The following is a 70926-nucleotide window of genomic DNA, read 5'->3' on the forward strand; positions in this document are numbered from 1 at the left end:
CTATTTAATCTTTATTTATATCTGATTTGATTTTACTTTTATTTATTATATATTTTTTATTATTTTATCTCAATTATTTTATCTCAATTTTTATCTATTTTATCTTTATTTTCAATTAGTCTATCTTTATTGTTATCTTCTTTTTTTATCTTATTTATTCTATTTTATATTTGTATCTATTTTATCTTTATTTCTGTCTACTTTATCTTTATTCTTATCTTTTTTCTGTAATTTTTTTTAATCTATTCTCTATCTTATTTTAGTTTGGTTTTTATATTATTTTATATTTGTTTTTACCTTTATTTATTTTCATTTTTTCTGTTATCTGTATTTTTTATCTATTTTATCCTGTTTGTATTTTTTGTATATTTATCTTTTTTATTTTTTTTAATTGTCTTTATTTTTATTATCTTTCATTTTTATTTTTTAATCTTATTTTGTCTATATTCTTATTTTACTTCATAGTTATTATCCTATTATCCTTCTTGCAACTTGTGCTTTTATTTCTGAACTGACCCATTCTCTTACCCAGTACATTTCATGATACCACTGTTGTTTACTGTTAACCTACATATGACTAAAGTAAAAGTGAACTTAATAATACATTTGCTTACATATGATTACACATATGTTATTCCATGTTATGGATGATTTATTAACTATTTATGCACCTGATATGGATGTTTCATATTAATTAACACTTAGCTATATCCTTTCATCTGTTTACAACTACACTGGTGTTTTATAAACTATCTATTCATTCATACAGTAAACTGCTTATAAATGCAAAATAGTGGGGATTAAATTAAAAGTTATATATACCAATATGGGCCTCATTATACTGTCTAGTATCTCTATTAGTTTTTCTTTTTTGTTGTTTTTGGATATCTGGTGGGTTTGATTACAGGTTTTCATTTTTCAAGGGAGCTGAAGTGTCTTCAATCGGCCAGTAGAGGTCCCTGCAGGTCTGAGACTTCACAGTGGTGCTGATACTAACAAAGGGATGGTGGTTTGATAGTGTGTTGGTGTGGTGTAGTGCTGTGAACATTTACATGAATTTGCACCACATGCGTATTGATAGTATCAGTCTTTGGGGTCATTTTCAATTATAGTGTAGTACTGTTTGTGCCTGAATCTCTGATCATCTTTGTTTTACTGGACTGCCACTGCATGTGATTAACTCCTAGGATCTCCTGGATGGGATGAGGGTATGAAGAGGGAAGATGTGCCATTCAACACACATACACATTCATTTTTCTTTTTGGCCTTTATTGGACAGGACGGATTAAGTGTGAACGGGGGAGAGAGAGGGGATGACATGCCTGAAATGGCCGCATGCTGGAATCGAACCCTTGGTCCTTGCAGCAAGAACATCGCCTTCGTACATTGGACGCTCCCTCTACCCACTACACATTCATTTTTCATATTTCTCTTACTCTCATGATAAATAAACAAGAAACAAGACAAGTACGTACCTTAAAACATTCATAAATGTACTCTAAAAATAAATGTTCCTTTATATTACTTCATATATATTATTTCTTCTGTGCCCACAACCTCTATGTCTCCTCTCTGACAGGCCTCCAGTGCAAATGTACTAATACTGACTGAATACCTGCAACACAATGACTCTCCGGAGAATGTACGGGACACTTTCACAAAGATACTGGCAACATGGTGCTCGTTCTTCCTGTCCATAAAGAGTCCGAATACCACAGAGGTGTTTTACGAGTCACAACTTGACATGCATTTTAATTCTCCCTGACAGATGCGGGTGTGCCCCTGTACGTCTACGAATTTCAGCATCTACCTGTGATGCACAGCGGGAAAAGACCCACTTCTGTCAAAGCAGAACACTATGACTACATGTTTTCTTCTTGTGTTTTCCTCTTGCACCAGGCACATTGTGGTTACAGGTACTTGAAACAGAAAGATCCTCATTCACATTGCACCTTTGATGAAGTCTATAGTGTTTGAGCAGTGCAATAATTGATATATCCCTGAGCAACCTCACTATGGCATACATAGCAAACTTTGCACACAATGAGTAGAGTGTTTAATTTCACTCTTTGCTGCTTTTCTCTTCTTGGGAAGTGTTTATACTGAAGGGTCCCATTTCTATTCCACAGGCTGTTAAAGTGTCTTTTTGTGTGTTTGCCTCTTTGGTCGCCTGATGGACCCAGACTGCCTGAGGCAGAACCTGCAGCAGACAGCCAGCCGCTGACTGACACATCAGAGCTTACTTCCTGGATGTTCTCCAACTGAATAACTAGCAGAGTCCCACGGTGCGAATGATGAGACGTGCAACATACACTATCACACAAACAGCAAGGAGGTCGTGGAATTTCACGGTTTGTTATCAAGCGTGTAGCGTCTTTGTAGCTGGATGTGGTGCTGGTTAATCTGGCAGACCTCCCAGTTTGAGGCTCGATTTGGGCAGGTGCATTCAAGTGCAGACTCCTTTGGACGAGGTCGAGCCACCTGGGAAAACAGAAATACTATAAGTCTTCATGCCTTTATTCTTATACTTACTGGAGTGAACATCGCAGAATACAAGCACATAAACTCCGGCTGCACTGGACGTACCTGAGATTTAAGGGCATGTAGCTCACTGTGAACTTTCCTAAACTTATTCTCTTGTTCCAGATACTTCTCCTTGAGCTTCTCCCTGTCTCTGCGCTCCTTCAGAAAGTCCTCCTTGTAGACTTCAGCCTAAAAATGGACGACAAGGAAACATGAGATAAGGATTCAAATAAGCAAGTGCATTACAGGATTAGTTTGACATTGTGATAAATATCCTTATTCACTTTGTTGTAGAGCGTTAAATGAGAAAAATTATACCACTTTAATGTTTGTATGCTAATTACAGCAGCCAGTTAGCTTAGCTTAGCTTAGCTTAGCTTAGCGTAAAGACTGAAAACAAAGGGAAACTGATGGCCTGGCTGCATCCAAAGGTAAAAGGGGGGGGGGGGGGGGGGGTTGGGGGAAAAAAGGGTAAAAACACACATTTATGGTTTGACAGGGGGTTATGTGCCACAGTTTTTCTTGGCGGGGAGCAGTTTCCTGAAGTTTTTATACAGATTACATCAATTATTGAGCTTTAGAGGTGCTGGTAAGAGGATTTTGCTACCTGTAAAAAGAGCCAGGTGAGCTGTTTCCCCATCTAATACCTAATTTACCAAGGTTATGTCTCATGTGGGACCGAACAAAGTCATGGGCAGGCTTTTTTGTCTGTAATATGTCTGCTGAAGTGTAATGATGTGGTGTTTAGTTTGTTCCGCCGTGGTTGCTAAATTACTATTATAGATATAAGAATGCGTAGCTTCCGGGTATCTGTGGAAATGTTGAGCTCCAATAACAGTACTGTCTGTTTGTTCAAATTTGACTGAAGAGATAAGTAAAAAAAATTCAGACCCTGTGAGAATGGTATCACCATCTTCTCCCTTATATATCAGTAGTATGTGATGTATGAACAAAGCATACCTGATGTTTCCAGACATCCTGTAGTGTTTCACCGCTCGTCTTCTGAAGCGCCTCCTCTAAAGCCTGCACGCACACATTAAAGCATCTATGACTCCACTGTTGCAGGGAGCAAACACATAAAACGGCCTTCTAATATCCATTTCATTTGGGGACTGACCTTGTTCAGTCGTCTGATCTCCTCGTGCTGGTGCTGCCCTCTTCGGGTCAAAGTGCTGTTCTGTGCTCGCAGCTCTTCTGCTTCCATCTCTGCTTTTAGTAACTCATCTCCAGTCTAAGGATCAAATCATTGTCCACATTTTTACATCTTGAATCCATTTAAAAGCCTTGAATTGAATCTGGAATTAGAATAAATGCTGAATTTACCAGTGTGTTCTCTTTGTGTTTGATTTTCTTGTTTAATATAGCGTTCCTTTCACTTTCTTCACACATGTCTTTAAAGTGATCGTGTTGCAGTGATTCTTTCAAATCTCGGACCTGAAGGTAAAGAAAAGGACACATGAAGCACTGAAGTGACATATAGGAGAAGTAATTAAACAGGCCTACTAGAGTTTGCGCCATTCTTACCTTCTGTTTGTAGTACTGCACCATGGTTCGGTACTCTTTTGCCCATTTCTCATTAATAGAAAGAAGCTGAGTGAAAAAGAGAACATGAATCTTTTAGGTACTGAAAGGTACATGTGTGTTTGGGGATGAATATAAATCTCAGTTCTGAAATGCACTCACCTCCTGCCTTTGCTCCTCCAAGATAAGGATCTGTGCTTTCAGTCTGACGTCACTGCTGCTGGCAGCTTCTGACTAAAGTAAATATGAGAGGGAAAAAAAAGAGGAAGTGTTAAAATGTGGCACACGGTGCATCCATCTGTGACTGCATGGGCAGTTATGACTGTGTCCACGGACTTCCCTTGACACATTTTTGGAAGTTTTGCTGAGTAGTGTTTCCAGTAACATTAACAATACGGTCATTCCTCTGTGGTCAGGGAATCAGACGGATCTTTCAGTGTTGCAACTGTTAATATTACCTGAGTGTCTTCCAGCAGGCTGTCAGAGTGGTTGACTGTATCTGTGTGAGGTTCTTCTCCAGTGGCAGGGTCCGCCACACAAACGTCATACCTGAAAACACTGAAACACATAAACAGAAATGAGAATGTGACATTTTTTTAGTCTTTTATCAAAGCCAGCAGTGGTGAGATGTCACTAAAGACACTCTCATGCACTGTATATGTACATTTTTCAGATGCTTGTACTGCACTCAGTGATAAAATCTGATGAAAGTGATGTGATGTGCCTCACCTGTCTATGTTGGGCAGTGACGGATACAGTCTGTGGGTCAGTCTGTTGTCTGTGGTCTGTGATCTCTCTGCAGGTGACCTGTCCATTGTGTTTCCATGTAGTGACTGTTCAAACACAGAAGAGGACATACATTATAAATAACAGCCATTATAATTTTGTTAACTTCTAACATTCATATGGTATGTATTAATCAGAGAAAAGTATCCCTGCAAGGTATTTTAAGTCCTATTGATATTAAGGTTGGTTTTATCCTAAAATGTTATTTTTTGTTTTTAATATGAAATACTGTATATAGGCTACCAAAAAAAAAAAAAAAAAAAAAAAACACCCATTAGCAAAGGAACAAACCAAAGACCTAAAGACAAAAGACAAATATAATATCAAAAATAAATGAAAAAAAAACAATAAAATTATTATTATTAGTAGTAGTAGTAATAAATAATAATTATAATAATATACAGTTTTTAATAAATGAAAATCAGTAAAGAATAAATAAATTACATTATATATATTAAAATATAGGAAATAAAAAATTAAATGAATTAATGTAGGCACTGTCAAAAAATTAATAACCATTATAAAATCCTTATTTCTAAAGTCTCTTTGTAGATCACAGTAAGTCATACTGAGGTGGTCTGGTGGTCTAGAGGAGTTACGAACCACAATGTTCCCAGTTCTTGTCCGGACCTTTGTCTTGTCACTTCCTTTAAATTCTAATAAATGCATAAAATGCCCCCAAAATAATGTAAACATTTGGGATAATTATGCTAAGTTTGATGGTCATTTATGTAATTATTTATCAACAAAAATGGCAAATATTCACGGATTCAGCCTCCTCAAATGTGAGGATCTGGTGCTTATATTATATATCACAGTAAATTTAATGCATAAAAAAGCAGATAGAAGATGTCACCTCCATCTCTTGACACTTGTGGTGTTTTTAGTCATTTAAAAAATAATAATTGATTGATTCATGATGAATTAAAATCATCATTTGTTGCCTGACATTATTTACAAAGCACATTTTGGAGATGCTGTGCTGATGATGCGAAGATAGTGTGCAGAAAATTGCGCCTCGTGACAGCTGACTCAAAACCTCCACGGAGGATGTAAATGATCTCCACACAGTCACGCGAGCACCTAAACTCAAGCTGCACGTGGAGCTCTAAGACAACTTCATACTACTTCTTTATACACAATAAACAGACACGAGGAAGAAGGAGAATGAAGTAGGGCGCAGACATGATATGTTAGAGCAGTTCAGAGACTGATTCTCAAAACATAACAATATTTTTTAAGTAACGTCCTTTTTTTAAAATTTACAGAGACGAATATAAAACAACGAGGCTGATGATAAAATAAAATTAAAATCTCTCACCATGTTATTGTTTCCTTGGATCCTCGACTTGCGCAGATCCCTCAACAGCTGCATGTGAAGCAGCCACACACGCCGTAAGTTCTCTTAAAGCCTCCTGAGGATCCCGTGTGACGTCTGAAAACCAGCCTTGTCCAATCAGCTGCCGGGATTCCCTCGCGCGGCCGGTGCAGTCGCAGGGCAGAGCCGCTGACGGACTTTGTTGAAGAAAGGAAAGTACAAGTAGCTGATCAGCAGCTCGAGCGGTAATTATCGATGAGTTTTTGGTACGGATCGATGACTAAGGGAAATATCTGACGCTACACTGCAAGAAATTACACACAGCAGGGAGCTCAAGTTTTGTTATCATTTTTAAAAACATTTTCATTTGTTTGACGTTTCCTGATAGCATTTTGTTTTCTTTATTTTGCTGTTGTAAAGGGAGACTCGCTTTTTACCTGCCATCAGTGCAACAAAAGAATACATATTCTTATCAATTAAAAAATACATACAAAAATTCATAATTTCCCCCAAAATAGCAAAGAAAGACAAGAGACAAAATAATAATAATAAAATAAGTTTAAATTTAATTGATTTTTATCAAATAAAATTCAATACCCCATGACTAAATAAAATTATATGTATGTATATATATATATATATATATATATATTTATATGAAAAAACATTTTAAATAACTATTAAATCCTCCATTAGTATAGGGGTCTGTAGGAGAATATTTAATAGAATAGAATTCCTTCTCTTTCCATGTATTTCCTGATATTTATTTAGCCTATGGGTTTGTATATTTTTTACATAAATCAATATCAACAACCCAAAAATACAAATAATAAGTCTACTAGTAGGGGTCTATATTTTTTAATATTTTAATGACAGAAAAATAATCACAATTTTGTTGCTACTTCAAAATACTTTCAAAATATAGCCTACGTAAAATAATATTTTGTAAAAATTACAACTCTTGTCAGTCAAGTAAAACTAACATAAAGCAGGTTTTTACAATAAATATAAAAACCCAGTAAGGTGTATGGCCTAGTCTACTTTTGTTTTCCTCACGTTGGAGGTGGAAACGTCGTCATTTTGTACAGTGAACATCCTGTGTAAAGTTCTCAGTGTACTCAGCGTGTTTTGTTCCTGGATGGGTGTGTGAAGCTCACACACATAAAAGCCGGAAAACGTTTTGAAAAGACATTATTATCAAGATGAAACTGTCCCCAAAAACCACAGAAGAAACCTAACGTGCTGCGGCTTGTGGGAAAATCACACATCTCGCTGGTTTATGGTGTTGCTCAATGTGTTGAGTCAGAGCGGACGTGTTTCAGGGAAGGAGGAGAGGGGAAAACACGCCGCCGCTCCTCCTCCTCCTCCACTAACCGGCACTGAGTGCAGGGGAGGCGACCCATGGGTGCTCCTTTATTCTTTCTAGAAACTTGTGTTACTGGAGGTCTAATTTGCATATGTCTTCACGTACAAAACTGTGAGACCCTTTTCTCTTGGGTTAAAAAAAGAACCTACAGCCAAAGTGAAAATACAGAGTTCCCCTTGTGAGACTTTTCACATCAAAATAACATATTTAATTACTCGTTACAGTTTTTGTGGATTTTTTTTTTTGTGAAGTGGGAGCTTCCACCTGCATTAATTTTAGCAGATGCTGGGAAGGTTTCAGCAGGGTATCGTGGGATATCCCACTTCACCAAGAGAGTTTCTTTTAAAGTACAAAATTAAAGAATCCTTCCCTTTGAGGATGTTTTTATATGTTGGTGAAAACCAAGACAGCTGATTGCCAGGAAGGTGTCTTCAGTTGCGAATCATTGCCCTTATTTAACTGAGAAAACAGGCTATTATTTATTTAAAGTCGGCTACAGAGTTAAAAATGCTCTGTCTGAGTGGTTGATATAATTTATGATGTTTGTCTTTCAAGAAAATCTGCTGTCACTGAGAAGTATACTGTGCGGCTTAAAGTAGGCTACAATCCTGCCAACACATTCTCACTCCAACCTCGTCATATATCGACGTTTGGTCATGGACCTACGATGTATAAGGTACCCTGGCTGCATTGGTTGTTGACATTGTGGGACATCGTGTCAAGTTCTGCCTACATGCATTGTCTTCTTTCAAGATACACGTCTGTTTTCACAGGAAATTTACCGTTTACATATATCTCTTTCAAAATAAAAGCACTATGTCATTACAACAACTCAAATTTACATTTTTTTCCTCCAACAAGTAACGCATTTGGTTGGGTTTAGGAAAAAATAACATGGTTTTGCTTTAGAAATCTTATGGGACACGAACACTGCTCTCCCGGGTGAAAGTCGGTGTTTGTTGGACCCATCCACCCCACTCGGACTTTTGCCATCTTAACTTTCGTTATCGCCTAGTGCCGTTAAACTATAACCGGCCACGTTTCATGCCGACATTAAAGGACAGCTCTTTTCGTCAGTGTCTGACACCGCAAGTCACTGTCCAAATGCCAGATTTCGACAACTTCAGAGTGAGACTGGGTTGATCCTGCCTACATAGCCTACGTTTGTGTAGCCCACTCATGGGAGGATACAGTTTTACTGATATAGCCTATTTGTATATTTTTTTTAGGTCTGTTTGTACATAGTTAAGGAAACTCTTAATGGATGAAGGTCTCATTTCTTAAAGATTATGGTAATTTGCTTTCTTGCTGAGAGTGATAGAAGATTTTTATGACAGATACAAAGCTATACACATTCTCACTCCGACCTCATCACATATCGAGGTTTGGTCATGGACTTTCCACGTCCAGATATGACGTGCAAAGTACCCTGGGTGTGTCAGCCTCAGCCTGTTACATGCATCGTCTTCTTTCAAAGTACACTTCCATTTTCACAAGAAATTTACCGTGTACATACATTCATTCATTTTCTACGTATTCCTTAGTGGGTCGTGGGGACACTGGACAAGTCACCAGACTATCACAGAGCTGACACATAGAGATAGACCAACAATTCACACTCACATTCACACCTATGGCCAATTTAGAGTCACCAGCTAACCTGCATGTCTTTGTACTGTGGGAGGAAACCGGCGTACTCAAAGAAAACCCCACGCTAGGAGAACACGCAGGCTCCACACTGGGGGAGGCCCCAGGCTTTGAACCCCACACCAAGAACCAGGAACCCTCTTGTTGTTAGATGACAATGCTAACCACTGCACCACCGTGCAGTGTTAACATACGGTCTCTTTCAAAATAAATGCACAAGGTTGGTACAACAATGTGAATTGAGATGAATTTAGGCAACAAAGCACATGGTGTTTAGGAAAAAACAACAGGGTTTGGCGTAATAATCGTATGGGACACGAACACGGCTCTCTCAGGTGAAAGTCAATGTTTGTTGAACTCATCCACCAACCTTACCTCCCTCTCCATTTGGGCTTTCACCACCTTAACTTTCGTCTTGTCCTGCCGCATTTCCCCCTGATGCTGCCAAGCGCCGTTAAAATATAATGGTGACCAGCTGTGTATCATGCTGACATTAAAGGATGGCATTTTTCGTTAGTGTCTGATGCTGCAAGTCACTTCGCAAGCACCTGATCTCAACGACTTTGGAGTGAGATTGGGTGGAAAGCTAATTACCAGAAGAAGTAACTTAGCACAAAGTCAGAGAGAAGGGAGAAACTGTTAAACTGTGTTCATGGCGAGCAACACAGCAAAAGGTCATTTTCCATTTGAACCTGATGGCCTACTTTTGTTGCAGTGGACGGGCATGACAAAGTACAAATTAAAGCTTAGCTGGCCTCAACTTTTTCAGCACTCGTGTCAGTGATGTGGTGAAGCATCAGCCAATCATATGTTTTTGTTTTTAGCTGTGTCACTATGTCATTTAGCTTAGTTAGCTGACGCTGTGCTGGCTTTATGTGGATTGTGGTGCAATGGACTAGCGAAATGAGTTGTTAAAATGGGCGTCAGACATTGAACAAAAGCCTTTTATTTTCATCTGTTCATCCCATTCTCTTAAATATGATATCTCCTATATATTCCTTCAGGGAATTGCTTCAAATTTGACGCAATTGTCCATTAAAGGCCATGGTAACTGTGACCTCATCTGTCCCATTCTCATGAATGCCATATCTCAAGAACACATTCAGGGAATTTCTTAAAATTTGGCACAAACGTCCACTCTGAGTCAAGCATGAACTGATTGAAATTTTGTGGTCAAAGGTAAAAAATCACTGTGACCTTGCATCTGTCTTATTGTCGTAAATGCAATATCTTAAGAAGGCCTTGAGGAAGTTTCCTCGAATTTGGCACAAACATCCACTTGGACTAAAGAATGAACTGATTAGAATTTTGTGGTTGAAGGTCAAGGTCACTGTGACCTCACAAAACATGTTTTTGGCCATAACACAAGAATTCATACACTTATTATGGCAACATTTCACACAAATATCTAATAGGATAAAATAATGATGAAGTGATGACATTTTATATCCAAAAGGTCAGCTTCACTGTGACATCATAATGTTCTGCAAAAAGACTTTTCTGGCCATTGTTCCACATCATAACTCAGAAACGGAGGGGGAGACATTTTGTCAGATGCTGAATTGGTAACAGTAATTTTGGGTGTCCACCTTGAAGCTGTGCTGATTGTATAGATCTTCTGTGCTCTGGGGGTAAGTAGTGTGTGAAGCATCCTGTTTTCACAGACATTAATGTAAACTGTAAGCTCATCTTGACAAGTTCAAAGAGGCATAAAACCTAGACCCAACACTCAACAAAGGTTATAAAGTGAGACTCGAAATTTACTCCTTGATCACGTGACAGACAAAACTCTGAATTGTTGTAGCTTTTAGCTGACATTAACCTTCTTTTCAAAGATGGCTGTCCAAGCTAAAGCACCAGATAACAGTTTAATTTCACTCTAAGGTCTTTTTTTTTACACTTCCACATATTCATCTATAACTGGAGTGTGACTAAGATGTTTCACTGTAGCCACATTAACATCAGAGCTATATAAAGACTAGCAGCAGTGTAGTGTTGGTGGCAGCGGCAGTGACTAAAACAGTTACGGCGTTTACCGACATTACAGTACTTGTCCCAGTACCCCATGTTGTGGTTTTACAGAGGGGGCCTTTCTTCATGTGACACCTGTGCAGTGTGTTCCCAGCACCGACAGCAGCCTGTTTACGGTACGTGTGACACAGCACCAAGTCACTAGAAAGGAAAGAGGAGGTGATCAGTGTGCTCGATGAGCCTCCTTCTTCCTGCCACAACAATCTCACTCTTAGAGATTCACACTCTAAGTTCCTGTGTGTGTCACGGTGCGCACGCCTTCGGATCACACACAGAACAGATAAGACATCTTGTGGCCTACACCCACAAATATAAAAAGCAGGTGACATTTTTTATGAGCACTTTCTATTCTGTTCAGTGGTTTAGTGGTTTTATATATTTGCATATACCTTCGTCTAACCTTAGGTTCCAGTTTCACCTGAATCAAAAAGGAAAGAAAAAATGATAAAGTGCACACATACTAAATGTCAGAATAGAAGTATTTCTCAAAGGTAATTTAAGAAGATGGTTTCTGTATAGTTTGATAGAAGTCCCACCAAAACCCAACCGTCATCTCCATAAAAAGTGTTACTTAAAATTCATTTATGATTATTATCATTTAGGATTACTTTTCATGTTTTATATCTATTTGCTCCCGCAAAACACATCACAGACTCGTTTTTTTTTTTTTTGCTTTAATCAAACCAGACAAACCAATCTTTTGCTCAGATGATTTATTTTATACTCCGTCAGTATTTGTACATTTCAAAACTGTCGGAAAAAGATTGTTTCATTTTTGAAGATCATTTTATACCGTTACTATTAACTTTTACAACACAAAGATAATTTCACATTATAGTTAACATTTTGTTTGAAATATATTTAAAATTTCAAAGAAGAAGTGAAGAAGTGAGATCATTAGTGGAAAATTATCTGAGAGCTGCACAAATATTTTAGCCTGCAACATGTGATATTTTAACAAAGATAAAGATTAAAATTTTTAAAAGAAATGAGAATCAGACCCAAAAAATGTTAATAAAAAGGCTAGTCACATAATGAATGTACTAGTTAAATATGTTTATGGAGACAATTTAGATATTTCAGATCAAACTATCAAATTAAAGGCACAAAAGGCATTATATCTGTAGAACACGAGTCAGCACTCCACTGAAATAGCAGAGTGAAAAGAAATCAAACAAACTTAGGAGTTTAACTGCTTTACTTGTTCACGTATGTAAAATATGGTTGCCATGGTTGTCAGCAAAATAATCTCCTGAGCAACGCCCCTGCAATGAGAAACAATATAACAAGATGTTAATCTGCTATGTCACATAAACATACAGTACACTTGTATCTTAAAGGTCCTGTTAAGTTTGAGTAATTGTAACTGCTTGGGTGAATGTGGCCATGGTCAGGGTTAAGAAAACTTTGCCATCATGGTCACAAGAAACCAGTGTTTAATGACAAAACACATTCTCACTCCAACCTCGTCAGATATTGACGTTTGGTCATGGACTTTCCACATACAGATATGGCGTGCATGGTACCCTGGAAGCGTTGGTTGTTGACATTCTGGGATGCCTGGTCAACCTCTATCTGTTACATGCATTGTCTTCCTTCAAAGTACACTTCCTTTTTCACAGGAAATGTAATGTTTACATACAGTCTCTTTCAAAATAAATGCACTATGTCGGTACAACACCGAAAATTGACTTATTTTTTCTTTCAACATCAAAGACACATGGTTTAGGCAACACAAGCACGTGGTTAGGTTTAGGAAAAAAGAACATGATTTGGCTTTAGAATCATACGGGACGCGAACACTGCTTTCTCGGGTGAAGGTCGGTGCTTGTTGGACCCATCTACCACCCCTCCCCTCCCTTTCAAAAAAGGAATGATATTGTAATCCACATTTTTAAATGATTCTGTTAGATACATATTTTTTCAACTCCTTTATTGGTTTTATAACATAACAGCCCTGGAGCTGAATAATGCATCAAAGCACAAAAATACAATCACATAGATGCCAGATCATCCCACCCCTACCTCCCTCACTGTCCTTATCTTACTGTGAGTAAATCATTATCCTCAGACTTCATCTTTATTTTCGAGCTCTGTTGATTTCATTTTCAGTTGGACAACAGATTTTATAAAAGGACAGAGGAAGGGTGTTTGTGTAAAGTAAAACTTACTTAAACAGAAGGTGTACCTCTCAACAAACACTGCTACTGTGTGTGACTTTTATATTCGTGCTTTAACACACTTTGCAAGTGACATTGCAAGTGTTTGTGTATAAGAAATAACTAACGGGAGAAAGGGATACACTTCTTTTTTGTCCTCAAAAAGTCTTAATAAAGAGTTCATAAATATATGGGGAAGTGTTGTGCTCACCTTTCAAGAACAAACGGCGTTTCTCTGTCTCCATCCAGTATTACAATGACTTCTTCAGAGGAATACTTTGCAAACTAGAGACATGACATTAAGACATGATAGTAAAGACATGTACACAATATGTTTTGGACTACAGGTCCACTACAGCTCTGAAGAGAAAAATAAAACACCAGGCAAAATTTTAACAATTTGTCCAGTTCTGCTCATGCATGTGTACATTTACACTTTCTAAGGTGATTTTACATGTTATGTCTTTTGTAGTGAGCATAATGCTGCCAAAAATAACTTCTTTTTTTATCAAAGTAATGTAAAAACATTCATATTAAATATATGTATGAATATATGCAAACTGTTCACTGCCATCACAAAATGCTCAGACTTTAAGTATCATTCACTGTTAACAGTTATCATTTTTCAAAAATGTCAGACACTTACCCTTTCAGAGGCAAAGTCCCAGAACCCACTAATACATTTGTTTTGACCATCAGTAAATTCTGGGCCTAGACAAGTGTATTTTTTTCAGAATAAACACACATACACACAGAGATGGGTATAAATGTTATTTTTCCACTTTGAAAGACTTAACCTGTTTCTGTGTAACAATATTCAAAGCCATATCATATGTTTACGTCAAAGTATGGTCACATGTTGCATCAGCAGTGAAGCACAAAAAGTGCTTGGCATTTTTCTTAGATGGTAAAAATCAATTTTCAAATTTTTAATACACAAATTATGCCCATGCTTCTTTATTTCTAGCTGTATCATTCAGTAGGAGGAAAAATACTGTTCCGCATCTGCACATTTTTCTTGCTGCTTTTATTTTTTCATTTTCATTAAATTTCATATTTTACATTAAGCAGTATGACCTTGACAATCACTCATCTTAAGTTCATCACCATAGTACTCTATTGTTATATATTTTAAATGGTACAACTTTACAGCTGGTTGAATGAGTCTTGCAGCTCTGTTACATACACTAAACGTAATAAACTAAAAACCAAACTGTGGGACCCAGTAGTAAGTGTTTCTTTTGACCAGTGTCTGAAGAATCTTACCTTCCCTCAGAAACTTTGTTAGTTTCACCAGGTACCTTCCCACAGGAGTGCTTTCCAGAGTGCAACAAGATTTGAACAGAGCATACATTCGGGCTTTATTTTTCGTGTAGCTCCAGAGCACCGTCTAACCAAAACCAGTTAATATCACATTATTAAGTGTATTATTCTACATCATGAAAGAAGTCTGCTTTGATTAGATAATGTGCAGAGCCGGTGATGATCAGTGCTTACTTTTTCAGGTGGATGCTTGAAGGGGTGAAAGAAGAGTGGAATCAAGATAAATAGAGCCAAGTTTCTGAAAAATAAATAAAAGTACATATTATGCGAAATGTGAATCAGATTTATACTGTTAAGGTTTAAGGCTAAAGGTGCAGTCTGATATTCCTCCCATTTCCTATTTATTAAAACCAGAAAGTTATTGCTATCCAAAGATTATCAAGCACACAAAAGATGAGCACACACATCAGCAAAGATTCTTCAGTCATTGCCCAGTGACTTTTTTTTACCAGGTAAAACTAAAACATACTTAAATATGCCAAGTTAAAATAGTTCCTAAGTGAGAGACTAATAAAAAACTTCAAAAAGTACAAAGTCTTACTCGCTTTTCTCTGCCTCCATGGTCGTCTCACATTTGTCTGTGAATTGTGCTCTGAAAGAAGGTTGAGAGGTGTGATTGAAGGTCTCACACTTCCTGTATGGGTGCTAGCAGCAGCTTATTGCTGCTATAAAGTGAGAGCTGTTCAAAGGTCATGGAGTAGCCATCACAGTGTTATAAAAGTTATTACTAAGTTATTATTATAAAAATATTATTACACCTTTGATGTTACTGAGCTCTACTTATTGTGATCACCAAATCAGAAATGTCTTCAATTGCATATTTGCTCTGGATTGGAACTGCACTCTTGGATCTGAGCTCTGCAGAGAGACAATAACGTGCATTCAGTGTGCATGTGAGGACAGAAACATGTATACACGTTCTCTCATGCAAACATGTTAGCAGCAGTAGTTAATGGGTAGAAACATGCAAAACCATCGGTGAGGTCCCTAAAAGTTGAAGACCGTTAGTTGAACTTTATGGTTTTATTTTTAAATGAGTACAAACATTTCACTGTCGTTATCTGATGGTAGGTCAATCATTATCCCAGAACGTCATCTTTATAGTAGGACTGTGTAGATTTCCCTTTCGGTTTGTGACAAGGACACGTAAAAGGACAGGGTGTAAAACTGACTGAACAAACAAAAAGGCACTTCTATGGCCATTTTTTTCCTTGTCATTGGAAATTATAGATATTGACAGGGCAAATGTAGTTCTCACCTGGTGGGACTGAATCCATGTAGCCATACTGAGACTTCTCAGTAATGAGTCAATGAGACATGATGGAAAAGACATGTATACACCATCTTAGGACTACAGGTCCTGCTCCTGAACCTAAGTTAAACAATTAACTCCATTAAAACTGACTGAATAAATAAAAAGGCACTTCTATGGCCAGAAGAAGGTCCACCACAGCTTTCTGAAGAGAAAAGAGAAAACACTAAGGAAGATTTCCACAATTTGTCTCAGTGTACTAATAGGGCAACACTCTCAGGTATTCTATGCATTCAAATGTTCATACTGAATGTACTTGCAAACTGCTCTGCTCACTGCTAGCACAGAATACTTACTAAAGGTATTTTACGAAGATTATCCACTCCTGGAAACCAAAGTATGATGAACTTTTTTTATAGTCAAGTTTAGGCATTTTGAAGCACTCTTTGCCTCCCACTATACCCAACTGACACTACAATTACTATAAGAGTGACCACCATGTCTTGTCAGTGCTATGGTCTTTATCCACCTTTTAAAAGTCATAAAGGTTCAAGGAGAGCTGTTATTGCAGAGCTCACACTCACTGTGTTGGTTTTAGCAGCAGCTTAGTTTTGCTATGAATTAAGAATTATGCCTAATATCCACAACCAGGACATGTTAGCAGTGCAGCTCTGTTTGTCTAAAAGGTTCGGTGTTGTTAATGATGTCACTGTCACTGTGTGGGTGCTAGCAGCATCTTATTGCTTCTATAAATTCAGAGCTCTTCAAAGGTCATGTAGTAGCCATTAAAGTGTTCTTCTAAAGGTTAAAATATTATTACACAATTGATGTTATGAGCCCTACTTACTGTGATCACCAAATCAGAAATCATGTCTTCAATTGCATACTTCATATCGATAATTTGCTCTGGATTGAACTGCACTCTTGGATCAGAGCTCTGCAGAGAGACAATAACGTGCATTCAGTGTACATGTGAGGACAGAAACATATATACACGTTCTCTCATGCAAACATGTTAGCAGCAGTAGTTAATGGGTAGAAACATGCAAAACCATCTGTGAGGTCCCTAAAAGTTGAAGACGTAAGTTGAACTTTATGGTTTTATTTTAAATGAGTACAAACATCTCACTGTTGTTATCTCTTTGTAGGTCAATCATTATCCCAGAACCTGCTCTTTATTATAGAGCTGTGTTGATTTCACTTTCTGTTGGTGACCAGGACACATATAAGGACAGAGGAAGGACATTCATGTGAAGTAAACAGACCGAACAAACAGAACAGTCACTTCTGTGGCAAACCAAATTGTTGCTTAAACCAAATGACGTCCTCAGTGACACTGTCAGAGTGCTTGGCTATGTGAAATAATATGACGGGAAATGTAGTGCTCACATTTTAGGGTCAAACTTTTTTTTCTTTGAATCCATTTATTACAGAGACTTCTCAGTAATGAGTCAATGAGACATGGTGGTAAAGACATGTACACACTATCTTAGGAGTACAGGTCCACCACAGCTTTCTGAAGAGAAAAGATAAAACACAAAGGAAGATTTCCACAATTTGTCTCAGTGTACTAATAGGGCAACACTTCTGATGCATGCGTACATCTATACCCCCTCAGGTATTTTTATACCTTCAAATGTTCATACTGAATGTACTTACAAACTGCTCACTGCCAGCACAGAATACTTATTAAAAGTAGCTTCAAAATGTTCATTGTTGGATATTTTATGGAAAAATATCTGCTCCTGGCAACCAAAGTATGATGAACATTTTTATAGTCATGTTTAGGCATTTTGAAGCACTTTTTGCTTCCCAATATACCCCACTGTGACACCAACAATTACAGCTTTATGAGCGACCACCATGTCTTGTCAGTGCTATGGTCTTTATCCACCTTTAAAAAGTCATAAAGGTTCAAGGAGGTTGAGAGTTGTTATTGCAGAGCTCACCCTCACTGTGTTGGTTTTAGCAGCAGCTTAGTTTTGCTATGAATTAAGAATTATGCCTAATATCCACAACCAGGACATGTTAGCAGTGCAGCTCTGTTTGTCTAAACGGTTCAATGTTGTTAATGATGTCACTGTCACTGTGTGGGTGTTAAGTTAAAATATTATTACACCTTTGATGTTATGAGCTCTACTTATTGTGATCACCATATCAGAAATGTCTTCAATTGCATACTTCATATCGATAATTTGCTCTGGATTGGAACTGCACTCTTGGATCTGAGTTCTGCAGAGAGACAATAACGTGCATTCAGTGTGCATGTGAGGACAGAAACATATATACACGTTCTGTCTTGCAAACATGTTAGCAGCAGTAGTTAATGGGTAGAAACATGCAAAACCATCGGTGAGGTCCCTAAAAGTTGAAGACCATTAGTTGAACTTTATGGTTTTATTTTAAATGAGTACAAACATCTCACTGTTGTTATCTGATGGTAGGTCAATCATTATCCCAGAACCTGCTCTTCTGTCTGATCTGTTGGTGACCAGGACACATATAAGGACTGAGAAAGGATACTCGTGAAGTAAACAGACTGAACAAACAGAACAGTCACTTCTGTGGCAAACTAAATTGTTGCTTTAACCAAATGACGTCCTCAGTGACACTGTCAGAGTGCTTGGCTATGAGAAATAATATGACAAGGCAAATGTAGTGCTCACATTTTAGGGTCAAATATTTTTTCCTTTGAATCCATTTATTATTGAGACTTCTCAGTAATGAGTCAATGAGACATGACGGTAAAGACATGTACACACTATTTTAGGAGTACAGGTCCACCACAGCTTTCTGAAGAGAAAAAATAAAACACTAAGGAAGATTTCCACAATTTTTCTCAGTGCACTAATAGGGTAACACTTCTCATGCTTATGTGCATTTATACACTCTCAGGTATTTTTATACATTCAAATGTTCTTACTGAATGTAGGCTACTTGCAAACTGTTCTGCTCACTGCCAGCACAGAATACTTACTAAAGGTATCTTCAAAATGTTCAGTGTTAACATATTACTATATAATGACGAAAACTCTGTCTGTGGGTGTGTTTGCGTGTCTGTTCCACGTTTTTCTCCTCACTGACTTGGTCAGTCCATGTGAAATTTGGCACGGTGGTAGAGGGTCATGGGAGGATGCGAATGAAGCAATATTACAGCAATTGGCCAAAGGGGGGCGCTATAGCAACCGATTGCAATTGCAAACTTTGAATGGACATATCTCATGCCCTGTATGTCGTAGAGACATGAAACTTTGCACAGAGATGCCTCTCCTCATGAGGAACAAATTTGCCTCAAGAACCCATAACTTCCGGTTATATAGATTTTCCGCCATTTTGAATTTTTTTTAAAAACCCTTCAAATCGATCTCTTCCTAGGAAGTTTGACTGATCTGCATGAAACTCGGTGAACATAATCTAGGGACCAATATCTAAAGTTCCCTCTTGGCAAAAGTTGGAAAACTTACTAAAACTGAGCTTCTATAAGGCAATGAATATTGCGGAGGGCGTGGCTCATCACATAAAGGTGTAGAACATCTCAAGGGTTTCACCGATCACCACGCAACTTTGTGGGCATATGACCACACATAATCTGAGGGGACCCCTCCATTATTGACCCCATCAAACAAAATGGGGGCGCTAGAGAGCTAATTTCTTATCTAGGCCTAACCTCCATATCGATTTTTACTAAACTTGGTAGATATGTAGAACAGGACGCCTCAAGGTGACTGGAGAAACCTCACTCTAATTGGCAACTGGGTGGCGCTATAACAACAGAAAAATGCTTAGAAATGGCTAAAATGCGACAGATTGCTGTGGCTCCCCCTGTGGACCAATGTTTGTTTTTTTCTAATTTTTGGTATGACTAAGTCATGGTTTCCTGCAACACCGGCAGGAAAACAGGTTAACTTGTAACAGACTTAAGTATTTTGAATGGGGATGAAAAGGGCACCTTTAAAAGGCTCAGTCATTCACAGGCAAGGGTGGTCACTTTGGCTGTGACCCTACATTAAAAACCAGCATGATTATGTAAAGGAGTTAAATACATGGGACCGGAAATATTTTGTTTAACACAGTTTGTTGCTGCATCCACAGATACAAGCTACTCTAACATGCAAAGTAAAAGCCACATATCAACAACATTGAGACATGCCACAGACTTCTAGAAGCTCATGTGAGATGGACTGACACAAAGGGGAAAGTGTGCTGTGGTCTGACGAGTCCATCATGGACGTCATGTCCTCCAGGCTAAAGAAGAAAAGACCATCCAGATTGTTACCAGCACAGAGTTCAAAAGCCAGCATCTGTGATGGTATGGAGGTGTGTTAGTGACGACAGTGTGGCTTCGTAGTAAAAGAGTGCAGGTGCGACACTGGCCTGACTGCAGTTCAGAGCTCTCCCATTAAAAATGTGTGGTGCATTATGAAGTGTAAAATACAGCAGTGGAGACACCAGGCTGTGGAGTGACTGAAGTCATATATCAAGAAAGAATGGGAAAGAATTTCACTTCAAAACTTCAACAAGGAGTGTCCTCATTTTTGTTAAAAGGAAAGGTTATTCCTATATGCAACTGAATATAGGTTAAAAAAGGACTTTTTTGGAATTGGGGTTGTACGTTTTACAGCACAAAGATACTGTTGTTTATTAACTAGCGATGATGTGAAGGTGATGAAGAAGACTCCAGATGACACCGTCTTGCTTGCTTAAAGAAAAGGTTTATTACAAGAAGTACAGCATCTATCAAGCATCTAGCATGCTTGGAGAGGGTTCTTCAGCCGATGTGAACTACTCTGAAAAGCAGCCCCAAATTACTCCCATTATATAGACACGCTGTTTCTGTGAAATGTGAGACAAAGTCAGACAAACAACCAAGGGTGACCCTAGTTGGATTTCACCCACTTTAACCCTGAACCATAAATATCTTTTCTTTGACCCTGACCATATATGCTTTTTAACTCTGGGCCCCTTACTGGTCATCTGTTCCAAACCTTCAGAGTAAATGATAATACACTACAATACCTTCATGTTATATTTTGACATTTTATTACATATTTCAGGTTTTGCCACAAAATAAGAAGTTAGATCATGAGTTGAGCATAATCTGATTGCAGAAGAACAAAAAACAAGAACAAAGAAGGAATAAGAACCAAAACTTTTTCATACAAGTCAAGTCACATAGACATAGGTTAATTGTACTTTATAAATCTGTAAAAGACATTAGATGTTGTAGTTCAAACAGGTCAATGTGTAGGAAGGAATTTAATCTGCCAAATATTTGATAGCACTCTCATGAGTTTACAGCAAGGACTGAAAAGAAGTTAAAACTCAATTTTGTATTCAGCAGCTTTCTCTTGTGTCTTGTCCAATATTGTAGTTTGACATTTAGTTTAGACACCTTCACCAGCAGGCTCCACAGGCATTGTTTTCTTTAATGCACTTCCGGATGTGAGATCTACGGTGAAATAAAATAACATGAAGTTTACTGCGTGAAGAAGCAAACATACATGTAGAGGTGACTGTTTTGTGACAATAGTAGCATGGCGCAATGTCACTCATTATTTGTGTGATTGAAAAAGACTGAACTTACCGAGTCACCTCCTTGCAACTATAAAGAATTCCTTTTTGATCCAGCTCGTTCTTTAGATTCTGTAGGGATTCGTTTTCATTGCACTTTTTCCTGATAAAAGAAATGTAGAGAGGATACGACAAAACAATTGTTTTATTGTTAATGTTTCTCAGTTTGTATTGTTAAACAACCACTGCAGAATAATTTATTCTTTTATTCCATGTTTACACAAAAGTGACAACCACGTAGAAATATAATGTGTCTATAAAGCAGAAAATCTTACACATTTTCCTTGTCAGTGAGCAGAACAATACTGAGGCGCGTCACCTTTGGGTAGAAGAGTCTCTTTACCTCAATGCTTGCAAAAATACTAAGAGCAAAAACAACAGAGGAATGTTAGGATTACAGATCAGCTTCATTGGAGTTCTTACATAAAGCAGCGTTCAAATGAAAGTAAAAGCCTGAGTAGTTTTTGGCATAGAGAAAGGACTCATATAGGATGTATTTACTTAAATTCTTCAAAGGCCTGTTTGTGGAAGATAAGGTACCAAACATTATGCTACAATACACTAACACACAGTGAACATACTGTGCCTCTTAACCTTAAAATGCTTTTGAGTTTAACCCCACTGTTTTATTTAAAATCCAGTGTGCTGCAGTACATAATCAAAACAATAAAACTGTTCATATACTTTCTGACTACAATATTCTGGTACTTAATCTGTGCAAAAGGTTTGTGTTGATTCCTCACATCGTTAGCGTCGCAGTCAAAGTGTTGTATACAACATAATGTTAGAGAAACGTTATGCAAATTTCTTGTCATCATTAAGTTTTTAGAAAGCTGTTAATAAAACACAGAGTGTAGTGCTGCCTACCTGTTAGGATTGTATGGTGTTTTCAGGCCACCATTCAGCATTGCTGTTACTTCACCACTGGCATATGCTGCAAACTACAGACATAAGAATATGATGGTTAAGTCTTAAAGAAATATGTTTCTCAACTTGTGTTTATGTTTAAACAGGTCCACCTTTACTGTACTTTCAGACAGATAGATACGGACAAAAGCCAAAAAGGGCGTGCGGCAAAAATATTTGACAATTTCTAATCACAGTCAGCCTTGCACCTCACCATCTGTGTTGCCAATTTCCTGTCTCTAAAATGTTTGTAAGAAGTTTCTCCCATCAAGTCTGTTTTTGTAGATTACTCCTTTGCATGGGAATTGATGAACACCTCTTTCAGGATTTGTTTTGTGCGTACGCAGTGTTTATAAATGAAACTCCAGGTCTCAATTGTAAAAGAAATTGTTGATCTTATTGGGACTTCATTCATTCTCCATAACCACTTATCCTGTTAGGGGTCGCAAGGGGGCTGGAGCCTACCCCAGCTGACACTGGGCATAGAGGAAGGGTACAGCCTGGACAGGTCGCCAGACTATCAGAGGTCTGACACATAGAGAGAGACAACCATTCACACTCACTTTCACACCTACGGACAATTTAGAGTCACCAATTAACCTGCATGTCTTTGGACTGTGGGAGGAAGCTGGAGTACCCATAGAAAAACCCACGCTGACATGGCGAGAACATGCAAACTCCGCACAGAAGGGCTCCCCCCACCATGCCGCCTCATTGGGACTTACCTGGTTAAATATGGGTTAAATAAAATAAAAAATAAACGGTGCAGAGAGCAAAACGTGCTGTGACAGCTTGCTTTATATACACGAGGTAGATAGATATGACAGTATACATTGTGCTTTATATTTGACAGTGATGATAGTGACAATACACGTGCATTTTAACTGTGAACATGTGTAATATACAGTTGCAGTGGATGTTAGTGTTAAGATACTGCACAGGGATTGTTCCTGACACTATGGTGAAACTAGTGATTTCCTGTTGGGCACTTACCCTGGCAGAGGCATTTTTCCAGAATGAAATAACAGGATTGTTGTTCTTCACGAGTTCACAGAACACAGAAAATGTTTCTGAAAAGGACACAGAGAACATGTTTAGAAATGTTACTGTCGAAGCTTCAGTCTACTTCTGTGTGAGAGTTTTCAGACTCCGGGCTTCTCAAACACTTCATTCATCTAACTGTGACTGATATCACAATATATTACCATTTTCAGAAGGATATAAAGCAAACATAAACTATTAAGTTACAAATGTGGTTAAATGACTGCTGCTGACCTTGTGTCTCCATTGTTGTAAGTGTGATTCCTGTATTTTGCTGTATTTTATGCCTGTGAGTTGATAAGCCATACAGTTTACTGAATCAGCTCCTGACAGATCTCACCCTTGCTGCCTTTCAGTCCACACCACTTCTGACCATCCATTACAAATCCCAACAGAGTGTCCTCCAGGGTGATAAAACAGTCTCTCTTCTTTGTGAAGTCATGGACCAGCGCTTTGGTGTCACTCCAGAGCATCGTCTAACCCAAAAAAAGTTGATATTACATCATTACCAGTACTTTTGCATTGTGGATCTGAAGCAAATCTGCTTTGATCAATGTGTGACACAGACAGTCATGTGATCATAGAGGTTTACTTTGTTGCTTGAATGTGCGAAGGGGATCTTTTCAAAGAGTGGATCATAGTTTTGCTCAGAGAAGCTAAATGGCTCCTTATCGACATAGACTCCTTCAAAGGTATCCAGTGTATCTTTACAGCTGAAAAATAAATACAAGCACTTAGTACTTTTTGAGGACACATGTCCCTATTGTTTCTCATAATTGCACAAATAATGTTCTGTTCACAATACGAACGTTTATTCAAAGGGAAACAACTTTTATTATCAGTACAGAGAGTCTGACCTGTGGATGTGCTGCGGGAACTCCTCACATCTCTTCATGAATGTTTTCCTGAACTGGACTGTTTGAGGAATAAACAGCACCAGTAGAGACACCACAACTCCGACCCCAAGGACTCCAGCACCAATGGCCACGACACGTTTCATTTCAGATCCTCGTCTATAAAATCAAAGCTCCGATGAAGTTTTGATCTCACAGAGTTGTTTATGTCAAAGCGCTTATCACTGGCCAGTGGTCAAAGGTTGTGCTAATAAGGCAGTTATCAGTAGTCTAAGATAGATCGATCTGGGGTGTCAAAACTCATTTTAGTTCAGGGGCCACATACAGCCCAATTTAAACGTATAAATAACAACTCCTTCAAATTGTTTCAGTTTTTGGGAAGCTATCGAAGAAGCAGGTTAAGTCATCCCCTGCCTTACAAACCATTTATCTCTCTAAAGTTTGTCAGTGCCTTAGCAACAGGTTGCCACCCATATTGTTTCAAGATAGAAGTCTGATACAGATATTTTTTGTACTGAAGCTGCTTACTGATAATATTTTGCACATTAGGTCCGTTTCCATTGAAGAAGTTCCTGGTACTATTTGGGGGGCAAGAACTACTACAGGAACGTCCTCTCGCTCGGCCCTCTCAACCGCTGTGTCTCCACTGTGCGGCGGAGTAGGAGGAAGATTCCTGTAAAGTTACCGGGCTCTGGATGTGACGTAATCACGACCATTTTGACCGGGGCGACGCGGCAAAGAAACACACAAAGAAGAACAACAACAAAGAAGAAGAAGCAGAAGTAAGAAGAAGAAAGCAGACATAAGAAAGACGATTATCAACATGGAAGGAGCAGAGGTGGTTGCTGGGTTTCTGGCGTGTCTCTTCGTTTACATGGCGGTGGAAGCTATGAACGAGCTAACCCTCGTCTGCTGAGTTTTAAAAATGCCGGCTATTTTGTCGCTTTCTGTTGACGTCACATCCCGCCTTGAGTAAGCCAAGTAAGCCAAGCCCCACCCAGGAGTTTTTCGGGGCTGTTCTGAGTACCTACTCCGAGGCAGGGACTTGTTTAGCCCCTGTAAAAGTTCCGGAACTCTGTCCTTCGGGGGTGGTTCCTGCAGTGGAGACACAAGACACCAACGGCCCCTGCCCTGAGATAGATAGATAGATAGATAGATAGATAGATAGATAGATAGATAGATAGATAGATTCTTGCATACCTCCATAGTTAATGAAGAATCCAAAAAAGGCGAACAGTTGTCATGAATTGAAGTAAACGCTGATTATGTTGAACAACAGCAAAACTGTATCAAAACATTAATTCATAAGAGTACGATAAGAGTAACTGATAAATAAAAAAAAAGGTAATTTTGCTTATGAAGTATTCCGTTAAGCTCTTAAAGGGATAGTGCATCCAAAAATGAAAATTCAGCCACTCTGCCGCTCATGTGTGTGTGCTTGCGCGAGACCGTGAGACATGGGCACTGCCTTCATGTGTGTTCACGTGTTTTCGCTAGTCTCGCTTGCAAGCGCGCACGTGAGCACGGTGCACACAGTGGTAGTTAGAGCTGCAGGCTACAACAGAGTTCAGATGACGTTTTTCCAAACAACTTTTTATGTGGGGGCTTCAGGACACTTGGATCACTATGGACGAGCAGTATGGAGATATTTTGTGGTTTAAATTATGTGTTTTTGGACGTTTTAATCTGGGGCGCCATAAGCCTGCATTAGATGGAGTTGTGTTGCTACCCCCTTTTCCCTCGGATCTCCGCAAGTGTTGTGAGGACTCTAAAACTTCACCTGAGCCTCTATCTGCATATGGGTGAGTAGATAATGGCTGAATTTTCATTTTTGGGTGCACTATCCCTTTAATACAGCAAGAGTGGCCAAGGCATGAAAGCATCTATGTATATAAAAGTCAGACACAGAAGCAGTGTTTGTTGGCCAGAGAAGTGCATCTTCTGTGTATTCAGTCAGTTTTACTTAACATAAATCTCATTTCTCTGTCTTGTTATGTAATCTGGTCACCAACAGTGTAAAAGACAGCTTTAAAAGTTAAAACAAAGATCAAGTCCTGGGGCAATGATGTACCCACAATAAGATAAGGACAGTGATATGTTGTTGTCGTTTTGGCTCTGTACTCACTGCATATTGAAATCCAAATAAAACAGTGTTAAATCAGTAACACACATTTTTCTTTTGTCATTAATAAGGTGTTCATTAAGTGCTTATTGTAATGTTGACGAGGAAAGTGTAGAGCTCACCTTCCGTTATAAAACGGTTCTTCTTTGGATCCATTTAGCATAACTGTAACTTCTCCACAGGCATGCTCTGCAAACTAGAGACATGAAGACAGGATGTAAAGACATGTATGTAATTTATTAGGACTACAGGTCCACCATAGTGAGAAAAATAATGACAAGAGAAGAAAAAATAGATAGAAAAATAAAACACAAAGCAACATTGTGACAACCCCAGCTGACATTGGGCGAGAGGCGGGGTACACCCTGGACAGGTCACCAGACTATCACAGAGCTGACACATAGAGACAGACAACCATTCACACTCACATTCACACCTATGGACAATTTAGAGTCACCAATTAACCTGCATGTCTTTGGACTGTGGGAGGAAGCCGGAGTACCTGGAGAAAACCCACGCTGACACAGGGAGAACATGCAAACTCCGCACAGAAGGGCTCCCGGGATCGAAACAGGAACACTCTTGCTGTGAGGCAACAGTGCTAACCACCTCACCACCATGCCGCCTGAAAATGTTCACACTAAATGTACTTTTTTAATTCACTATTCACATTTTCACAAAAAAAATATCTGCTCCTGGCAGGTTACATTTAGGCATCTTTGAGCACTTTAAGGAGAGACCTTTTAGTAAACTGCTTCTTGTCAGTGTTAACCTTTTGTTTTAAACATTAACAGTTAATCAAGTGTCTAGTTCCCTAAACCTTATAATATATATGTGTGGATCCGAACATTAACCTCTGTCTGATTATTTATTATCAAGTTGTTCTCTTTTCAGATGTAAAAATATCTTGTAGGAGTCATGGTTAAGCAGGACAGGAAGCTTGATCCTACAACTGTTGTATTTATTGACAAAACAAGTGATGTCTTGTTTATCGGGCACTTACTGCAGCAGATGCTCTGTTCCAGAATGAGGAAACCGAGTTATTCTCACAGTCATTGGGCCCTGGGCAGCCGGTAATGAATGTTTCTAGAACAACACACAGATTCGAACAAAGACTTTATTTTTTGCCATTTCAATGTAAAAAAAAAATGGACGCTGTGTAAAATGTAAATAGAAACAGATTGCAATGATTTGCAAATCCATTTCAATCTATATTCAGTTTTTGTACAGTAAAAATACTGAGGCAGAGAGCAGCAGCAATAGCTGTGACCAAATTTGCTACTATCACGCCATTAATGGATAAATCATGGATTTGAATCGGTTAGTATAACGCCACCTATGGACAATCGTGGGCATTCTTTCTGGTATAGTTACCTCCGCCAAGGAGGTTATGTTTTCGCCAGCGTTGGTCTGTTTGTTTGTCTGTTTGTTTGTCTGCAAAATAACTCAAAAAGTTATGAACGGATTTTGATGAAATTTTCAGGAAAGGTGGATAATGGGACAAGGAACAGATGAAATTTTGGTGGTGATCGGTTGTAGCAAAGTGGATAAAATCATAAAATAGCGCTAAATAGCACTGTGTATTCACCGAGTTTTAGAACAGACTCATTCCATGACCAGACGTGCGCCACCGGTTGGCAGTAGTGAGTAGGCCTACGTGGGCTCATCAGAAATACATAAAGTCTATCGTCTGACTGAATGGGGGTTTTCCTGACTCAATGAATACATAAAGTCTATCGTCTGACTGAATGGGGGTTTTCCTGACTCAATGACATGGTATAAGACGCTGCTGTTGATTAAAACTGCCTCCCAACTTGATGTTTTGGTCATGCACATAATGTTAGCGACTGACAAACGTTAGTGGTTAGTGAAAGTTAGCTAAACGTTAGGGATTAGCTAAATTTAGCCAACGTTAGCGATTAGCCAACGTTAGCAATTACATTGAAGACATCTTCAGCTGGTAGCCTACTAGAGCCAGCACAATTTTAAACAGCCATAAACAGCAACATTGCCTATTTCTTTCCTACAGGTGTGTTTATTCCTGCTGTTACAAAAGGTAGCATAACGTTAACGATTGACAAATGTTAGCGGTTAGGGAAAGTTAGCTAAACGTTAGCGATTAGCTAACATTAGCCAACGTTAGCAATTAGCTAACGTTAGAGGGGGAACGTGAGGGGGAGGGAATATCACCTAGTCTATCTATCTAGCCTATCTAGTTGCAGTATGCAAATTTTGAGCATTTTTGGTCAAGGACTGTTGAGTTATTCACGAAAAGGTTTGTGGACCAACCAACCGACTGACCAACCAACCAACCGACAGAGTGACCTATAGAGCTGCGGGTCGCTGCTAAATAGAAAAAGAAAAAAAGCATTTTCTGTATTTGAAAATACAAAATACATGTATTTTATTTTGATACAATTTCTGGCACCGGTATTTTGTATTTTATTTTGATACATTTTATTTGAGGGTTATTCAAATATATCAAAATACATTTTGATGTATTTTTGCCCATCTCTGATACCACCGGGTAATCCTCTGAAATAAGTTCACCTCAAAACAAAAGTATGATGCTTTGACCTGCAGGATATTCTAATGTGTTGGCGCTCCATCTCTGCTGTGAATGATTCATTTAAAACTTTTATGTTTTATCTAAATCACTGTATTTAAAAAAAACTCATTATGTGGCAGTGAACACATTGCAAAGTGTAAATTATGAGGTTTCTGTCAATATTTTTTACACGCTTGTGTGATAAAAACAAGTGGAGACATTAATCCAAATAAATGACATATTGATCTAAATCCTGCCGAGCTCCGCTGGGGCAGGTTTCATTGAGGAGGCCCCGCCCTCACTTCCAGCAAATCGTGTACTGTGCAAAGAATTGTGGGGATTTTATACCTGCGGAGGATCCACACATGCATCCTTCAAATTTCTCTGAAAGAAGAACTCTGTCCTTAGTGAAACTTGGAAGGATCCTTGACATTGGAACAGTCCTTCGGCGGGGGTCGATGATGTAACGTCCTTCAAATTCGGCCGTTTGAGGATCCTTCCTTGACATTGAGAAACACCTACTGTGTCCTGCCTGAACTAATGCTATGCTCAATTAATTTTCAGGCAAACAACACCCCTGTGCATATAATATCAGCAGTTGTGATTAAAATCTGTGTAGGTTATATTCCTCTTTTGTTACATGCACTGAACATAAAAAAAATAATTACTAAACTGAACTAATTGAGACTCATTGGTGAGTTTTTTTTTTTATTGTCCAGCATCTAATGAGTCTTACCATTACTGCCTTTCCTTCCACACCATTTCTTGTTATCCAGGATGTGTCCCAATAGAGTGTCTTCCAGGGTGAAACAATCCTTATTCTTTTGTGTGTAATTGTGGACCAGATCCTTTGTTTTGATCCAGAGCATTGTCTAACCAAAAACAATGGATAACACATTGTTAATTGTGTCTTAGATGTGAAGTCTGCTCTGAAAAGATAATGTGCAAGAGCCTATTTACTTTGTTACATGGATGTCTGAAGGGGACTTCGGCCATTAAGGGGTCATAGGCTTCCACAGGAACATCACATTCTTGCCTCCCTACGTAGGCTTGTTCAAAGACAGCAAATATGTGTTGACAGTAGCTTCTGAAAAATAAATAAAATGAAAATATTATCTGACAGAGGAACGACATCCTTCCCATTTCCCACTTATTATAAAACAAGCAAATAATTGGTATCAACTAAAGTTTGTCAAACACAAACGGCTTTCAAGGTAAACGGAAAATTCAATTTACATAATGCCAAACTTAAAAGGTGTGCAAAGACTGACAGAATGAAAAACATCACAAAGTTCAAAGTCTTACTCGTTGTTTCCCCCCGTGAACTTCTGACATCCGTTTATGAATTGTGCAGAGAATTCTTGTGCAGAGGATTTTTGTCTTTGACGGCGCAGCACTCCCAATGGAACCCCAACAATAATCACTATGATTCCAGCAACAATTAGGCCTAGGATCCACTGCTTTTTCTTGTTAAGAGTGCAACACACTTCGCACTCTTCCTGCCCTTCCTGTTCTATTTGTCTATGTGTTTGTCCTCCGGCCCTAGTTCTTTGCCCTTCGCACGCTGTTTGTCCTCCGGCCCTAGTTCTTTGCCCTTCGCACGCTGTTTGTCCTCCAGCCCTAGTTATTTGTCCATCGCACTCTGTTTGTCCTCCGGTCCTAGTTATTTGCCCTTTGCACTCTGTTTGTCCTCCGGCCCTAGTTCTTTGCCCTTCGCACGCTGTTTGTCCTCCAGCCCTAGTTATTTGTCCATCGCACTCTGTTTGTCCTCCGGTCCTAGTTATTTGCCCTTTGCACTCTGTTTGTCCCCCAGCCCTAGTTCTTTGCCCTTCGCACTCTGTTTGACCTCTGACCCAAGTGATTTGTTGTCTGTGCCCTATTAAGACTATAGGTATTTCCTGTTCGTACGGCATTAGTCTAACCGCCCTAAACTCCACTTGGATCACAGGTCTAGGAACTTCATACTCCATTCGGATCGTCGATATTGCATTGCCATGATGGAAGTCTTCGGGTTCTGTTTTTAAGTCCCAAAGATTTGAAGAAGCTGAGATGTGTTATTGAAGATCTCACTCACTGTGTGGATGAGAGCAGTTCCGTTTTGCTGATATAAAAGAGGAGCTGTTTAAAGGTCATGTATTATAAAAGTACTATAAAAATTATTAATTGTGTCTCAAATTATTCAAGGGGGTATAGCTTTACTTGAGAGGGGGTCATGTCCCCCCTGTCCCCCCCGTCCCCCCCGGGATTTCCGCCCCTACTACGATATTCAAAATATAAGATGTTATCAAGGGGTCTAGTCTTACAGGCAATCATCCTCACTCGTTTAAATTCAGACATTTTCACAACCTTATATTTCAACATTTTATTTAAAAACATTACAAATTCTGCCACCAGGTGGGAGTGACATTGTCTGTTCAACGTGATTAGACAGCAGCACTGGTATTTCATCCTACAGTACATGGCACTGGTACCACAGCTTTAAGCTTCCCCGTCACACCCAGAACCTTTTCACTACAGAATACAAAGGTGCATTGTCATGTTGTAAAAATGTATCAGTGACATTTATATAAAAACATTTCACATCAAGTCAAACTGGCCCACAGGTACAAAAGGAATGGACTGCATAACAAAACACTATTCAATTTACAAAGACTTTACAGAAATGAATTGTAGACAAATATTTATTTACAGCTGGTTATTGTTGTATCTGGTATGAACTGGTTCTTCACCAGCAGGCCCCACAGGCTATGTCAGGGTTGGAGCCGCACTCCTGAATCTGAGTTCTGCAGTTGGAGACAAACAACATGCAATCAACATAAGACAGAAGCATACATGTGATGACGTCCTCTTACTCAGACATGATGTACTTACTCAGCCACTTCCTTGCAGCTATATTTAATTCCTTCAGCTAGCTCTTTCTGTAAATCCTTTAAAGATGCATTTGTGCAGTTTGTCCTGAAGAGGATACAGAAAACACAACTTTAGGATCTTTCTCAGTAATTTTTCTCAGGAACTTTCTCAGTATTAGTTTGCCTTTCTGCATATTTTCGTTTTGTACCTCCAAAATTAAGCACTATGGAAGAACATTCACACATTCACAGTTAACAAAAAAAGGACAATAATGATGCAGAAGTCTTGTAAATAAGGAGATAATCTTACACAGTGCTCTTCTGTGTGACCAGAACAACATTCAGGCTTTTCACTGTGGAGGAATGGAACCTCTTCATCTCGATGCTTGCAAAAATACTGACAGCACAAATAGAAGAGAAGAATTTACTCAGCTAAAAAGTTCATGTACAGGATTTAATACTTGATATAAAAGAATTAAATCTGACATTTTATTTTATTTAAAGGCTTAATTATTGAACATGAAATCACCAAATACAACCACCACTACACACTGACTATACATGAAGTAATCTCTCAAGACAGATTCTGCAATTTACATTGTAGAAAGAATTTTTTTTTTTTTTTACCAATGGATTTCCAGATTGTACATGAAGTAATACTGCACTTTCATTTTTATCTTTGTATTCTGCTGTGCACAGCACTCTGTTGTAAATTACTCCTAAAGTGTTAATTAAAGAATGTTTCATAATCACACAGATTTATTCTCTTGCTGCAGAGTGCCCTAATATTTTTGTCCACTCACGTAATGTTAACAGAAAGTGGTCAGAGAACAAAATCCTGAAGAAATCTGCACATCTAAAAAACCTCAAAGCACAAACATGATTATTTAAAAGATTGTTGGTAATATATATTTAATCCACAAAATCAATAATGTAGGAATGTGAAGGCATCAAAAAATATTGTGTTGGTGTTTGCTAGATGAGCATCTGAAACATCAGTCACCTAAAACTAATATAAGCCCAGAATGTAAAATACTTTTATTATGTTTCGTATTTTTTACAGAGCAAATTGCAGAATTTAAAACACAGTTTCAGAGCTAGAATTGCAGTTGGTCTGGTTCACTCAGTATCCTCACAGTCTTCCTAATGACTTAATAGTTGACTGAGTTTGCTTTTGGGGTGGTCTGACATAACTTTGGCTTTAGGAGATCATAGTGTTTATTTTGTACAATTTCTGATGTTTTATTGACTCAACAATGAATAGAGAAATGATGTGAACCCATTTTTGCCAGTGTGATGAAAAAAGATCCTGTAAGTCATTATAATGAGAAACATTCTTGTAATAATAACTTAGTATCACAAATAATACTAAGTCATTATTTCATGACACTAACTTCTTATCTTGAGAAAGTTTCTCTTTTTTTGAGATTCTAAATAATAACTTTGAGATATTAACTAATTTTGAGAAAGTCTCTTATTATTTTGAGATATTAAGTCATTATTTTTGAGAGTTTCTAATTATTTTGAGATACTAAGTAATTTTGTTGCAAAAGATTCTCATTATTTTGCAATACTAAGTCATTATTTTGAGATATTAACTCATTACTTTGGAACACTTCTCATTATTTTGAGATAATACTGCAAGTCATCATTTTGAGAAAGTTTCTCATTATTTAAAGATATTAACTTATTATTTCAAGCATTTCATAATGACATACAGGACTATTTTTTCATCATGCTGGCAGAAATGGGCTTCCATACATAGGAGTTAATCTACGCATTACCTGACACCGGCCCGGTGGCGCATTGGTTAGCATTATTGCCTCACAGCAAGAGGGTTGCTGGTTCAAACTCATGGTTTGGAGCTCTTCTGTGTGGAGTTCGCCCCTGTGTCAGTGTGGGTTTTCTGCGGGTGCTCCAGTTTCCTCTCACAGTCCAAAGACACTGACTCTAAACTGGCCGTAGGGCTGTAGGTGTGAATGTGAGCGTGAATGGTGACTGATTGTCTGTCTCTGTGTGTCAACCCTGTGATAGTCCAGTGACCTGTCCAGGGTTTCTTCTGCTCTGCTTCTCACTTACGTCACGAAAGATGTGCAGTGCAGCTCACCTTTTAGGATGGAATGGTGTATCGATGGAGCCGTTTAACATTGCTGAGACATCACCACAGGCAGCATCTGCAAACTACAGACGTGAAGAAAAGTCAATGCAGCAGCTGCACCTAGAAGAATTAATCTCACCAGGTGAACAAACACACACTGAAAGCTGCAAAACAGTCACTGTTGATGTTACACTAAAATATGGGATGGATCCAGAATCGCTTTTTGTGAAGTAGACACCGAGTCTTTATCAGGAATGTCAAAATGTTTCTGTTGTTTTCGCAGTCACTTTTCAATGCGGCTACAGTGATGATTCTGTGAAAACACTTGTTCTACTTTGCTATGATTCACCCTGAGTTGACCGAGTGTTTCCAAGGCGGTATTCAAAAATCTAGGTGTAGACAAAGCAACAAAACATGTACTGCCTTGAAAAACTTGTTAAGAGGACTTTCCCATGAAACGTAATGTTAGACCGAGGAGATAATATCTAGGTGAACAGCAACACATTCCAAGCATGACAACACCTCCAGAGACTTCACCACCCAGTTGTGTAGTTGACGCCACTAGTTGGGGTTGTGTGCAGCAGTCTTGGCCACTATGTTTAATTTTCTTTAATGTATTCTTCTAAAGTATTGTAGCACTACAATATTCTCTGTTAGCTTATCAGCAGCTGTAAATGTTGTTCCTGTTGGGTGTGGTCACAGGTGCACCAGAGCACACTGTCAGGCAGTCCAACTCACTGACATAATGCTTTCCAGTTCCTCTTTTAAACATATCAGTTTGACTGTGAACACATGTGTATGCAGCTTTATGTAATGCTGACTGTGTGTCACATAAGCAGTTTAATTTTTAACAATTGGATCAAATATAGAAGTCATTAAACCCTGAATGTAATTGTTAGCAAAAGGCTATTTTTTTTAAATAAAATGTATAATAACAGTCATATTATTCTTAAACTTGCGATAACTAATTGACTGATTGTTGTGTTGCTGCACAGCTTTCTGAGAAGAAAAAAATTGTCCCCCCCTTGCACTCCCTGAACTTTCTAAGGTGACGTGAGGTCAGAGATTCCTTTGTATCACAGCCACTGTGAAGCTGCTATATTTTCTTAAGGATGCCAGCAGCAGCTAACATGCATCTGTATGTTATTTTAACCTTGTGTGTTTTAATTCTGTGTCAGGCTTCAATTTTAAGCATAACACTTTGTTCTACATGCTGTTTATGGTTTGTTTTGTGTGTCTGCATGTCGGTAATTAATACTGCATTGAATCTCTGTGGCTTTGTTTTGGTTTGGTGAATATGTGGTATGTGTTGGTAGTTCCTTGGCAGAATAAAATGCAGAGAACCAAACAAGGCTCCTCTGAATGTGTGGGTTGCCACTGTTCGCTCAGGAGAGAGCTACACAATGTGGCTCCATGGAGACCGACACAAAGCCTCATTGATGAAGAACCAGGCTGACTGACCTTTTTCTCTTCTCCTCTCCATCATCATCACTTATACGCAGGAGAGATTTCACCTTATGCTTCACATATGTGTTATTTTACCCGCTGCTTGATCCCTCAACTGGTGTGTTTTTGGCAAAACTAGTGAATTCTTGCTGAACTTACCGCAGTTGACACTCTGTTCCAGAATGAGCGAACAGTGTTGTTCTCACAGTCTGTCCATCCTGGGCAGCTGGTAGTGAATGTTTCTGGAAGAACACACACAGAGTCAAAACTTTCTCCATTTCAGTGATAAGAATTTGCTTTGCTGAGCTGCTCACATAGAACAAAACAGAAATCTCAGGACAGCACATACTCACACTGAGACAGTAAATAAGTGATAAACAACTTAAACAGAACAGTCAAACAACTAAAACTTAATGCATAAAAAGAATATGTTAATGAAACACGCGTTACATGGTCAGCACTGTGTACATATGATTACAATATCCTGTGGATGAGTATCATAATAACACCTCTGATGCATTGGAAGTTAAAAGTCCAGTGTGTCAGATTTATGGGCATCTATTGGCAGAAATGGTATATAATATTTATTACTAAGTTTTCATTAGTGTATCATCACCTGAAAATGAGAATTGTTGTTTTTGTCACCTTACTATGAGCCGTTTATATCTACATAGGGGATAGGGTCTTCCACAGAGTCCGCCATGTTGTTTTACAGTAGCCCAGAACAGAAAAATCAAACTCTGGCTCTAGATAGGGCTGTTCACGTTTTTTGCAATTTCGTGTTGGCCACTATAGTTCTCCTACACCTGTCCTACTCAATTTCTGACCCATGGGCCAAATCTGGCCCGAGATAGGGTGCCGGGTGGCCCACTGACTATTTTCTAATTCACAATTAAAATATAAATATGGATTCACACTTGGGATTTTTTTGTACTTTGAATGTAGATAAAGTGCCAGAGTGCATGAAAAAAAAAAACATCAAAATGGAGAATTTTTTTTTTTTTTTTTTTTAAGGACCAGGGGAGGATTCCCTGACAGAGGTGCGGGCTAAACCCTGAATATTCTCAAATCCTAGAAACACCCCTGTGTACACCTGACCTGCATGGGGCTGCTGCCATTGGATTTGCCTCTTGGCAAAGATGAGTGAGAGCAGCAAATGTTGAAAGGTTGAAAATAGGGATGCATGATACTGGATTTTTNCCCTGAATATCCTCAAATCCTAGAAACACCCCTGTGTACACCTGACCTGCATGGGGCTGCTGCAACTGGATTTCCTCTTGGCAAAGATGAGTGAGAGCAGCAAATGTTGAAAGGTTGAAAATAGGGATGCATGATACTGGATTTTTTGCCGATATCCGATATGCTGACATATAACAACTCATTTGGCAAATAACCAATACCGATATTGATATATCCATTCTTTTTCCCACCTAATTTTAGTAATCATCAAGTCTTCTCTGTAGTGGAATTTACATCATATAAAGCATGCATATGTTTATCATGGTGGCCCACCAGCAGATGGAGACATGAAATATAATACTCTGTATGTATGTAATATTCATTCATTGTGCAAAGTAAGAAAAAGCATGTTGGCCGATTCTCATAGTACATTTCAAAGCGAATATTAGACAGTTTTGATGATGTGCCATCCCTAGTTGAAAACAGATGATTAATTTACTGATTAATATCATTAATGTTTATCAACTGGCCCCTGGCCTCCCGCCATATTGCAAAAGTGGCCACCAGGCAAAAACAGTCGAGTATCCCTGTCCTTCATGCTTGGCAGATGGGAAAAGTATCTGTTTTGCAACCTCACCACTAGATGCCACTAAATCCCACACACTGGACCTTTAAAAAAACACTTCAACATTTTAGAAAATGCACTGATTGACTTTCTAGCCTGGTCCCAGCCCTAAAAAGCCTGCCATGTTTAATTAACATTAGATCATGGCCAATCCCGTCGACGTGTTTGGAGATTTATATAATCAATAAAGTTACACGGCTGTACCTTATGCACAGCATTTTTAATTTATCTTGTCAGAGCTGACCATTGGGAACAGTTTATGTAACATTACCAAGTCATTATTAAGTGTGTTGTTATTTAACAACTAGTCTGCTAACAGCAAAGCTAACATGTCTAGCAGCACCTCAAAAGCTCACTAATTAATGAGTTATGTCTTGTTGGTTCAGTCCGCCCAAAACTGGAGTAGAAAGAGCATGCTGTGGTTTTAAGACAGAGACTCCAAGAAGTCACTTTGCCTGGCCAAGCTAGCCAGGCTACCTGTTTCCAGTCTCTGTACGGAGCTAAGCTAACTGGCTGCTGATGGTAGCTTAATATTTAGCATACAGACATGAGATTGGTATTGATCTCTCATCTAACTCTCTGCAAGAAAGCAAATGTGTATTTTCCAGAAGAAGGGAGGGAATTTAAAAGATGCTCTTGAGAGGAAATATGTTGGGTTTTTTTTTTTAAATCTTACATCAAATTTTCTGTAGGCTAATGTTGTTTAGCAAAGGGATGGTAGCTCCTGGGTGATGATTTCTGATGACATTTCTTGAGCTGTTACTGCAAAGGTTATCATGCTCTCAATACAAGCATAATAGCATTGCATCATTTCTTTCTGTGATATGTAAACTCCATGTGAAAAGTTTGATGGGTGCTTGGGGCAGTTTGGGAATCGGTGCAAGGTCTCTGAGACTCATAATGGGCTTTAAAAAAGCTTGACATGACTTGGCATGCTTTAACATGATACTCTCTGCAACACAAATAACACCTCTGGCATTTGACACTGGCATGTATACCCATGTACTTAGGTCGCAACACACCCAAAGGGCATGAAAGGTCTTTTACTTAAATAAAGCTGTCACCACAAATCACTGAAAACATGTTTTTAGATGTAAAATAAGGTACTTCACATTCAGAGTTAAAAGGCTGATGCTCTTTTAATCTATTTTGTGAATAACAAACTAAACTGAGTTTAACTCATATCCCAGTTATGAGATTATCATGAAGAGTCTCACCACTGCTGCCCTCCTTCCCACACCAGGTCAGACCATCCAGCACATTTCCCATCAGAGTGTCCTCCACAGTGATAAAACAATCTTTCTTCTCAGTAAAGTCATGGACCACATCCTTTGTTTTGCTCCAGAACATCATCTAAACCCCCAGAACACAGTTGTTAAATGTATGATTCTGCATTATAAAAGAGTGGATAATGTGCAAACAGGCACAGAGTGTTGTGATGAGTGGTGTTTACTCTGTTGCAGGCAGGTTTCAAAGGGGCTGCAGCAATGAAGGGGTCATAGGCTCCTGGTGGAACTTTACAAGGGTCCCGCCCTACATAGGCTTCTTCAAATGCACCCCAGACCTTTTCACAGTCGTATCTGAAAAACAAGTGACAGTGCTGCTTAGTGATCAGCTTCATTCTGCTGAAAAAGCTGAACTTCAGGAACAAATATGATGCAGACTGTGTGTAAATCAGTTTGTTTTCTATATTCACTGACATACTTGTTATATTGTGTTTTAAACATGAACATAGAGAAATTATTTATCTAAGAAAATAGCGTCATGGTTGAGAACAGCCCAGTTGTCAGAAGAAAATGTTGGCATTGTACGTTTCTGTTCGCTACAGATGTCACATTTATACTTTTCCTATGTATCACATCAATGCTTCTAAAGTGAAGTAGTGTATGAGCTGACTTTGTCATCAGGAGGTGGAGAGGCAACCAAACATGGGTGTTCTCAAGTGACCCGCTTTTGAATTTCTAGCAGCTTTTGTGCCACCAAACTTGGGTGTTTTTTAGTGACCTGTGGTTGCCTTTTGTGGGGCTTTTGTGCAATCACACATGGGAGTCCTTTACTGATTCCTCAGTTTATTTCAAGAGGCTTCTTTTGTGAAACAAAACATGGGTGTTTTTAGTAACTCTTCAGTGCATTTTAGATCGCTTTTATGCAACTAAACATGGGTGTTTTGAATGACCCACAGTTGCGTTTGCAGCAGCTTTTGTGAAACCAAACATGCATGTATTTTAGGGACCTCAGGCTGCGTTTCCAACTATTGTACAACCCAACATGGGTGTTTTCATGCGATATGCGGCTGCGTTTTCAGTTTTTACGTTGGTGCAAGCAAACGAGGGTGTTTTTTTATTAACTCCTCAGTGCATTTGAAATGGCTTTTGTGCAACCAAACATGGGTGTATTTTAGTGGCCTGTCAGTGCATGTCCAGGGGTGTGTGTGCAACCAAACAAGTTTTTTTTTAGGGCCCTTCAGTTACATTTCCAGCAACATTTGTGCCAACAACAATGGATGTTTTAAGCCACAATATAATCTTTTCCTAACCATAATGAATATTTTTTGTACTGACACATAACCACACATTAATCACAGCATTGTTGAAATGTAAAAGAAAACATAAAGTTTCAAAGTACCCACTACATAATAATGTACAATGCAATATAGCCATGGTTTGCAGGAAGGTACAGTGCCAACTTTTATTCTGGAGATTGGGTTGTTGAGAAACAGTTAGTCCGGTATCAGTATCAGTTAATCAGTCAATATTGGCTTAACTGTGTACATAATACAGACAAATATTATTATAGCTTGTGGAGCAGCCTCATCCAGATTGGTGCAGGGAGTTACATATTTTTAAGATTTGTAAGAAAGGCAAACCTAAACAAAAATTGCATCATGTTTGAAAAGCACCCTACACAGTTTGTCCAATTTATATTTCCAGTTATTATTGGCTTAATTACAGCAAGTAAGACAAACTACAGATAAGTTAGAAACTGCATTGTCATTACACTGCATGTGCAAAGGACAGACAGGCAACCACGAGAAGGAAACCAGTCATGTAATCATTGACCAGAGTCCAAAGCAGACCAATGCTTTTGGGCTGAACTCCAACTTTAGCATTTAATTTACTTTCTGTCTTTCCGGATGGCACTTATTTTTATTACACACCTCCCTGTTTGCTTGATACAAATGTAAATCACTGGTACTGTACATGCCATGACAGCTGGAGCTTGCAAACAGGCATGCACACACTCTGCCTCCCATTCATGATATCACTGTTTCTGCATTATAATGTGTTCGTTTAGGAAGTAAACCTCTAATACAGCAGTCCTGCCATAATAAGATGTTGATTCAACTGTGTGATCATATTGCGTTACACAAAGAGGCGTTTTTATTTAGCCTATCCTTGGTTATAGGCTATAAACCGGATGGACATAGAAACACCTGTCAGTATGAAGCAATACAACACCATAGACTACATCCTCCAAAATGACCATACAGACTGCATTAGTTTTAGCTAAAGTGTACCTAATAAACTGACAGCTGAGTGTATATGCTTCCTGCAGCAAATATTTAACATATCTTAAATTGTATTCCTAATTTAATTATTGTCAGAGTCCTGTGAGGAAGCCCAGTTTATCATCTTTTACACGCTGTTCTGTTCATAAACTTTAAAAAAAGTTAAACACTTACCCTTCAAACTTTTCACACCTTGCAGTGAATGTTGACTTAAATGTGTCAGTGTTTTTCCGGAGCGTCAGTCCCAACACGATGGCGATAATAACAATGAGCAGCAGCACAGCGACCACAGTTAGAATCAGGCAGCGTCTCCTGCGTCTCTTCTCCGGAGCTCCGTACTCTCCACGCTCCATTGAAAACAACTCAAAACGGTCAAATTCACGGCGGAAGTTTGGCGGTCAAACTGTTGTTTGTTGTCGTCTCTCGCGCTCCGACGTCTATTTATGGAGGAGCACTCTCAATGTGTGTGCGCGCGCGCACGTGCACTGGCTCGTGGCCATGCAGGCAGGCTCTGCTCCAAAGAGAAGTGTCAGCTTATCTGCTGAGGTGGAGCTGAGGTCTCACTTAGACAGAGAAGCACAGGTGTACAGTGAAGAAGTACATTAAGTCAAGCAGAGTACAAGTTTAGGACAAGTCTTATTTGTGTTTACCTGTGTATTTCCATTTTTAAATACCTCTACTGCACCACATTAAGGGGGGAAATATTGTACTTTTTACTTCATTACATTTCTTTGATAACTGTGTTTACTATTAAGATTCAGATATCAGTTCAAAATATGACCAACTAATAAATTAGGGTGTGTTATTTTAGGTTAAGCTACCCAGCAGCAGTAGCTATACAAAGTAATTACAGTTAGGTCCACTTTAACCAGCTGCAACAGTAATGAACACATTTATACAAAATAATCCATTATTCTGGGATGGGCCATTCTGTTTGATGAGTACTTCTACTTTTGGTAGCCTACTTAAAGTATGTTTTAATGCTAATTATTTTGTATGTAAATTGGGATGCATGGCAACAGAGTATATCTACACTGCGGTATTAGGCCTTGATCACACAGAAAGTGCTTTAGCAGCTGGAGGTGCCTTTTTGTAACTGTTTTTAATGATGGTGAAGCTTTTTGCTTGTGTTTTTTGCACTCTCACTGCCTGGCATTTTTGCCAGAGTGCTCTGAACTCCTCGAGTTAAAAAAACTTCCACTCAGAGCGGAAAAGCACCCCCGCCATCTCTTTTTCTTCATCTTTTTCCCATTGTCCAATCGATTGGTTTGAGAGGTGGTCACAACAAGTTTACAGCTGGTAAACAATGGAGGAGAACCTTGTGGTAGCGGTATTTGGATACCCAGAGTTATACAGCCTGACGAAAAACAGCAGGTTGTCAAACTGTCCCCAAGTCATCCCTAAATATGTCTGGAAATGGCCAACAGCGAGGCGAAGCTCCTGGACCAACCGGTGGTACTCCCCGAGGGTCTCATGTACCCACACCGATCTCCGTTTCCCTGTGCCCAATAAACCCTTGGCTGACAATCTCTCACTCTCGCCCAGAGCCAGAGCTAGGAAGTAGAACTAGATGCTAATTACTGTCAAATAACTAAAGTAAATAGTTTTGCACCCTGCAAAATGCTTCACTGCAGTTATTACTAAGTGCTATTCATCTTAACTTTACAAAAGATCCCAGTCAGGATTTGTATGTGGGCCCCAGGTGGATAGTAAATGAGCTTAAAAAATGGGCCCTAAATGGGCTTGTTCAAGAGTTCCATATTGGCCCCATGCTAATTGCCCACATAGGTGGATTTACCCAAGTGGGCCCTACATAGGTTATGCTGCAGCTACCTGGGTACCAAGTGGATATTGTCCCAAAATGGATATCTTGGGCCCACTTTAGTAAAACCACCCATGTGGCGGTTGGCATGGCTCCATTATGGAACCCTCGAACCAGCCCATATAGGGCCCATTTTTCAGCTCATTTACTACCCACATGGGCCCCACAACACAAATGTTGGCTGGCATTGTAGTAGATTAAACAACCCAGCAATACATAACACAGTTCAAATTTGCCCCACCTCAACCAAATACAACATTCAAGTACTGCTGTAAGCAGTACAACACTGACAAGGTGAGTTCTGCATAATGACTACTTTTACTTTTAATCCTTTAGACACATGTTTACTTTTAATTGTGCAGGACTTGTTATGAAGTATGTTTATTTTTTGCTGACCTTAATCAGTCAATTTTAAATATAATATATCTGAATATGTATAAAATATGAAAATGTGGAATCAGCCTACAATATACATGCCATTTGTTCGCTAACTAATGAAGCTCTAGCGAAAGTTCAGACAGAAAGACAATACTTTTCATGCTCAGAAACTAAGTTTCTTTCTCACCCTGCCATTTACTCCTTGCACACATGCTTACTCTCTATCTCTAGGTGTCATTGTCTGGGTAGGTCATTTGCCATTTGCCGCTCAGATGTCCCTCAATCACAAAATATCACCCTCAGGTGCCCAAGCGCCAAAGACTTCTGTTAAATCTTAATCAGTACAAATCATCTGTTAATCTGTACAATCATATTCTGTATTACATATTATCTTTACTTCATTCTTCTCTCTCCTGATTGAACTGAAATTTCCCGCCAGTGGTAGATACAGCTTTGGCTACAGGGACCCCCTACCTGCTGCACTCCATTCAGAAACACACACACATACTTGCGGTGCAGGCATAAACAAGTTTGGACCGTTCACGTGCTTGCCCGAGCCTTGACTTGTAATTTTAAACTTGGCTGCTCTTTCACCTCTTCTGGCACGTCTGTAAGTAGTAGCTGGGTGAAGTTCATGCAAGGAAATGATAATCAGCTGCTTGATGATGTCTGTAGGCTCAAAGGTTGTGGGATATCCATAAGCAGTGAACATGTTGCCAAATGTCACAGACCTTTAACAACTAAAAGGTTAACCACTTCAGTAAATGGGTTCTTCATGTCTCTTTTGCAGGATGTGCAGTGTCTTAATGATCCAATAATGTGGGCTTATCATTTTGTTAATGTCTCTAATTAACCTATACCATAAAAATCTATATCAGTAATTCTGAAATGGGCTCCCAGAGTACTTTTACCTTTGGTACTCTAAGCATATTTTGATGCTAAACCCTTTATACTTTCATTTTAATAAAATGGTGAATGCATAACTTGTAACAGTATTTTTACACTGTGGTATTGGTACTTCTACACGCAAAAGATCTGAGTATCTCTTACGTCTCCAATAGTGATAAGTATATCATGTCTCAAAGTTCAAACGAAACTGTGGTTGTGACACATCCAGGATCTATTGTGAAATTGTAATAAGCAAGGTCAGGTTGCAGACTGCACATGGGTGTGTCAGTGCCGGAGGGTTAATACTGATGAAAACTGAGCATGCAAAACACTTGCAACTCTTAACTCTTCTAGATTGTACAAGACGTTCAGGGTCAGCATATTTCCCTTGTGACCTTTGATCCCACAAACAGACAGCAGGAAAAGACATGGCTGTACTACACCGTGGTGCGGCCAAGGGTCATCAGACAAGTTTTAGGAACATTCATTACAAGCACCAAACTGAAACTAGATTTGGACACAGATAGAGCTTCAATATTAGGTAACAACGACCAACTCTGAGATCATTGTTATGTCAGCTGGATTTTTTTTTTTTAATGAAAGCCAGTAAATGCTGATCAGAACCTTTCCCATTAAACAAAAAAAAAGCCAAATGTTAGGAGGTGTTAGTGGGGGTTTTTGTGCAGTGGAAAAGGGGCTTTAGTAAGCTTGCTAATACCGCCAAATATTGAGCATAGCATTAGTTCAGATAGGACATGTTGTCAAGCTCAGCTCACATCCCAGCTACATCAGCTGATCTCAAACAGCCCAATCAACTGATGGAGCAGCTGATTGATGGAAGGGAGTCACCTGACAGATCACATGATTCCTTTCTATGCGACCAATTGGCAAATCTCATTCAGGGCACCCTATTGAAACTGCTCTGGCCTGCCTACTGTTGCTGCTTCCTCTGCAAGTTGCTTTGCAACCTGCGTCCACCCCAGCTCCTCCTTTTCATGCTGTGTCTGACTTATCAGTGTCATTTCTGTTTGTCATTGATGCTGCTCTGTTCTGTTCCCGGGGGGTCTTTGCTGCTGCTCTCCCTGCATTAGGCTTTCCATGTAGGCACATGGAAGGGCAGGGAGGTTTGCTCTCTCCACCTTGTGCTCTCCACGCAGGCGCATGCAAGAGGTTTTCTGCATAGGCCCAAGGAAAGGCAGAGGGGCCCCAGAACACGACAACAATCAGTGTCTCCTCCACACATAGTCCTTTGCTGTTGGTTGAGGCAGCGACTTTACAGGCCAAAGTTCACCAAAGTTGAAGTCCAGGCAATGTGAAGATGCAAATTTGCTTTGTCAGCGGAAGTGAATGTCTTATTCGGCCCTTCGCTCACATGGAATGAAAGTGAATGATGTTAATTCAAAATGTTAATTTTAGCAATGTGTGACCATGCTCTCAGGCCTCAAGTAATGTGTTTGTGTCAGCCAATCAGCATCCTGTGAGGAGCTATTGGCAGCTACAGGTGTGATTTAGGTGTGTGTGATGACAAGGAGGAGGAAGCGACTGTTAATTTGCCTTTTCTGGCCCGTTATAGACGATGATAAACAGTTGGTTCATCCAGTCACCTACAAAGTATGTTTTGAAAGCACCTTCCCATTTCCAAACAGTTTCTAATGACAGCTTTTCAGATGATTCTGTGTAATAACCAATCAGGTGCGTCAGGTTACATTTCACCCCCTGTAATTTAAAATAAATTAGCATAATCTAGTGGACAGTAAAGCAGAAGCTTATGGCTTCAGAAGCAGATACATTTTGCACTCTGAGAGGCTGTGCTCTAATCTGCTAATGAAATGGCATCAATGAAAAGTATAGGCTATCAAGAAAAGACTCTGCTTTAATTCAGGAAATGTTTTGAGCAGCAATTTTAATTTTATCCAACTTCAAATGACAATATCAGAACACATGCTGAATCTGTGGGTGATTCAGTTAAATGTGAGGCTCTTTCTGTGTGAGGTTTTTGTTTGCACATGTTTGGCAGGAGGACTGTTCGGGGTTCTGGATACACTGAAGGATCATCAGGGTCCTGTGGACAAATATTAGATATGTTACTCCAGGGCACGTTCATCAGGAAGTTCAATCATGAAGCCAAAAACAACATATGTATCTGTATCACATCTTGTCTATCTCTCTGTCCGTCTAAATCAGAACAGCAAATGCTTCTATGGTTTGTTCAACCCAACTGCCAGAAAAAAAAAAATGTTCGTATCATACATTTTTGCAAACCATAGATGTGTTATATTTGTACATTATTTTTAGCAGATACGTTGTAACTTAACCTTTCTCAACAACGCTATGGTAAAGGTATGCTTCTTTGTTATGTTTTTTTTTTGGCTTAAAACGCTAAGGTTTGGTGGCACAAAGGCTGCTGGAAAAGGGTGCGATCTGTGGGTATAAAACACCCAGGTTCAATGCCATAAACACTGCCACAGAGGGTAGCCAAAAACAACCAGTGTTGTTGGTTTTTAATAGTGTTCTGGAGCTTAGCAGGCATCTTACTTAGGTTACATGCCATCATTCATCCCCTCCACCTCCCATTGTCAACTATCAGCTATGTATTACATTGCTTTAGAAACGCTGATATGGTTCATGTGAAAAGTTGAAATGTAACATATCTGTGGTTTGTAGAAATGTGTAACACCAACATTTTCTTGGGATTTTGTCATTTAGTTTAAAAGACTTGTTGGATGTCACTTACTGGTCGTTGTCTGTGCAGGTCCAGCGGAAACCTCTGGACTGGAGGATCTGGATCAGGTCCATAATAGATCCTTCACTGCATGATTCTCTGCAAAAGAGGAACACAAAGGGAATTCTTCCATCTTCTGATAAATAAGCTGTAATTAATGGCAATATCAATGGTTGATAATAATGCTTTATAGATCTTATAAACCATTAATGAGAATAGGGTAAAAGTACTGTATGGGGAGCAGATCAGTGCAAAATTACTGTATATTAAACATTCAATAGGTGAAGAATTGAGGTGACATTTGGGGGACAGTGGAGCTCAGACTATGAGTGCTATATAGAGGAAGAGCACCCATTCAGTCTGGCAAGAATTGGCTTTGAATCAAAGCATGACAAATTATCACAGAGTACTCCAAAACCCAGAGATGTATTAGAGCCAAGAGCTAGCAATATTTCACATTCAAACCTTGAGGATGCAGTGACCCCAATCCCTGAAGACGCAGTGACCTTTCAGTCTTATGACATAACAACTCCGAAATCAAATGAATCAGTAATGCCAGAACTGCTGTCAAAAAAAGAAAGAAGCTATACTACGTCCGAAAAAATGAGAAAATATTTCCACCTCAAAACCTAACAGATAATGTGACTCACAATTACCTTTAGGGATGATACAGTTGTTGATTTTTGGGATTCTGTATTGTGTGACTGGAGATACTATTATTTGGGGGGTGTAACAACGAGGTAACATGAAGAGTGTGATGTGGACATGTATGCAAGACTAGGCATGTGGATTTTTAGAAATAAACACAGCAGTGATAGACACAAAGAAAGAATATGACCCTGAGTTTATAAGTGTAACCAAGACAGGAAGAAGTACAAGAACTTCAATACCCTGGAGCGCTGTTAAAACAGTGGATGACAATAATGTCTTTGAATTTGAAATTTAAGAAATAACTAGGACCATTGTTACAGACACTAACATAATTCACGTAAATACAGCCATCACAAGTCCAACCCTTATAAGCAAGGACAGCATAGTAATTCCATGCATAATTAGCAACAGTGAATTCATTTTCAAAGCAGACAACTCCAGGGATTTAGAGATAACTTCCAGGAACTGTTCAAAGCACAGTTCTGCCTACAAACAGGAGGAGCTTCAAAACCATACAAGACAGTGACTGGGAGCCAGCCAATCACAATGGGTGGTATAATGGGTGTGGTATACTGTAAAAGAGATGACACCTAATATAGTCTGTGTGGGAAGTTTGCCAAAGTGCAGCAAAGGGAGTGAAAAGAAAAAATCTCACTCCCATATCAGGGGGATCCAGAATTTTTACCAACATGTGGCTTACAATGTAGACTGCTCTATGGCTCGCAAAGAAGTCATAATTTGCTAATACCATTTTACAAGTTTTATGACTTATGTGCTGAATTCTAGATTTCAACATCTTAAAAAGAGCAAAAATCAAGTAATGAAATGAAGGCTGGTATATACAGTAGTCCATATTTCTTTGGGTAACAGCAAACAAAAAATGTTGCTTGGATTAACAGATTAAATTCCAGTGGTTAATTAACTATCCTCATGAAGCCCTCAGAGTGCTGGGAGAACAACAGAAACAAGTAGGGTGGCTTGGCAAAACACACAAGCCTTAGACTGGATATTAGCTGATAGAGGTGGGTTATGTCAAATGTTTGAAGAAAAATGTTGCACTTATATACCCCATAACACTGCACCTGATGGAACCTTCTCTATAGTCATGTCCAAACTTATAGAGCTTAAGTGGTAAAAGGCAAAGATGGATCGTGATAGGATTGGTTGGAATTGAAACTCGGACAGTGGAAAGCAAGTTTGGCAAAGATAAGAATAACCACACTAATAGTCCTAGTTCTAATAGAATCCTAGTTCTAGTTAGTTCTAGCTGCATCATACCCATTCTTAGAAATGTTTGCAGTATGAATGAAAGATGAACGTTGTGACAACCACTAAAATGGCAGAGTTTCAACTCACTGACATGGTAATTGGACAGCCAGATTTGTTCCCTATTCCAGATTATATGGAAGACATGGACATTCCTTAAAATCATGTACCATGAAGTATCCACTGTTTTCCTGTACAGCGGTTGTTGTGTTTTATGTATTCAATCAATTTTCAACCCTAGAGCCTGGAGGGTGAAAGACTGTTGGGTTTTTGCCTGCACTTGCATTGACTGATGTTTTTAACTGTTTAAATGACTGTTTAATTGATAGGTGAGAAAGGAATATGTCGCGCAGATGACCTGAAGTGACTTTGACCAAAATTGGGTGTGTGAGGAGACGCAAATGTTCCCAGAACTGATTATCTAGATAACAGTAAGCAGCAGCTTAAGTGACAGGAAGCTCCTCTAGGAGGAGTGTAGGAGTGTTGCATATTCGTGAGCTAATATTGCTTGTTTGTCAGACACTATAAATTGTCATGATGTATCAGTGCTGCGGCTTTCTTGCGAGTAAACCCTCATATTCACAGTCCTATGTGTTTTGAGCCTCTCTATTCCACAACACCAGAAGAACACGTTGGCATTTTAAGTTTCTGCAAACTATGGATATGTTACATTAATATGTTTCATACCTTTTAACTTTTCTATATGATGTAGTATATGAGATGACTTTATTATTGAGAGCTGGTGGGGATAGTGGATGGCGTGACATTGAAGTAAAATGCTCCCAAGCTGCACTTCAGACCACTGTTTGAGACCAACAAACAACAAAACTGGTTCAATCTTTGCGCGTCATCTGTACAATTTCAGTTGCATTTTAGCCACCAAACCTGGATGTCTAATAGGAGCCAATTGCTTTGTTTTGTAGAAGGAGTCTTTTGACAAAGGATCAATCTTGTAGCCTTTACGGGGTTTTATTGAAGACATAAATACAAATTTCACATACAGCAACAATGAGACAGCCCTGTAGAGCAGTTGTCCGAACATTGTTATACTCCTCAGATAAACATCATACCTAACTCTCCATGTGTGTGTATGTGTGTGGGTGTGATTTCCATCCGTTTCCAAAACTCACGCATATCTTCATCTTACTTAGTGTTCTACCACACTTTTTTCTGCTAACGACATCTATTTCCCCACCACAATGTTTCTCCATCACAATGTTTGCCAGGTCACTCTGTTCAGTGAGAATAGTGCCATGAAAAGCAGTTGAAATTTATCAAAACATCACTGCATTTTCTACCAGAATTGTGGCACCAAAAGCAGGTTCAATGTATCGGCTACATAATGTATAACTGTAACGTATCCATGGCTTGCAGAACACACAATGCCAACATTTATTCTGCCGATTGAGTTGCTTGTTCACCGCTTATAATTGATCCATAAAGCATTGGCATGAAATGATAGATAACACGTTAGTTACCACTTAAAAAAAACATACTTGACGTGTGACTTATTGGAAAGAGGTACTGTTTTTGTGTGAAAGTAACATTTTACTAAATCAAAGAATGAGCTGTTTTTATTCTCACATAGAGGGTCCCTCCAGGTTGGTCACCACCTTTATGTTGACATAATTCACTCTGCGTGGGTTCAGACCGTCCAGTTCAACACTTCCAAACATGCTGTGAGATAAAAAAAAAGAAAAGATTATTTTATACATATCTAACAAACACCACTGCTAAAATCTTTCATCAATTCCTTTTTACCTTCTCCTATTGAAGGCGTTGACAATAGACCCATTCAGTAACACAGTGATGTTGCCACATGCCATTTCTGCAAACTAACAAAGAGGTGAGGAAAATCACACGAGAATAATTATTCCACTGCTGGTCTTGGAGCAGTATGTTGCATTTAGATGACAGCTGTGTGTGTTGGACATTAAACTCACATTTTGTGAGGCTTGCCTCCACAAGGAATACACTGGATGATTCCTACAGGCCGACCACTCCGGACAAGAACTGAAATCAAAACCTGTGTGTTAAATTCAGAGCGATTAGTTAAAAGAAGTGTCACCACCTTGGTATTGTTCACATTAGACATATAGTGAGAAGAACAAGTTAAGGTGTTGTGATAACATGCAGCGTTACTACTGTAATAAATGAAAAGAAAAACCTGCAGGCACACAGAAACATTTGGGAGAGCAGCTGCAGCTGCCTGAGCAATGATGTTGTGATCTGTTCTACATGTTTTTCATTGTAAAAACATAAATGAAAGCAAAATGTGTTCATCATTGGATACACTTCCTTTTAAGATTGTAAAGATGCTGTGAAGAGGCCTTAACTGATTTCCTTTTGGCCAAAAACCACCAAGACTTTTTCTTCATTACACAACCAGCTGTTGGATTACTGAACGGGCCTACTGAGCACAGGCCCGAGGGTACAAACTGTTAGACCCCTCGAGCCTATGTGAAATGTCATACAAATTAATAAATACTGACCAAGGAGATATTTAAAATGACCACAAAGAGACACAAAAAGACCACAAAGAGATAAAAGGAACTGCAAAGAGACACAAAATAACTACGATAAGGGACAAAATTACCAAAAAAAAACCACCCCAAAGTCTGTGAAATAGAGGTGATGGGGCCTTTTGCATATCTGTACCCAAGGGCCCATTATGAAATAATCCACCCGTGAGCAGAGATGGATTATTTATTTGGAGTTATGTTTCTATCCACTATGGTGCAAATAAGTCTTCACTCTCTTGTGAAAGTTTTATTTTTTGCTCTGTTTTTGGTCTCTACCAACTCCTGAGGGAAATACGTGGCTCGTTAGCTGCTAAATCCCTCACTGTGTTCCAGCTAGTTGCTACCTTTGTCTGTGTGCTGTTTGGTGCTGGACAGGTAGCGTATAGTGTCAATGTTTTAAGCTTTTTAACTGGAAATATCTGCCTGCTGCTGCTGCTGTAGATAACAACAGTAAATTTGCAAGCTGTAAAACCAAAAGAATACACTAAAAGACGCTAAAATGCTCTGTAGAGCTGAGGGGAGCAGTCTGTTCTTATGAATGACCCCTTTCATGTCACAGGGGTCATTTGATCCATTGTCAATATAGAAATATTGATTAGCTTTAAAGAGATAGTTTGCATATGGTCAGTGTATTACCGACAGTAGATGGTGGTCAGCATGTCCCCAGTTTGGAGAAGCAGGCAGGAGTACCACCATGGAAGCTAGGGAATGTACTGCTGTGGACGGGATCTACAGCAAAATGTATTTTAGCCACCTATAGAAATCAATCTTAATCAAAGTCTACACCATATTTAGGATAATTTTACCACTTCACCCTGCTGTCAGACAGCCATTATCTAACACAGAAATGAAGCCATGATATCGCTCTCTTAAAACCAGACTCTACTGAGAAAGAGTAATTTTCTAACACAGCTGAACACAGATGCTGCTGATTGACCGCAGCCTCAATCAGTCACTTTGTTTGTGTTAGTGCGTGACTCTGGCATTCCAAAGTGGTAATTTCAGATACACCAAAGTCCACAACACAAACAAACTAACCGATTGAGGCAGTGGTTGGCCAGCAGCCCCAGTGTTCAACAAGCTTAAATAACAGTTTTTGTATATGAGGTCAGGCGGCTTTGAAGAGTGCGTAGATGGGGAACTGAAGCTGTTAATGGTTTCTCTGTCAAAACAGGCTGTCTGATGGCAAGGTAAATAGGTGAAAAATTACACTTACAAAATATATATTACATGATAACTGTTAGTGAAGGTTGTCAGTGATATTTTAAAGGAGCCGAAAATAACAAATTAAAATTGAATTGAATTAAAATTCTATTAAATTGGAATTAAATGTTGTTTAGTTTCATGTATTTTATCCCAATAACAACATGCAATTGTATCCTTTTTGGTACCTCATGTCATTAAACAACAAACTGAGTTCCAGGAAATGTTATATCATGATTGGGTCACTGAAGTGCTTCCCAGCCTGAGGGTCAGGACCACTTCAACTGCTCAAATGATAAATGGGAGGCTTTGTGTGGCAATTAATTGCACAGGAAAGAAGATAATTGTTGCTCAGACTTTCTGTTCAGACTGTCCAGACTTTTTTCTAATCTTTGCTTGCTTTCTTGTGAATGTTTTTGAGGAACGAGACTCTCTTTGGTGAAGCTGCTCCCAGACTATAGATAAATTCAACCTGTGATGAGGGGTCACAAGGAGGGGCTTTCCTCAGCTAGTACAAGCATGTACTTTTTAGTCGTCTGGGTCGTGATAAACCAGAAAACATCTACCAGAGTCTTCGTCTTGTCCACACCAGATGAGGTCGTTGAACATGTAGCCAACCAGCGTGTCCTCCAGGGTCCAGAAGTGACGTAAAACAGCTGCGTAGCTGTGCATCAGCGTCCTGGTTTTGCTCCAGAAGAGGAACTAAACAGACGGAAAGGGAAATATAAAGCAGCTTACCTCAAAAGATTTTCCCTCCAATGAATAATGATGAATGTGTATCTAATTCCAGAGCTCTTCCTCACCCTATCACAGGGCCAGGTTTGTGGCATTGCAAAAAACATGTGATAATAATCCTCCACTGTCACATTACAAGAGGACTGACGGACAACCGCCTCCTCAAACTGTCTCCAGATCTCCTCACAGTCATACCTGCACAGGAAGATTAGTCAATAATGACAGAAAATTAACCTGCAACATTTTTGATAATTGATTAACTATTACACTTGCAAAAATGGCTTCTCAAATGTGAAGATTTTCTGTGTCTCTGATTTTGTTTCTATCAGAATAAAATATCTTTGAGTTTTTCGGTGCTGGTTGGATAAAAACAAGCCAATCCATCTATCCATCCATTTCTCTCTACTTACTTGGGTGCTCCTTCGTGTCTAAAGGGGTCACTTGGCAGTTCGGGCATCTGATCTGGATGCTTCCTGGGCGCCTCCTTTTAGAGGTGTTCTGGGCACGCCCCACTGGTAGGAGGCTTTGCTTCGGACATCCGGAGGGAGCTCCGAGTAGGGCCAGTGCTCCTTCACATCTAAAGGGGTTAGTTGCCTGCAGCAGGTGAAGCAAAGCGCCCCAGACGTCCCTCTCCCCAGCAACACTTTCCAGCTCCTCCTGGGGGACCCCAAGGCGTTCCCATGCCAGATGAGATATGTAATCCATCCAGTGTTCCGGGTCTACCCCGGGGCCTCCTACCAGTTGGATGTGCCCGGAACACCTCCAACACGAGGCGCCCAGAAGGCATCCTGATCTGATGCCTGAACCACCTCAACTGACCCCTTTCGACATGAAGGAGCAGCGGCTCTACTCTGAGCTCCCTCCAGATGTCCGAACTCCTTACCCTATCTCTAAGGCTGAGCCCAGCCACCCCACAGAGGAAACTCATTTCGGTTGCTTGTATCCGTGATCTCATTCTTTTGGTCACTACCCAAAGCTCATGACTATAGGTGAGGTTTGGGACGTAGACAATCGCAACAAGCCAATCACCAGAGGAAATACTGGCATTGTACGTTCCTGCAAACCACGGATACTTTACATTTGCACAATATTATGTAGCAAATGCACTAAAACTTTACTTTTCAACACTACTGTGGTTAAGGTGTGGTTAGATTTAGACATCATTAGGAAAACAAACGTGTTTTGGCCTAAAATATCCAGTTTGTGGGGGCATGATCCTCGCTGGAAAAGCAGAGATGTCTCCGTAAAAAAAAAATCTTTTTGTGTCAAGTAATGTCCGCTTTTCATACCACTATCCTTGCTGAAATAAAAGTCAACGGGTTGTTAAAAAACGCAAGGTTGGAGGTTGCAAAGCTGCTGGGAACACAGCATGACAGATTTTTGTTGCACTATCCCAGGTGAGAACGAAGCGATGTCTAAGTAAAAAATGGCTGCTTTTTGTGGCACAAACAGCAACAAGTCGCTAAAACACAGACATTTTGTGTCCACAAAGCCACTGTAAATAGCAATGACTTGCTGAAAAACAACCAAGTTTGTTGTTTGTTGGTGTTGAACAGTGGTCTGCAGCTTGGCATCTCGCCTATAGGTGGTGCACCATGCACTATCCCCTCCACCTCCTGATGACAAAGTTAGCTCATATACTATGTCACTACAGAAACATTGATATGAGACCTATGAAGCGAGCAAATGTATCCTCAGGTTTACTCTTTGTCACTGTGTAACAAGCTGTGAGTGCTTTACTTGATGTCCAGTGACATGACTAAATAAGTTGGCCCACACTGCTTTGTCACCCCCTCTGGTGATGCTAGTTAAAGATCCCTGACCTCAACAGCTGTCAGTGAGTATTAGTATTTAACATCTCATGTGTTCAGGGCTCACTCTTTGCACTCAGCTCATTCTTGACTGTTTGTTGTGAGTTAATCTGCGGACCCTGAGTTGAACTTACAGAAAGACAAGTTTCTGACTCGATGTGTTTTGTCCAGTGGAAATATATAAAATATATGTATATATAGGACTAGAACGGGATAAACTGGACAGTTGGTGTGACAAAACAAGACATTTAAGGACATTGCCTTGGGCTCTGGGATAGACATTTTTCAAAACCAGGAAATTAATCAGGAAATTAATCCATGGATTAATCAATGATGAAAATAATCCTTGGTCATTTGCCCTAATGTTTCTGCTACATGTGTGCCAGAGAGCTGGTGCTGGATATAATTCCCACTTCAAGCAAATGGTACTAAACGTAACATTTATAAATAGAGTTGTGTAAACATGCAGCCGGAATTTACCATGAAATTAAACTCTGTTTATATAAAAGCGTATCACTACATGCCCTCTTTCCACAGTTCCCACATCTGTCTCAGTTTCTATCTTTCGACAGAAGCGCAGAGAAGAAAAAACTCATTCAACGTCACATCAAAACAAGTCATGCCCTTCATGTGGGCTTCAGCACTGGTCCTCTCTGGGAGGAAATCAAGTCTTTTAAGTTTTGAGGCTCAAGTCACGGGTGCTAAAGCTCATGGAATTTAAGTCCTGCTCAAGATTGGACATGTTATAACAGGAATAAAAGTCACTGTGCGTTACCTTAAGCTGGGGTTAACCAGTGTGATGTAACTGTAACACCTTCCAACCACAATGTGTTTAATGTTGGGGGTAGTCCCCAGCTGTGCTCTCACTTGACGGGGGCAGAACAGGAAGATAATAAACCCTTTGAAAATGGACACAAAGACGGAAGAAAGAATACATTGTCTATCACATTTGGGAGGGACACATAAAAAGAAAGAGGGAGAAAGAAAGACGTGGGAAAGATACTTACATATGGTCACGCTGATCAGCACAAAGGACGCAGATGTTTTATGGAAGCTCATGATAGTTGGACCCCGGACTGCCTCGTGTTTGTACACGCCTTACTGTAAATAAGCAACAAAACATCTTCCTGGGAGCTTTCCTGGGAACTCACAAGGTGCATGATTGACTAATATTAAATTCTGGAATGACATGAGCAAACTTCATCCCACGTTTTGCTTTAATATTTTCCTGGGAACTCACAAGGTGTGCAATTGACTAATATTAAATTCTGGAATGAATGAGCAAACTTCATCCCACGTTTTGCTTTAATATTTTCCTGGGAACTCACAAGGTGTGCATGATTGACTAATATTAAATTCTGGAATGAATGAGCAAAACTTCCTCCCACGTTTTGCTTTCAGGCTAGAGCTCTCAAACCTGAAAGCTTTTCACACACCCTGCAGGAGAGCTTAACACATAATGATGGCTGACCTTTAGGACACAACAAACCTCCCAGCATATCATGGAAATACAAAAACATTTTTTATTTAAATTACAGTGGTTAGCACATGCAGTGATAAAATATCATGTGAATAAACAGGTGCCCGGTTCTGCAATCCAGTGAGAAACCATAGAAGTAAATGCTCACCTTTTGTCCATGCAGAAGGATTTAAGTGCAATAAATGGCTTCAGGGTTGTGATGTTTTTGCTCGCGTCAGACTTCTGATCAAAATTGAGTCCGGTTGTGGTGTGCTGTCGCTCCTCTTTGGAATAATGGCTGACATGCTCGAGAGCCTCGTCTTTATAGGTTGACAAACTCCTCATCGGCGCACAGAGACGTTCTATAAGGACAGAAGACATGCTTTTTTTTCCTCCAGCGTCCTGTTGCAAAGAGTGAATCCACATGACTCCCATTATGGTACTAAATAGAATCTCGCCACACAAAGTGTTCGCTGTTCTCCGGGACATGGTGTGGCCTGGACCCACATGTTGTTGTTTGCATCATTAGATGCACTGAGTTATGAAATGAAGCAATTTGTGCAGTATGACAGTGATATTGTGTGAAGCAGTATTTAGGTTTTGGTTTGACTGGAAAACATTTAATGAGATCATGAGAATGTTGATTTAGGTTCATGCAAAAATAAGAGTCCTTCATTCCCCACAGCTTGTACTGCTACTTGCAATGCTTAAGTGCTGAGAATTGTTCCATTGTGGTGCTGATATGTTTACTTTTCTCACTTTTCCAGCAATGGAAATTGTTAAGTAACAAATCTAACCCTTCCTTAAATGATGAAGTAGGCCTAACTTTACCTTCTTGGCTTGGTTTTGTATCAGAATTTTGTTCCTTCTATTAAATTTGTAAGCAGACTTTGTGTTCTCCTTTATTACTTTATTCATTTGTGCATGTGCTGCAGTGTGTCTTATGACTTGGTCAGCCCAGTCGCCAGAAGGAAATGTTGGCGGTGTACATTTCTGTAATCCACAAATCTGTACGTTTCATTTGTACATTTCATCATAGCAATACTTCTAAAATGACACATTACATGAGGTGACATTGTCATGGGGAGGTTGGAAGGCATGGTGGGTGCCATGACACCTGTAGGGGAGACATCTGCCAAATGTTTTTCCAGTGACTTTTCAGTCCCCTATTGCAGGTGTTTTCAAGGCAGTGGTTCCCAACTGGTCCAGCCACGGAATCCAGATTCCTCCTCAGTCATTAGCTCAAGGGCCACACAGTTTAATACATTCAGCATCACTCTTGCCTTTGGTCATGTCGTCGAGCTAGTTTGCTGTCTCTGTCAAGTAGCTGTTCATTAGTCACTCACTCTACAGCAGGAAACAGCACTTCAAGATAAAAGCTCTGTGGTGGAAGTTCACTGTACTTAAAAATAAAGTGTGTTTTTACAAACTTGTTCGCAAGTCACTCGTGGACTATTCAGAATGGTCCCGTGACCCACTTTTGGACAACAACCCACCAGTTGGGAACCACTGTTTTAAGGGACCCGTGGCTGTTTTTCCAGCAGCTTTTTAGCCGCCCAAATGTGGATGCTCAGTAGGGGACCCATGGTTGTTTTTCCAGTAGGTTTTGAGCCCCAAATCACAGGCATTTTCTAGGGACCCATGGCTCTTTTTTTCAGCTTTTCAGCCCTCAAACTTGTATGTTTCTAAGGGACCCATAGCTGTGTTTCCTGCAGCTATTCAGCTCCCTAATGTGGGTGTTTTTTAGCAAACCACATACAGTGAGTATTACAGCCGGGATAATGCCACAAAAATTACACTTTTTTTTTTTTAAACTGAGACATCTCTGTGTTTTCTGCCAGGATAGTGCCACAAAAAGTGGTTTGTTTCACAGAAATATTGCCACTTATGCTCCCAAACCAGGTATTTCCGAAACCTGATAATTTCCTATCCATGACCAAATGGTTTTCATGCCTAAAACTACCTACAGATTAACCAAAACATATCCACTGCATAATAATGTGCTAATGTAACGTATCTGCCAATGCCAATTCTTTTTTCTGGCAATTGGGTTGACTTGGGAGGATGAATGCATCTACAGGTTGTCCACCACTTTGCTCTAAACTGAAACATTGCTACAAACACTGGATATATTGGCGTAAAATTTGGCACGGATGTTTATGATCACCAGAGGATAATATTGATCCACTGACTTTTCATGTTGCGCCATCACCAAGTCAACATTACAGCTTGTCCAATACTTGCAAATGACAAGACCCTAGGAAGAATAGCTGCTGCAATGCAAAAGCTAATGAGATCCTAATAAACAAACAAACAAACATTGTCATCATCCTCAGCTGCACTTCATGTTTAGCGCCATCCGGCAAATGTTAGCCTGCTGACACAAATAAAATGTTAAACATTTCACATGATAACATTAGCATGTTAGCATTGTCATTGTGAGCATGTTAGCATGCAGATGCAGCTCAAAACCTCACTGTGCCTGTTAGTGCAGCCTTACTGAGAAACTAAACTATGGAGCTACTTATCAGGTTGTTACAGGAAATGAGGAAAGAAGCATTTCATCACTAACGTCTAACGTTTTCGAAATACCACAGATGTGGTCAACAGGCATGTTGTAGTTAACTGTCACAATCAGTGGTGGACTGTTACTAAGTACTTTCACTTAACTACTGTACATTAGTACAGTTTTGAGCTGCTTGTGCTTCACTTGAGTATTTCCAGTTTATGCACCATCATACTTCTACTCCACTACATTTAGTTACTTTACAAATTCAGATTAATAATGCAAAATATAAATCAACAAAAATAATCATATATTCTTATAAACACAACTACCCAGTGGTATATAAAGTAATTAAAATGAGCTCCATCTTTACCAACTGCAACATTAAAGTGACTTTAATGCATTAGTAATTATAATCCATTGCATATTCCTCTGAAATGGGCCAATCTACATAATGAATACTTTAGTTTTTGTACTTCAAGCATATATTTTGATGCTGACACTTGATGATGTGCTTTTACTTAAGTAAAATATTGAATGCAGGAGTTTTACTTATAAGTATTTTTAAACTGTAGTATTGATACTTTTACTCAAGTCAAAGATCTGGACATAATAACTCTTGTGCATATCGTACTCCTATTGTTACTATATTAAGTACTGGTTTTTGCTTTTGCTCCTTGAAAACACTTCTTATCTTGTATATTTTACCAGATATTTGATACTTTATCGTTTCTAAAACTGGGCCCAGTGAGTGACCCTGGCCCGGGGAAGCCACTGGTTGTTACTGGTTGTGAATGTTAAATTGTGATTACTATACTTATTGTTACTGTAATTTGAAGCACTCTCTGGCACAGGAATTTCCTTTGGGATAAATAAAGTTCTATTGAATTGAATTGAATTGAATTGAATCGAACTGGATACCTTTTCCACCTCTGGTGAAAACTAGATGACATACAATATTTGGCTGTGAGGAGCCTGCTTCCTGCATCTGATACCTTCATTTTTTATCTGCTGCAGATAATAATGAGTACAGATTATTTCAGATAGTTACTGCTAAAATGTGAATGAAATTATTAAATGAAATGGCCTGATTGCTTTACAAGAGCCTCAAATAAATCAACACTCTCAGGAGGTCTGAGTGACCTTGTGTACTGATTAGCATGATGGACTTTCTAATTTTTTTTGTGTTAATATGTAATAGTCATGGAAAACTGTAGGGAATTCAAGAAAGTATAAAAAATATACAGAAAAATGCTCTCAAATTGTGATGGATGTGATTCACATTATACTGCCTTATCTTAAAACATACAATAAAAGCTCTGTGTTGGAGGGATTAGATAAAATGTATCCCTTACTGTTGCCAGACTTCTCTTTTAATCTTTATGATTATGAACTCATTGCCCCCTCTCAGTGAGATATAGACTGTCTGAGATTAAATCTGCAGATGCTGTAGTGCCCTTGTGCTTTTAAAGGCTAATTGCGTTGTTAACGCTCTGCACAGGAGGTTCATGAGGTTAATAACAGAATATAGCCTCAAAGAAAAGGAAACCAATAATGACTCGGCGCTTAAAGCATTCTTTTTATACATCCTTCATTGCCGCATTGACAAAAACAGAATTGTGCTCATATAGCCTGGGCCTTTGGAAAAAGATGCTTTAATAGCCCTTATTAAGTCTGTATAATACAGTATGTGTACATTTGTGTCTTGGAAGCAGAACTAACATCTTGCTATTTAGGGAAGCCCATAAAATCAGTAACGCAAGTGAAAGGAAGTTTAACATGAATCATCAAAACACTACTTTCTTTTGTGCCTCCTTTAACTCCTTTAATTTCATGTTGTAAAACAAGTTTCAAGTAGAATAACCCCAAATTATTTACAGAGACACAAGTGAAGTGGAGGAAGTAATTAGAATTGTCCCACATATCATGATACTGCCACTGTCTATGTTTCCTGTTAAGACACTAAGACCAGTTGCTGTTGATACCATATCTCCTTTTTACCTTTCAATGTCAGTTTTGTACTGTCTTGATTCAAAGGGCTTTAATATCAGTTCTACACAGGAGATGTAGCCTACAACTATTAAACAAGGGAAACCAATCAGCTTTGAGGCAGAGAGGAACCAACAAGTTGACATAAAGCACAATCAAAATGGCGATCTGTTGACTCTGTAAACTGTGCAACTACGCAAGGTGCTGAAGTCCCATTTGCTCTGCGCTGCACTGTTCTCAGACCTTAAAGGGGACCTATTATACAGCTTCTTATTTTCTGTCATATATATATCATGTTACAGTGTCAGGTGTTCATATTAAATGTGGCCAAAGTTTCAAATAATGAGGTGAACGTTTGTAAAAAATAATCCCATGTGAGCAAAAACCTCAGGCGTCAGACTGTTATAAAAACCCTTTTCCTAATGTTTTTTTTTCTACTTTCAAGGCGAGCTGACAACAGGTTGTGGTGGATTTCTCTACATGGTCATCTGCTCCTGGTACAGTACTGCTATATGTAGCTCATGGGTGTCAAACATATGGCCCGTGGGTCAGAACTGGCCAGCGTAAGGGTCCAATCCAGCCCACCGGACACTTAATATTGATGCACTGGCTAAGAGGTGTTCAGGAGCAACTTGAATAGTGATTAGCCTACTTTATGTAAAATGCTGCTTCCAGGGCTTTTCCACCCTGTACAGAATATAGTTCTCTGGAAAAAACAAGGAGTACATGTGTTGTTAGTCAGCTGCTTCAGTACAAAAGAATCATTATCAGACTTCTATCTTAAAACAATATTGGTGCAACACGATTGCTAAGTCACTGCCAAAACTTTAGATTTGTAAATGGTTTGTAAGGCCGCAGATATGATGACAGCATTACTGCACAGGAGTGGACATTTATTGGAAAATGGACATGTAGTGATAGTGAGTAGTAACTGACTGACTGTGTAACTGAGATGTATTATTGAAACTGCACACTACATGTACCATCAGTGGCATAGAAAAACAAAAATGAAATAAATGTGTTTACCCATTCTTTCAGTTCAGGGGGTTTGTGTGTGTTCCACAGTTTAAGTATTGTCCTGGCAGCCATTGTAATCCCTGCCATGATTACAGAGAATTCTCCACTTGATATGTTGCGTATTTGGCTTCTGTCCCATAATCTGGGAGATAATGGTATATCACTTCTCAGCCAGTTGCTCGAATTGTCCACAACTGTCTTCCAGAAAGGTTGAATGACAGGGCACTCCCAGATGCAGTGTAACAGAGTACATGTGTCTTTCTGACATTTCCAACACAGGTTATTATTTGTTAAACCTGCTCTGTTGAGTCTTTGTGGTATCCAGTAATACCTGTGTGTTATTTTGTATTGTGTAAATTTCCCTTTAGCTTCCCTAATGTATTTCTCATTATTAGATATAATTCTCAGCCATTCCTCGTCACTCATCAGGCATCCCAGGTCTTTCTCCCATATTGTTTTCAGGCTCTGACAGCCATCGCTGGGTAGTTGGTTGGTTGTTCTATAAAATATAGAGGCTTGGTGGCACTCAGCAGGTAACGTGAGATAGTCCATGATGTGGTTTCCATCCTTGTACTGAATCCTGGAGGTAATACAGTCCGTGATCTGCAGATATTTCCAAAAATGTTCCTTTCCCTCAAGATTGTATTTTCTTTTTACGTCAGAGAATGACATGAAGACCCCTTCTTCATATAAGTCAGCAATACGACATAATCCATTAAGGAGCCATTCCTTCCAATATACTGATGTATTTCCAATGCTGATCATGGGGTTATGCCACAGAGAAGAATATTTGTTTACAATGTGATAATTTATGCATTTTATGTATTTTGGTCCAGATCTCTTTGGAGTGAGACATAATAGGATTCAAAACATTATGTGAGGACTGGGATAATCTATCAATAGGAGTAAAAGGAGATGACATCTTATTTTCAATAGTAACCCACTCTAGCTGGTTATCTTTATTCCAGTGTTTGGCTAGTTTGGCCATTTCAAAGGAGACATAGTATAGTCTCGGGTCGGGCAACCCCAGACCTCCTTTGTCCCTAGGAGAGCACATTTTACTGAATTTAATTCTGGGTCTTTTCCTGTCCCATAAAAATCCTTTAATTATTGTATCATACTGTTTAAAGATCTGAGGAGAACTGGCAACATCATGAGCACATAATTAAATTGCGGTGCAACCACCATTTTTTATCATATTGATCTTCCCCCATAATGTAAGCTTAAGTTTCCCCCATTTATCCAAATTAGTTTTAATTTTTTGCAGCAATGGTTCTAAATTTAACGTAGGTATTTCCTCCACTTCGCTACTTGGTTTGATTCCCAAGTATGTCATCCCTTTTGATATCCATTTAAAGCCGAAATTTGTCAGTGAATTTGAATTGCATAATAGGCTATAATAATAAATCTAAATCATAATAGGCAGATATAGGCATAGCTTCCAACTTTGTCCAGTTAATTTTGTATCCTGATAGTTTGGAGTAAGATTGTATTGTGTTCATCAGGTGCGGTATCAAATTTAATGGGTCTTTTATCTGCATCAAAATATCGTCTGCATATAATAATTATTTGTGCTCTTTCCCTCCTCCTTCCACCCCCCTAATAGCTGCATTTGCTCTGATGGCAATAGCCAATGGTTCCAGTACAATATTAAAAAGTAATGGCGACAGAGCACAGCCCTGTCGAGTAGCTCTGGTGAGGTAAACAACAAGTATGAACCTGAAAAACAGCATAATAGGTCCTCTTTAATTAACTGAAATTCCCATCAGCCACAGAGCTGAAATACAGGAAAGTAAATGTTTTGGATTTTGTTTAACTGCTTTGAATTTGTGTATTAGGTTTTTTCAGGTCAATGGGAACAAGTTTTGACATGGATTTCACCTTTAAATGTCAAATCAGTATCAAAACACCTGAAGTCGCCTGCAGCACTTAAAGTCTACACACATCATGTTTGACATTTAGTTACACGGATGTGAGTTATCATTACATACAGTGTATCTGCTGCCACCTTCTGGCCTAAAGAGGGTTTGTACGTTTGTTATATCTATACTCGTAGTTCGGAAACTTTTAAAACCAAGGCATCCCATTTTATATCATCCCCTCTCACACAACAGACGCATACATGCAAATTTTTAAAGCTGACATTAACATCATGGATAGAGTTTTAAAGCCTTAAAAACACAAGCAAGGTTGATGCAGAGTATGCGTCATACATGAACTTGCATAAAGTGGAATCTTCAGCAGTTTTAAGTGATGTTGCCGTGTGGATTTGCAGATACATATTCACCTAAAGTAAACAATCAATAAAAAATAAGTATGCTAAATAGTTGTATTTGCTTGGTCATCTTAAACAGTGGTAAGATGTATCATCATTTCTTTGAGTTCTATTTACAATGGAAAATCTTTCCACAGTCAATATTTCTTAGAGTTGTACACCAGAAAAGTCTCCTGCTGGAGGAAAAAGATAAGCAAATTCTGTCTAAGAAACCTGTATTAAAGCCATTGATCATGTCTGATTTTTCAGATGACAAAGTTTAACATGGTCTCCATAATTATAAAACTCAAAGCCTGGGTAGAGAGGCTCTGTGAAGGTGGTCTGGACTCTGTGAATGAGAACTTCTGAGTCAGCGATGTTGTAAAAGGACAGAGTCCCTTCCTCATGGTCCAGGAATACTCCTATCCTCCACGACGGAGGTGCTTTTATGTCAGTACGTTCATTATTGTGCCAGAAAGAAAAACCAGAGTCAGAACAGTCCAAGCTCCAGGAGAGCTGATTCATTCCAAAGCGACTGTCGTTGCTCCCACCTTTCCTGCCGACACCTTTATATGACACCGCAACACAGACCTGCTACCCTCTCCACTCCAGCTCCCAGTAACAACGTCCATCCAGGCCCTGGCTGCACAGCACCTCCTCCCAGTGGTCAAATCTCTCTGGGTGGCCGGGGACTGATGGAGGGTGCTCGATGTAAGTGGCTTCAGTGCAGTCTGCAGAGATGCTGAGCTCAGGGTGGGCGGTGTCTGGATCCAGAGTGAGATCTTTCCAGTCTGGAACAACAAGCAGAATAGAGACACAGTTCTGCCGAAAAGGAGGAAAGTTTTCCTTTTAAAAACGCCATCATTTCATTACTTCACCTGTGCAGTCACATACGTATGCACAAGCCAGACACCTACCCTTACTGTACTCATCAGTTCATTCAATATAACTGATGCATGAATCATATTTCTTAGTATTTCTCCCTGTTAACATTTACTATATCTACTGACACTACTGTCTTTCTCCCATATATATGTTCACTTTATGTCTTGCTGTGTTCATGTCAAAGAAAAAAGACTGTTAATTAAACATGGACGGAATATAAAACATAGGTGGAAGAAGTATTAAGTAAAAGTGCTGCATTCAAAATCATATTTACATAAATGTACAAAAGTATCAGCATGAAAATACTTAAAAGTACCCAAAGTATGAGTTGTTATTATGTAGAACAGACCTTTTCACAATAATGTATATCACATTACAGGATTACAATTACTGTGCACATTGCTTTAATGCTGCAGCTGGTAAAGGTGGAGGTAGTTTTACTTTCTTTAAACACTGCTTGGTAGTTTAACCTATACTAATACATCATATTCAGTTGTCAAATAAATGTAGTGGTCTTTAAACTTCAATATTTATCTCCAAAATGTATAGTTGAGTAAAATTAGCCTATAAAGCAACATTAAATGGGAATATTCAAGTAAAGTACAAGTACCTCAAAATTGTACTTTAGTCCAGTACTTGTGTAAATGTAGGCTGCTTAGGTACTTTCCAGCACTGTGTGATGTGACTGTGTGTAATGTGACAGATGAGCAGTGAAATATGCATCCACAGATTTAAGATAGACAAACTTTATTTACCCCTAAAGGAAAATTGTTGTGCAGCTGTTGCTGAACAAAGAGTGGAAGTATAGTGCAAATACAGAATATAACATATTAATAAGCTGCAATAAACTATAACAATATAAAATACACGAGATATGAAAAACTCACGCTTGTGGAAATCATCCATTGTTGCTGCCTCTTCTTTTGACAACAAGGAAAAGTTATCAGTTTCCTGTACAGAGAGAGAAATGACAGCCGTCTAGCCAATGAGAGCGGCGACTTCACATTTTTGACCAATGAGAGTGAGAGTCACCTTAAGTCCCGCCCTCTGCTAAGCTAGCTAAAAGTCAAAACTGTCAAGTCAATCTGTGTGGAGCTGGAGGTGGGTCATTTAGCTCGAGCCCATTGAAACTCTTTCTGTTGTATATTGCAACGTAAGTTAGGAGTCATTATATACCTGGCTACACTGCTTATTCTGTGTTTGTAGCCGTCACTGTTTGTTTTCTTTATACTCAGTGCGAGTTTATTCGCGTAAAAGCTAACTAGCATAGAGAGCTAATTCAGCTAACCTCACAACGCTCTCACCGTTATTAACAGATTTACCTGCTGCTCAGGTAGTTTTTTTAAGCCAGTAGCTCATGGTTTTATAGGTAGGTTAAACATTTTTCTTTGGTTGTGAACGAAACTTCAGTGTCGCTTTTTCCCAACAGGAACTTAAACTGTAACTATCTGGGAATATAAGGTTAATAACTCCTCATCCACAATCAACATGAGTGATGCTTGGCAGGAGTGTATGGATCACTGTGTGGAGGTCACCAAAAAGGCTGGCAAGGTGAGAAAATACTGCTCTTATGGTCTGGAGATCATTGTATTTTATATGGTACGGCAACTTTTGTATCCACTTGTGTGTGCATCACAGCAGTAGTAACTTGCAGGTACATGATACAGTAATTAAAGTCAGTCTAATGATGTCAGTAGTCATGTCAAAGGAGTTATCTACAGCATGGGCCTAAATGGCATTCATTAAGGGGAGTTTGACTGTTTATAACACTTGTTTTCCTCATGAAATATAATTTGCACGTGGGTTTTGAATGCCTGGAATGAAGGCAGGTTTGTCTTTGTACAAAAATGCAGTTTTGTCAAGGTCAAAGCAGACTCAAACACTGAAGAAATTCATTTTGTTAATCACGTCAGAGAGCGGTTAGAAACAGCATGTCACAGAGGCAGACAGGAACTTTATCAAAATGGTTTTAAAGATGAGAAGGTACAAATGAACCTTCTTTTGTATTTCCAGCTAGGTCCACCTAGTTAACATCTATAAATTAAATGAATGACTTTGTGATACAACATTAGAAACAGGACGTAAAGATGAATGATAGGCAGATCTAATAGACTGAAGAAGACCTTTTTTCAGTTCCATCTGTGCTTGCTCTTTTGATAATAGGATTGCCATGTCACAGTAAAGAGCAGTCCACAGCAGCAGCTTTTTTAAAGCCTTCATAGAGCAGTTCAAATATGTTGCTCATCTATCTCCTGGAAAAGATATATTATGTTTCTGTCAACACATCATGATGATTTTTATGTTATCCGCAAGGTGAAGTGTAATCTCTAATGGCAGCCATTCAAATCAAACAAATCTCCTGTTTTGTATATCAAGGTTACTTAAACCTTTTTATTAAACGTTTGCACATTAATTTTACATGAGGTCAGGCATCCAGAAAAAGTTGTCCATAATAAAAACTACACACATTTAACAAGACAGCAAGGTGGCTTAACTTAGAGGGAGAAATGACACAGTTTCCCTCTGAACAGAGCCTTGAACCTGTCCACAAAAGGTGTGAGACACTGATCCAGGTGTTCAGTTTGTCGAGCAGCTGCATTATGAACACTGAAGTTTAGTTCTGGACTCCCATTTCTTTTTTTGTAGTTCTCTGTTGTCGTTTCAAATTTAATTTTCTTCGCAAACTCTGATAACATCTCGCTGCTAATGTTAGCGTCATATGCTGTACGCTGTGAGCATTATTAAAGAATCATGTCACTGCCAGAAAGATGGTCTTTTCATAAATCTGGGCTGTCTATGCAGCATGAAGATGCTAATACTTGTGAAATTGGTGCCACATGACCAGAGGAATCAGAGAAAAGGGGCAGTGGCAATCGCTTTTGCTCAAGAGGTAGGAAATCTAGAATTATTGGACCATTAAACACTCTCGCTGGTGGGTGACATAATGTGAGCTTGTCTGTTTTGACACAGGTAACAATATGGCAGCCAGCTGGTGACAAATCTCCAAAACAGAAACAGTTAGCTAAAATATGTTTCAGAAGAGATTTGAGGAGAGAAGTAGCAAAGAAGATGGAACTGTGATGTTTTCTACCTACGGTTTGTACAAAATGGGCATGATTTCAGAAGAAAGTTACAGTAACCTGTAATAAAAATATGTGAAAGAGTAGTAAAAGCAATAGGTCAACAGGTGTCAGCAAATCCACTTTGATGTCTGCTTGAAAATGTCCCTGACTCTGAAGTGGTTCAGTCACTTACAATTTTGACAAGGAAAGCCATCATGGTGAAGTGGGTCGGTTATGAACGTCCTTCTATTTCTATGTGTAAATCTCAGATCTCTGAGGTTGTGACTTATTGTATCGATGGAAGGACTCATCTTTTGCTGCGTAAATGGAACAAACCATTGGAATCTCTAGGACTTATTACAATCTGAACTTAAATGGATAATATTTTTTTGATTATTATTATGTAAGTACAGTGCCTCTATAAATGTCTTGTTTGTCAATCTAACGCCCAAAGATATTCATTGTAATATGATAAACCCGAGAAAATCAGGAAATCTCCATATTTGAGAGTCTGAAAGCAGAATTTTTGTATATTTTTGCTTTAAAAAAATTACTTTAATTATTAATTAATTATTATAATAGTTGCTAAATACTCTTTCATCGCTTGACTAATCGATCAGTGGACTAATTATTGAAGCTCAAAAAAACAACAACAAAAAAAAAAAACAGTAAAGACTCTGGATCTTACACCTTATCCTCTCTGACCCATCACTGCCACCAGTACGTAACCATAACACATAACACATAACATGTTAGGCTTCATTAAAGCAGCAGATGTAGTCAGTCATCCAAAAAATCCCCTCGCTGAGTTTGTCATTGTGTCTCTGCCAGATGATCCGCGAGGCTCTCCAGAAGGACATCGCCGTCATGCAGAAGAGCTCGCCAGTTGACCTGGTGACCGAGACGGACCAGAAAGTGGAACAGCTCATTATATCCGCCATCAAGGAAAAGTACCCCACTCACAGGTATTTGACCGAAGACACGTGAGAGGTGCTTTATGAGCTGCTTGAAAGCACTGAAGGACATGTGACAGTGTATTTTTATGCAGTCTCTCCAAGTTTGACCCTTATTTTCATATTAGTTTAATTGTTAATTGCTTCTTTGTATTTAATGCTGCGCTTAACTCACTTCACTTTGCTTATTTTGTTTGTGATAGTGACAGTAGTTTTCTATACTTTGTGTTATGAAGCAGGTTCACACTCGTGCTCCTGTCACTAATATTGGCTGAATTTGGAAATACTGATGTCATGAGCCACAAAAAACAGACAAAAATAAATGTTTAGACTCCAAAAATGTTAATATTATATTCATTTGAATTAAAAAAAAATTGTAAATTCAGTTAACTGTAAGTATGAAGGTATTAAAGCTGTTGCAAAGCCTTCTCTACACTACCTGAAATACATTCTGGTGGGGAAAAACCAAACCCTGTATTTGTTTGTTCATGACTGAAGATAATCAGATTTAAAGTCCCCCTTCACTCAAAAATGTCTGACCTTGACTATACTGATTTGTATCAATGCAAAGTTTGTCACTAGCGAGGTGTTTCCACGTCATGTATGTCACTAATACGAAGCCATGTGTAACATGGGAAACACATATATGAGCTAACATTAGCATAGTGAAAGTTTTGACAGCAAACACAGTTGCGTGTGCAGTTTCGGATGAAAACAGGACCCTGTAGCTTCCTTTCACTATCTACCAAAAACTCTGTCGTAGTAGTTGTTATTTTATGTCTCACCACATGACCGCTGTGTCAGCCAGTTAGCCTCAAGCTAACAAGCTAGGCAACAAAATAAACAAATAAAAGATGCTAACTACACTTGCCATTCTGATACGCCTGCTAGTTGCCAATTTTGGCGCACAACGCTTAAGGCTGCAGCCAACTCAGAATTCTGTCAGTCGAATCAGGTGTGGTTGTTCTTCTAAATAGGGTTTAGGAGATTGAACGGAGTTTGACAGTGATGTACATGTAATATAGTAAACAAGCCAAGTTAGCCCTCCAAGCTAATGCATGCTAACTAAGATAATGATAGGACAAAAATGTGCAACATTTTCTGCCGACACGAGATATCAAACAAAAGCCAGAGACTGTATCGTATTAGGTTGCTGTGAGCTGTAAATTCACCACTTCTAAGCAGAAGGCCGAGGACAACACTATCTTAAAGCCTGACTGGGCAAAGCCTGTCTTTCTCTGGTTCATTGCCTCCATTTCAGTCAGACTCACTCTGGGTGATGGGGTCTGCCTGTATCGGAGAGCATCGTGAAAGGGAGGAGTGCTCACTCTGCAGCTATATCAGGGNATGCTCGACTTGAAGAATCTAAAGTCCAGTTCAGACCAAAGATTTGCAACGAGATAAATTGAAACATGCAACTACTTGCAATGCACTGTTCTGCAATGTTCTAAAAACCTGCCAGTTCACACCAATGCAACTAGATGAGACAGCATATCGTCTCTATGCAACAACTCTCTGTACCTCTGTTCTGATTCCAGTTTTTCAGGTTTATTTTGTGGCTGAATATAATTTGTAGCTTCTTAAAATATGAATGGGATGGTGAGGATAGTGATAGTGAGATACTGGCTACAGTTGCATTTGTAGTAGTGATGAAAAGGGCAAAAAACAGAAACAAAATGAGCATCAGATGGACTGTATTTAAAGTAAATACGCCACAATAATATATGCGAGCAGTATCAATTAGTTAGTCAATGAGAATGTGTGTGTTTTGACTTGATGAGTGGACGTCACTACTTTACTTAGTAGCTGAGGTAACAGTTGTATGACACATTAATAAATGTTTATTTTCTGTTTTCTGTCTGAAGCTTCATAGGTGAGGAGTCAGTCGCAGCAGGTGCTCCCAGCGTGCTAACCGACAATCCCACTTGGATCATCGACCCGATCGATGGTACCACCAACTTTGTTCACAGGTGCTGCGTGCGCTTTAATACCGTATGAAACCATTGAGAAGCCTGATCCGGCACTGGATTTGTTTTGTCTTTGTCGCTCCTTATCTATTTTTATCTTTTAATTAGCTTCTCTCCTGGGTTGTCCTCTCTATCAGGGATAATTAGACGACGTAGATGAAAC

The 70926-nt window shown here is 39.1% G+C and overlaps 5 protein-coding genes across 8 annotated transcripts in view; 1 reads left to right on the plus strand and 4 right to left on the minus strand.

Moving 5' to 3' along the window:
• Window positions 1-1252: 1252 nt before the first annotated feature.
• LOC126398045 (TNFAIP3-interacting protein 3-like) lies at window positions 1253-6306 on the minus strand. Its single transcript, XM_050057212.1, has 10 exons — window positions 6152-6306; window positions 4774-4877; window positions 4503-4602; window positions 4207-4278; window positions 4048-4113; window positions 3847-3957; window positions 3641-3754; window positions 3484-3546; window positions 2587-2712; window positions 1253-2481 (listed from the first exon to the last, which is right to left on the minus strand). Exons 1-10 carry the CDS (start codon window positions 6203-6205, stop codon window positions 2347-2349), a joined length of 945 nt encoding a protein of 314 aa, XP_049913169.1. The 5' UTR covers window positions 6206-6306; the 3' UTR covers window positions 1253-2346.
• A 14312-nt stretch (window positions 6307-20618) lies between these two features.
• On the minus strand, window positions 20619-30938 carry LOC126398156 (uncharacterized). Its single transcript, XM_050057378.1, has 13 exons — window positions 30274-30938; window positions 29929-30055; window positions 29705-29840; window positions 27424-27506; window positions 26543-26616; window positions 24302-24457; window positions 24037-24157; window positions 23785-23920; window positions 23397-23473; window positions 22365-22438; window positions 21773-21859; window positions 21511-21600; window positions 20619-21375 (listed from the first exon to the last, which is right to left on the minus strand). Exons 1-13 carry the CDS (start codon window positions 30936-30938, stop codon window positions 21321-21323), a joined length of 1881 nt encoding a protein of 626 aa, XP_049913335.1. The 3' UTR covers window positions 20619-21320.
• A 377-nt stretch (window positions 30939-31315) lies between these two features.
• Window positions 31316-41158, minus strand: LOC126398026 (ADP-ribosyl cyclase/cyclic ADP-ribose hydrolase 1-like). Of its 2 annotated transcripts, XM_050057192.1 has the most exons (8): window positions 40848-41153; window positions 38619-38745; window positions 38383-38518; window positions 35521-35603; window positions 33925-33998; window positions 32128-32214; window positions 31840-31923; window positions 31316-31751 (listed from the first exon to the last, which is right to left on the minus strand). In XM_050057192.1, exons 1-8 carry the CDS (start codon window positions 41024-41026, stop codon window positions 31694-31696), a joined length of 828 nt encoding a protein of 275 aa, XP_049913149.1. In that variant the 5' UTR covers window positions 41027-41153; the 3' UTR covers window positions 31316-31693. The 2 variants fall into 2 exon arrangements, with proteins under 2 accessions (XP_049913149.1, XP_049913150.1); XM_050057193.1 differs by lacking the exons at window positions 31316-31751; window positions 31840-31923; window positions 32128-32214 and adding an exon at window positions 32237-33784 and having other exon boundaries at window positions 40848-41158.
• Window positions 41159-45647: 4489 nt separating this feature from the next.
• LOC126397882 (ADP-ribosyl cyclase/cyclic ADP-ribose hydrolase 1) lies at window positions 45648-56450 on the minus strand. The gene is made up of 10 exons (XM_050056920.1): window positions 56300-56450; window positions 55679-55772; window positions 55447-55570; window positions 52929-53055; window positions 52692-52827; window positions 50344-50426; window positions 50162-50235; window positions 49985-50077; window positions 46496-46582; window positions 45648-45823 (listed from the first exon to the last, which is right to left on the minus strand). The coding sequence occupies exons 2-10, from the start codon at window positions 55728-55730 to the stop codon at window positions 45727-45729; spliced, it is 873 nt and encodes a 290-aa protein (XP_049912877.1). The 5' UTR covers window positions 55731-55772; window positions 56300-56450; the 3' UTR covers window positions 45648-45726.
• A 9371-nt stretch (window positions 56451-65821) lies between these two features.
• The window catches only part of LOC126397953 (inositol monophosphatase 1-like), a 12863-nt gene continuing 7758 nt past the window's right edge, over window positions 65822-70926 (plus strand). Inside the window, exons 1-4 of one of the 3 annotated variants that reach the window (XM_050057052.1) lie at window positions 65822-65934; window positions 66211-66332; window positions 68675-68808; window positions 70662-70766. In XM_050057052.1, the coding sequence (XP_049913009.1) occupies window positions 66270-66332; window positions 68675-68808; window positions 70662-70766 (302 nt within the window). In that variant the 5' untranslated portion in view covers window positions 65822-65934; window positions 66211-66269. Of the gene's footprint in view, window positions 65935-65960; window positions 66115-66210; window positions 66333-68674; window positions 68809-70661; window positions 70767-70926 lie in introns of those variants that run through there. The other 2 variants (XM_050057053.1, XM_050057054.1) reach the window with 2 other exon arrangements.

Source organism: Epinephelus moara, chromosome 11 (assembly GCF_006386435.1).
Source record: "Epinephelus moara isolate mb chromosome 11, YSFRI_EMoa_1.0, whole genome shotgun sequence".
NCBI lineage: Eukaryota > Metazoa > Chordata > Actinopteri > Perciformes > Serranidae > Epinephelus > Epinephelus moara.

Bases quoted from the DNA above. Each gene is read 5' to 3' on its own strand.
- LOC126398045 (XM_050057212.1), bottom strand. From the start codon at position 6,205: ATGCAGCTGTTGAGGGATCTGCGCAAGTCGAGGATCCAAGGAAACAAT. The intron at 4,603-4,773 runs GTGAGGCACATC...TATGTGTTTCAG, and splicing joins TCACTGCCCAACATAGACAG to TGTTTTCAGGTATGACGTTT. The intron at 3,547-3,640 runs GTCAGTCCCCAA...GTGTGCGTGCAG, and splicing joins AGATCAGACGACTGAACAAG to GCTTTAGAGGAGGCGCTTCA.
- LOC126398156 (XM_050057378.1), bottom strand. From the start codon at position 30,938: ATGGAGTATGAAGTTCCTAGACCTGTGATCCAAGTGGAGTTTAGGGCG. The intron at 29,841-29,928 runs GTAAATAGGCTC...GTTTTTGGTTAG, and splicing joins TCAGACATCCATGTAACAAA to ACAATGCTCTGGATCAAAAC. The intron at 24,458-26,542 runs GTGAGCTCTACA...TTGATTTTATAG, and splicing joins GAACCGTTTTATAACGGAAG to ACGAGGATCTGAAATGAAAC.
- LOC126398026 (XM_050057192.1), bottom strand. From the start codon at position 41,026: ATGGAGCGTGGAGAGTACGGAGCTCCGGAGAAGAGACGCAGGAGACGC. The intron at 38,519-38,618 runs GTAAACACCACT...CTGGGGGTTTAG, and splicing joins TGAAACCTGCCTGCAACAGA to ATGATGTTCTGGAGCAAAAC. The intron at 31,924-32,127 runs GTAAGATTATCT...TATCCTCTTCAG, and splicing joins GTCACACAGAAGAGCACTGT to GACAAACTGCACAAATGCAT.
- LOC126397882 (XM_050056920.1), bottom strand. From the start codon at position 55,730: ATGAGCTTCCATAAAACATCTGCGTCCTTTGTGCTGATCAGCGTGACC. The intron at 52,828-52,928 runs GTGAGGAAGAGC...CCGTCTGTTTAG, and splicing joins AAACCTGGCCCTGTGATAGG to TTCCTCTTCTGGAGCAAAAC. The intron at 50,236-50,343 runs GTGAGTTTAATG...CCTCTTTGTTAG, and splicing joins GGAGGCAAGCCTCACAAAAT to TTTGCAGAAATGGCATGTGG.